The sequence below is a fragment of the Callorhinchus milii genome, unplaced genomic scaffold, assembly GCF_018977255.1.
Source record: "Callorhinchus milii isolate IMCB2004 unplaced genomic scaffold, IMCB_Cmil_1.0 Scaffold17, whole genome shotgun sequence".
In the NCBI taxonomy this organism is placed as follows: domain Eukaryota; kingdom Metazoa; phylum Chordata; class Chondrichthyes; order Chimaeriformes; family Callorhinchidae; genus Callorhinchus; species Callorhinchus milii.
In genome coordinates this window covers 8,246,555-8,308,582 of record NW_024704758.1, presented here as the reverse complement: position 1 = coordinate 8,308,582, position 62,028 = coordinate 8,246,555, and the positions used below count along the sequence as shown (strand labels likewise).

The 62,028-nt window shown below is 39.1% G+C and overlaps 1 protein-coding gene across 2 annotated transcripts; it reads right to left on the bottom strand.

Annotated features, from left to right (window-relative positions):
* Positions 1-11,864: 11,864 nt before the first annotated feature.
* chka (choline kinase alpha) lies at positions 11,865-53,972 on the bottom strand. Of its 2 annotated transcripts, XM_042341478.1 has the most exons (12): positions 53,694-53,972; positions 50,335-50,443; positions 38,223-38,279; positions 28,993-29,106; positions 27,772-27,905; positions 26,927-27,031; positions 24,209-24,267; positions 19,625-19,712; positions 18,781-18,889; positions 17,803-17,909; positions 16,724-16,805; positions 11,865-16,511 (listed from the first exon to the last, which is right to left on the bottom strand). In XM_042341478.1, the coding sequence occupies exons 1-12, from the start codon at positions 53,915-53,917 to the stop codon at positions 16,452-16,454; spliced, it is 1,248 nt and encodes a 415-aa protein (XP_042197412.1). In that variant the 5' UTR covers positions 53,918-53,972; the 3' UTR covers positions 11,865-16,451. The 2 variants fall into 2 exon arrangements, with proteins under 2 accessions (XP_042197412.1, XP_042197413.1); XM_042341479.1 differs by lacking the exon at positions 38,223-38,279.
* Between the last annotated feature and the right edge of the window lie 8,056 nt (positions 53,973-62,028).

Here is a 62,028-nt window from a genome sequence, read left to right as displayed (position 1 = left end):
CTAGACATTGAGGTGGAGAGTTTCACACCCAGCAGAGGAGATGAGTTTGTCCAAACTTCCATACCTCCCATGCCTGACGCATGAACTGGCTTCATAATGATAGAAGTGGGCAAAGCTGCTTGGATTCACTGAGGTTAAAGGTAGAAATGATCAGACTCCCCTCAAAGGGAAAAGGTTAAAAGAAAAAAAAAAGAGTATCAACTGTCCAGCATTTTGTGAACGAATGAATCCCAAATCACTACAAGAAGTTAACAAAGTGAAAGAATAATTTTCAGTCATTGAGGCACAATAGCATGTACAGATAATATTTTTCCTAGTTTTATTGTGTATATAAACTATATACAGCATTTAGTTTTGCCAACAAAATATACTCTGCTGTGAAGCGCTTTGAGACGTTTCAATAAGGCATGATATCAAATGCAAGGATTATTATTATTATTATCAATATTACATTTACTTTAATCGGAACTCACATTGTAGACATACATCCCCGATTCAATGCCACGGATCAGCACAAGCACAGCTTGATAGATATTAAACAGTTTTGGAGCAATGTGTTTGTCAAAGATGATAAATAGCAGATTCTTACAAATGTCGCCTCGAGTCAAGACATGCCACTAATATGTCTTCAACTTCCAGACATTAAAAATAATGCAACGGAATTCATAAGTCTTTGACTCTTGCTTCTGGTGCTGAATTCGAGACATTATCAAGTGGTCTCTTCATTTCACTTTGATCTCTCAGTTGATCTTGTTCAAAATATATTGTTGCGCTGTATTTCAGTTGGATTTCACTGACATTGTTTTGTTCTCAGGAGCAAACCATATTCAAACATAACCGCATTTATGACACAAAAATAGAAAGATAAATTAATAAAAGAAAAATCTGTATGTATAATATTAAGTAGGTTATCCCATTGATAGCTTCAAACAGGTGCCTTAAGATTTCTTTTTTTTAAAAGAATGGCCACATTTAGGTCTTTTGCTACCCTGTAGAGAAGAGGTTCAGTGACCAGCCTTTTACTGTCCAGTTAGATTGCAAGCTTGGCATCAATATATCTCGCTTTGGTATGAATGTCTTTCCTCTATCAGTTCTTTCCTTCAACCCCTGCCCCCACATGACGAAAGCAAACCAAACTAGCACAAATGATTTTCCACAATTTATGTTAATCAAAAATTGATTTAGTTCGATCCTACTGCATTAATCGGTGAGCTTTCATTTTGAACATTCCAGGATTATTGATGCTTAACAGCAAACCACAATACAATACTGAAGAGATACTACAATGGAAGTATCACTAAAGACTGGTCTTTTCAGCATTGTCAATTACACATTTGTAAAATGGATGTTTTCTCTGGATTTTTTTTAAACTGGGGAGTTATACTGCAGCTGGATACAGACCATAATGAATTGCAACGCCTTAAATCCATCATAAATCCAAGACCTTGCTAATCCACAGTCAAGGTTAGTGATACCTGAGGGAAGTACTGCAGGGCAATTTGAGGCTTGTGGACCTGTACACCTGTAGGGGCCGGAGGAAAGGGGGAAGGGAAAAAACTTTGGTGGAAGACAATAATAACAAATTAAATGTGTATAGCGCCTTTCGCATCGGGAGGACATCCCAAGGTATTGATTCTCATCCAAGAGTGAACAGATGAATAAAATCTTTTGAAGCATACCACAACAATTTTATAATTTGCAATTGACAAAGTCTTCAGGGGAAATGCTTCAGATTCCCGTAGAATATAGATAATTAAAAATAATTCTAAAAATTAATTGCAATGATATTTCAATTTAATAAGGAATCTTATTATACCAGAAAAGTCACATCATACAAAGGGTTCGTTTTTAAATGGTCGTGACTTTTGGAAGCAAATGCAATAGCTAAGCTGCATCAAGAATGGTGAATGACCAATTAATGTATTATTTGGTGATTTTAAGGAAAGACACCAGGAAAACTTTCTGTTCTTCAAAGTCAAGCCAAACTTAATGTCCGTTCGATCCATTAGACTGGAAGATAGGAACTTAGTGTGAAAAGAATTGCTTCTATTAGGTGTGGACTAGGTTTGAAAACCTATCCCGTTATGTAAAATATCCTGTTTACATAAAATACTTGCTCGAGCCTTCAAAACAGATTCATGTTATTTTCTGAGAATTAAACTCTTGTTCTTATGGATGAAAGGACGAGTGAATGACTTGAACATCACATTATAACAGGGTTTTCTCATTCCCATTAAACAAAAAAATTAAATCACACGTGGGGGAAGAACAAAGAGAAAATCTAATATTCAATGGGAGTGAGATGTTTCCTTGTGATTTTTCCTGTATCATTTCCAAATGGGCAAAATAAAATGGAGACTGAAGTACTCATGAAATAGCCACGAGCAGTCTTCAAAATTATCTTGCCGAATCTTAGCAACCGTTAATGCTATCATCCTGAAGGAGCAGAGTAATTGGTTTTGTTGGACACTGACAGAAATAGAGCTTCAGAGGACTAAGGTTAGCTCATTGGAAATAAATCAATCCTACATACGACAGGGTTCTCCCTAAGTCAAACTGAACAATTCCAAAGAGACAGAATGCACTGATGATTTGGGTGTTTGGATCACAAAGCGTGATTATTGATCCTAAAGGGCTTTGCCCATGGATTGATTACATCCACATTTTCTAAGTATTATGTTGACATTCCAAAAGAGTTGTTGATAAATGGTGTCCTTGTATTTCTGTTATCGGCTCGTTCCTAAGATCAACAGGATGCTTAGTCAGAATGAGGGACCATGGCAGCAATTTATTTTGCTTGTGAAAAACAAGACAGTAACTGCACAATTCACGGTTAATCTCATCATAATAATCTATGATGAAAATGTTCAGCAAATGCAGAAGTCATAAATTCTGAATGATATTCTTTAATCTGTGCTAAAGGATGTTTGTAAAATAGGAAGAGAAACACAGAGCCTTAGTGGAAAAAAGAAATAGGGAGGACAAAGCCAAAAAAGGGGCATTGGAAAAAATATCAGAAAAGGGAGAACGGGGTCAATGGGGTAATCTAATGTCCTTTGTAGATGATGTTTCATGTGATATGTGGAAAACGCAGACATGATGGGCTTCCCATTATACAGAGGATACAATTCAAGATCCTGGTCCTCATTTTCAAAGCCCTCCATGGCCTGGCTCCCCGCCTTCCTCTGAGACCTCCTAACCCCCTACCAACCTGCGCCATTCCCTCTGCTCAGCAGGTTCTGGCCTGCTTCATATCCCCCGACTTGCCCGCCTCACCATTGGTGGGCGGGACTTCAGCCACTCTGCCCCCACCCTTTTGAACTCCAACCCTCCGCCTCACCCTTTCCTTTGGCTACTTCAAGACCCGTCTCAAGATGCTCCTCTTCGACCATTCCTTTGATCACCTTCCTTCCCCCACCTGCCCTCCATCCTCCCCAATCCCGAGTGACTGCACTTGTAGGTAAATATGTGTGTACATATTGTGTGGAGGGGTCTAGATTAAACCTATCAATTCATGTTGTAATTCCTGCATTATGATTTCAATCAATGTAAGTACTCCCTGATATATAGCTTTTACTGTGTTGTCTACCAAGAACAAATTGATCAATTAGATTTCTGAGTCCTTGGCTGTAAGAAGTTGTTAATATTTAATTAATAATAATGTTGTATTTATCTCTTGAAATAATGCATATTCCTATCTTAAGGAAAAGGTCTCTTTCTTACCTTTGGGATATCCTCGCAAGTTTACCTATAAAATATAGTAAATCCTGTGAAAGTGCTTTGCGATGTCCTCCCGATTTGAAAGGCTCTGTATCAAATGCAAGGATTATTATTTTATTCAGTATAATATATTAAGACCAGATCTTTCAGGGATAAATAGCCACTTATTTGCAGTTACTGCACAGATGACTCAAGCTCGATGCCCATGGAAATGGATTCCAGAATCTACGCCCTTCTCACACTTGGTCATGTCAGGTTTAGTTGTGCAACTTAAGATACTGTTTTGACAGGGACTCATTTTCAAAATTGCCCACATTCTTTTTAACTCCCTCTCTTCTGCTTGTTGGATTTTGCAATTCCTGTAAATGTATATTTTTCTAATACAATTTATGTATTCATGACAAGAACAATTGTTTTTCCCAAGAACGATGTGTAATATTCAAACAGTCGGTAAGTTCAGCATTTGGTGTCATCCATCAAGATCTGTCTGCTTTCCTTGTAAAATCATTGGGCACCTTTGCAAATGTTATCAGTGCCTAACATTGTATTGCATCACAGATTTTATTACAGTAGTTACTTTTCAAGATCTAAATTACTGGCCTGTTAATTCCTTTATAAATATGAAAAAGTGTTTTTTTTCTTAAGGGTGACAATAGTAATTTAAATCAATGTAATTTAGCATGAAAAAGCCATCACATCAAAACTAGAATACATTGTATAGTTACAGGTTAAGGCACAGGTGACCCGCTTGACTTATAAAGTCATCAGAGTGATTACCTGTTAGTCAGTCCCAAACATCCATTAACTATATTAATAAGGAGATAAATTGAGACCAAGCCAATGAAAACAAAATGTTGTATGACATTTTCATTCCACTTAGCATAATAAAAAATAATCACCATTTGTTTGAAAGGTTAACTACAGATAAGAATGAAACAGCTGACAAAGTGAAAGGTGTTTAAACCAGACAACGTGCAGTTGTAAAGCTCAGCAATACAAGCACAGCATTCCCAATGGATATGAGCAAATGGATATCTTCTCAACAAAGATCAATTCTCTTTTGTATAGCATACGATGAGTGTCGTGTGCAGTTTCTTTGGCAAAGCACATTTAAAACTGGGAAATCCCTTCAGCAGGGAATGTAGCCAAAAACACTCCACATAACCCCATTTGATATTTCAGGCCAGTTTCACGACAGCTTTTGGTATTTGTGGGTTTCAGAATGATCGAACCCATTTACTTCAAACCTTATTAAATTCCAATGTCTATCCTATTTCTTATCACGTTGTTGAGTCGTCTGAAAGCGCTTCACAGAATATATGGCAAAGTGGATTGACTGTGTTTTGTGTGCAAAACATGGCATGATGCCACTTAAATTCAGATGTTTTGAAGAATGGATGTTAAGAAGAAGCAGTGCACAGAAATGTATTGTAGGAGAGAAACGAAAATTACACGACTAATTCATTTCCCACAATAACCTGGTTAGATCCTTATAAGAAGGCTGCTTCACTCTTGTATCTTGAACCTGACAGATCCCAGTGCTCCATCACTCACAAGCGGTTTGAAATGAGAGGCATGGTATTGTCACAATGTCTGTTCAAGCAAATGAAAGAACAGGGAATGAAGCAAAGGTTTCAAATGTTGTGCTGTAACAGTGGACTGCTGATAGGAAAGCAACCTTTCCAACAGCAATGAGTATGTTTCATATTCTTAAACTTGCTGGAAAGTATGTCCAAGAGAATGCAAGAGTTTAAAAACCTGAAACGATTAAGCTTGTAACATAATAAAGGAACAATATATAAAGGAATGAGAGAAATTAGCTTTCTGCAACACATCAGGTAAGTGCTGTTCAGTGTAAGTGGAGACACTTGTGTGCAGTGATATTATTATTAAAGTCCCAGATGTCTAGCAATGGGTTTACAATATATGTGCTTCATGAATTTGTTATGGCTCCACATTAACTCTTAATGGAAAACATAATGCATGGAATAGAATTTCAATGGCCTTAAAATGATGCTCGATCTGAATGCAAATAATTAATAAGCCACTAACAATTCAAGTGCTTCATTTCAGCTTCACTTTTAAAATCACTGTATGTTTATTCTCTTTACACGTCTTTGAAAAATATTGTTCTTGTACAATAAAATTGTACTTCATTTGCATTCCTTTTTTTCCCCAACTTTATACCCACACATAGGCATCATTGTTGCACCCATTCCCCTCCCCCTGCCCAAAAAATGGTTTCACCTTCACAACTCTCCCAAAATGGGACCTTGCAATCTCAGTCATTTGAAGAGACTTTGGAGAGAGACAAAGGGGCTCATTTTGCTCCCTCCCCCAATGAAACAGATAGATTGGCAGGTGCTATCTTAAAGGTAAATATTTGCTTGCGTCCTCACTGCTGAGAATCAATGTATATTGAAGCATTGACTGACTGACTGACTGACTGACTGTCCGGTCACACCTTGTCTGTGTGAGCAGTAGCCATTTTAAGTTTACAGTTCTGAATCAGAGGATTGGAGCAGTTCTTGATTCCAAAAGCGTCTGAATGTTCATCCATTGCAGTTCAAACAGGAACTGACAAAGCTCATTTCTGTGGTTCCAAGGATAAAGTGAGCGGCAGCCCGGGGCTTCTACCAATGATCATCTGATGAGGCCACTGACTTGAAAAAAACAGGAAAGACAGAGCACCAGTGAGGCGCGCAATTTCTCAGACAAGCTGCTGCCGTTACACTTTTATACAACAATTCCGTATCAATCCAATCTGCTTTGGAAGAACAATCACAGTGCTTCCCACACTGCTTCCAGTTCAAGTCATCTCCTGGAAACGCTACATGCTGAAGTTCAAACAGAGTTAACCATCACTTGTTGAGCCAAGTTTATTGGAATGTACAATAGATCCTGTACAATAGGAAAGCCCTTCCCTGGCCCATGGTACTCAGTGAAAATTCTTCAAGCAGTAACAAAAAGCCTGATTAGTTGTGCCATTACTTTCAGATGCAATGTATTGTGTTATTCCACTCTTGTTATTCCACCCTTAAGTTAGTTTGGGTAGGCAAAAGTGCTCCAAGTCAGGGCATTGACGTTTATAACAGAGGAGATAATTGATTTTAGATTAAACTGTTCCTGTTGACTTTTTAAAAATCGTATCTTTTTCTCATTGAGTTCCTCATTGAGTGAAACTCTTCCGCTCACCCTCTGAGACTAACTTCTATAAGCTATCTGCATTGCACCATTGTACATCCAAGTATTATATTGGTGAAGAGGGCCAAGGACACAAAAGGTTATATTTAAATAGGGGGCCGGCTGAATACGTTCCCTGCAACCTAAAATAGTTAAGCATTCTGTTCTGAAATTTGATATCCCTTTTGAAAGGAATTAGGTTAAGGACGTATCCTGTCAAATCCAATCTTACACAATACAATTTTATATGGCGCCTTTCATGTCAGGATGTCCCAAACCATTATGTTGTAAATTGAACATGTTGCAATGTGAACAATTAATTCTTCCCCTTTACTCCTGCAGATATTGTCTGTGGCATCAATAGGTGTGACTGCCATCCTAGACACAAATGTTGCAGAATCTGTGGAGAATCAGGAAATGTTGATAGAGCAGATAAGAGGCAGATAATTCTGCAATATGCACTGTTTAAGTATACTTGTGAAGAAAACGTCTGGCAATATCGCAAAATCAGCCTGATAGACCAGAGCTATTTATCAACGGTGGTAGAAAGATAAGACAGCAGCTTTTCATAGGAAACAATAACAACTTGCATTTATATAGCACCCTTCATATGAATAGCAGAAGGAAAGCAGGTGGGAAGATTTGGAAGGTTTTTGTTGTAGACAAAGGCCTGTTACCCCCATGTGTTTTTTCTACAGTGCGCCGATCAACACTGAAACATGTAGAAGAATGATGGTAATTGTACTTTGAAGCACTTAATTGTTATTCAGTACAAGGGTTTAACTGTAGTTAGACGTCTGGAGGATCGGTGGGTGTGAGCGCCATCATTTTCATGGCAGATAATGATCCGTCGCCATGTTCGGTGCCACATCTTCTGTAACATGGATTTGAGTGACGAGGAGACAGCTTGTTTCAGCTCCTCCGCAGTCTCATATTGCTGTTTTGTAATAGGGGCTGAGAGGACTTTGTGGACACCCTGTACATTGTGCAGCAGTAGCACATTCCCTTTTTAAAATCCTTAGGGGTGGCTGTCAACAACGGTCTGTGGCAATAAATTCTACCTTCCAGACCACCCTCTGTGTAAAGAGTTTTCTCTCTCTCGTTAATTCCTTGAATGGTTATTTTAAATTTGTGTTCTCCAACGCTGCGAGAGGAATTGTTGTGAGTTCAATTTGTTTTATAAACCTGTCCCCGAATGTGGTCACCCTACCATCAGCCCGTCCAAACTTTTCCTTCCAGAACACCCACCGTATTATTTTGCCATTACAGCATCAAGCTGCTTTTTAAATGAGTCAAGTGTCCCAGCCTCAACCACCCTCAATCCACTGATTGTGTTTTGCAAGAATATCAGGTGCAGTGTATTTCCACCAGAAGCATTGAGAGAACACACATTTAAAGTAATCATTCACAGAATTGAAGAGGTTAGAGAGAGAAATAAACTCTTTACGCACAGGGTGGTCCGGAATGCGGAATTCACTGCCACAAACCTTTGTTGAGAGCTACTCCGTAAGGATTTAAAAAAGGAAAATAGATTCCTGAAGAGGAGGAATACTAAAGGAGAAGAGACCACAAAGCAGCACAAAAACTCTTGTGTAATTGTGAGGTATGGATTAGAAGTTAATTATTACAATTGAGGAACGAGCAAAAAAGTGGGATTAGATGAGACGGAGAGAAACACTGGCACAGACGTGGACTGAATGGCCTGTTTCTGTGATGTGGCTAGTCTTATCACTTGCACGATAACTGGGCTCAATTGCTTTAAAGTAACAATACGCCTAGCGCAGAACTGCGTAGCATTGATACTTGCAGATGTGATAAAGTTACTTTTTTGGTGGTTTACAAATAACGAGAAATGTTGTTCTGCCAGGGTGGCCTCTCCTCTTACACTGGGGGCGAACAGAAGCAGCAACAAGTCTTCACCCTCCTGCAGTCTCGATCTCCGATGATGGGAACGATTTCCTCATGAGCAGAGAAATTGTCTTTAAGCAGAGTTAAGTGCACATTGAGATTAGCAATCTGTATGACTCAGTGTTCTCCCTGGGCCCATCATCAGTTACGAGGCCATCAGAGGAGCCATTACTGCATAGAGGCACTACTGCAATGGCAAATTGGACTGAATCAATTGCTGTTTCCAAGAGCCAACACGGGCACAATGGACTGACTGAATGGCTTTTTTTTCTGTGCTGTAAATTTCTATGGTTCTATTCCTGTTAGCACAGAGAAGACAAACAGAGTTAAAATGCACATTGAGATGAGATAACTCAGCATTCACTGGGGATTCATTGAAACTTCCCAATCTGTAGGACTCAGTGTTCTGCACATGCCGTCATTGGTTATTAGGCCATCAGAGGAGCTGTTTATTTATTTTAAATAACTTGGCTTGACACAGATAATTATAAAGCTGCCTTCTTCCAAAGATGCTGCCCCATGTCAGTGACCAGGAAACCTTTGAAGCTGCCTGAGGTTTAAGACACAAAAAAAACATACAGATTCAACGAATAGGTTTTCCACATTTTTGCCTTTCTCTTATCAACATAAGGGATTCATGATGCTTTCTACTTTGTCATTGTAAACTTGTAGCCCACAGTTAAATGGTTAATATTCAAAGCTAGTGACTAATGTGTGTTTGGAATTGAATTTAAAAGCTATTATTTTTATTTCTGTGCCGCTCTCACTCAAGTCTGTCAATCATGAACTGCATCTTAAAAACAAAGTTCACTGCACAATCTCTAACAGTAACTCATGATCTCAAGACTGTGGGATTCTGCACAGTCTTTCATTCCTCCTACAAGCTGCAGACTTTTGAATCCTAAGCTTGGCTTTACCCCACCTCATGCTCTGTTATTCTTTCCATTATTGGCAATGTCCTGCACCTCAGTGAAAGGAATTGCAGGAATAACTGTGACAGATGCTTTCTGTTAGTCAGTTCTCTTTCTCCTGAGTGCACTGACTGACCTGTGTGCAGTGCCCAGCTCACCAAGGAGTCTCACCCAACCAAGGCAATCAAATCGGAGTGACCAGAAACACAGCACTCAAGCAAGAACCGACGGGCTGTGTGAGAAATTGGGAAATTTCCTGATAGCGCCATCAATGGTTCCTGAGCTCCCCTTAAACGACTCCGGATGCAAACTATTCCATCCAACCTACTTCAGAAGTTTCGTTTAAGCCCGATAAGGTTTTAAATGCACAGATGTCTTGTGCTTTTTTGGCACCTTCCCTCCCACATGAATTGGTGCCATCATTTTACATTTCAATCCCAAGCCCTTTTCGGGAGCCAGTCGGCCACTGCACCCAAGCTTCTGACCTTCTGGCAGTGAGTCAAATGCCCCTAACCTTTGAGCTGCTGGGCAATGTTATCCTACCCTTTTCAGTGCATTTCAATGGCATATCTTCGTTAATAATAAGATCTTTAATTTAGTGCCAGAGGGAATATAAATAGAATCAAATGTCTAATTTTCACATGTTAATAAACCTGTGCTTGCACGAAACACTAGTAATGAGAGGTTTCACGGGAAGCAATTAGCAGATACACTTGAAGTGCAGTGAAACATCTCCCAGCAAAGGCGCAGTTTTATTACGAGAGGTTTTCAGTGCAGTACTCGTCTCAATTAATTACTTGGAACAGATGCACCACACGACTGAAACATCCATTTCTCCCAACGAGTCAGTTAATTGCTGTGCGCAATTGGCTGCCGCGTTCGCCCACAACTATACAGTCAATTCACTTTACAGTGTGTTCTGTGAAGCGCTTTGGGACGTCCTCCCGACGTGAAAAGCGCTAAATCAAAAAAATCAAATGCAAGGATTAATGACATATTCCAGCTGCAGGTGTCCAAATTAGTCAGCAATGCACTGAAAAGTATATGCTGTAATCGAAGTACAGTTACATATTGGATAAGGATGCAGGCTGATGATGAGAGTGCTCAGCTTGCAATGTATATTTTTTTCAACCGAGGCTTTTTCAAGATGGCTACTACTGTGATCTTGCAAATGCTACAAGAAGACTTCCTCCACCTTCACAGTCATTCAGAAGCTTGATGGCATCTTTCGTGACCACATGATGGCAGCAGCAAGCCTGACAAACGATACCATTCAATTCACCGCATTTTCAGTTTCTCACAGTCACATTGCGAGGCATCAAGGGAGCAGTTTTATAATGCAAATGAGAGAACAGAGAACACGCTGCAAACACAAAGAAAATACCAGCTGCGCATGTAAGATTTTAATAAAATTATGATAAAAAACTACTTGTTCCCCTTCGTTTCTTGCACTTGCCATGGTGGGGGGTGGGGATGAAATCATGATAAATTAGCCCCGCTTCTTCCTGATATTGGCAGGAACTGGAAGCTCTATCTGCTTCAACGTGACAGGATCCCAGTCTCCCCTGATTAAGCAAGCCACGCTCTTGTCTCTCATTCTTAACGGAATGACCAAATTTGGAGTCTTTAAGTCACACAAATTTTCGGCAAACTTATTTACTCTACACGCCTCGGTTTACCTAGCAGTAAGTAGCAAGCCAGTTGTTAGTCAATTGGCGGATCACTTTCCTGGGGTTAATAAACCCCACAAAAAAGAACTTGGTCACTCAGTCCATGACTGTTTGTGGGACACTGCTGGCACAATTGGCTGCTGCGTTTCGCCAAATAGTCAATTAACTTTCCAGTCCATTTTGTGAAGCGCTTTGAGGCGTCTCAAAGATGTGATAAGGAGCTAAATCAAATGCAAGGATTATTATTATTAATAAGAGTGCCGATTTATGCATTCTCCTCACCTTCCTTTTTCCTGCCTGTCCCCATCTGAAGAAGGTGGATCAATGGATGACGTTCGCTGGTGTCAATATTACTCCAGATGCTGAATTGTTAATCATTTTGTTTCTCGCCCCCCCCCCACTCCCCATAGTTAAAAATAGGACACTGCTCTCTACGCTTCATAAATCAACAATACACTTGCCATCCATGGGGTGGGGGTAGGGAAAAGAAACTTTATTAAAAGATTTGATGTACAAATGCATTTAATCTCAGTACATAAACTGTACATACAATGAATTTACAAAAATACAACTGATTTTGCCAAAACATAAGCATAATGCACATCACCGCATTGAAATAAAAACCGCAAGCATGGATCAGGTTTTCTTCACAGTAATTTGTGTGAAAAAACGACACATTAATTACCCCAATATGCGAGTCAATTCCACCTACTTAACTGGGATTCCACTAAAGTGCTATAATTCTCTCTCTCTCTCATCAATAAGGCCAACATTAATTAGTGTTGATATTCCCAGCGTCCTTCCTTCCTTGCTCCCTGCCTACCTCTAGCATCTGACCACTGAAAGGAAGAACTGCGTAACAAACAGCAACATCTTTGGCTGCTGCCAAAACAGTGCAGTGGTTATTCAGTGTGAGATACTGAAATACTGTGCTAAACAAGTTCTGGATTGATCAACGGGAGTTGACTTGTACATGAGTATTCTGAAAACTGATTCAAAGTTTCGCAGACTATTTTTTTTGACTTGTCCTTTTTAAAATTCGGATTTAAAAAAAATTCGCGGGATGCAGCTTTACATTACACCTGCATCTTGAAAATAAATTCATGAGCTGAAGCCTAAAGAATTACAGCACTGTGCGACACCAAGCAAGTTCTAACTGTACATACATACCGACCTGTGGATGTCAGAGCAGATTGCTCAGTAATAACTATGCTAGACCTACTGTTGTAACTGTAGTACTGTACAGACTAAAATAGAAGTGTAAAATGTGAGACCAAAGTCCTTCTAGGATTACATTTCTGGCGACGCAATCATTATCTGAAGGCTATTTAGCATTCACTCTCGTAACGCTGTTTCCACGCAATAGTCACTTGCAATTCTAAGAAGATTCAACATTTTACAAAGAACATTGAACTCTTTGTCTGTGCAGAGCAAAAATGTTACAGGTCCACAATTCACAAAGCCGTTACCAACCACTGGAAGTGCAACGGAACTCATCTTATTTAATAACACGAAGGAATGAGTAAAATCTCTGCAGTTTATTTTTTTTAAAAAACACCCCCTTACCTATACAGTGAAAATAATAATTAACAAAAGACACCATAAGGCAACACTAAAACTCTCATGAGATTTTGAGGTATGGATTAGCAGCGAATTATTGTAACAGCAAACACGGCAATAATTTTTACTGTTCCACCATTTTATACTGCAAAGATTATTCTGCTGTGTGTGTGCAGAATGTGGATGAACCAAAATCTTCCTCATTATCAGCGACAATTCGGGAAGCTCAGCAGGTTTGGCTCTTTGTCACTGCAGTGAACTGTATTTTATTTTGCAGTTAGCAAATAGCATTAAGTGAATGAAGGGTAGCAGCAATCCAAAAACTGGAACAATCCAAGGGGGTGATATGACAGTCCACCCTGGGCAAATCCAGCTGTGTGCTGTCAACAGTGATCTGATAATACAGCAGACACCAGTTGGGAAGGTGGCTATTGTGACGGAAACACTTGAAATGCTGACGAAATAGGTTGTGGAGAGCGAGGACTGACACTTACAGATTGGAGGACATTCACCCCATCACTGCAATGTGGCAGAGAATGAGAGATGAGGTTATTTACAAGAGTCAACGGGATCTCACAGATCGTGAGGACCTGGCGAGAGATCTGGAGAAAACTGCAGAGTTTAGAAGTAACGTACGACAGAACGAACACCTGTCACATCAGCTGTTCAGGAGTCGTACTGGACACAGCTGGAGCGGGCGTTTCTGTGCTGTAACGTTCTAGGATTCTAAATATTGCAAGTGCTCGGAGACGCTGTCTGGCGTGAAAGGCGCTATATAAATGCTAGTCGTTGCTGTTATTGTTGGGACTGTTTGTTTTTTGAAAAGCATAAATGAGGCAATAGCAAATGTGTAGTTCACAACTCTGCAAAATAAGCCAGTAAAAGTCTACCGTTGAAAATTGTAACTGGTTTGAGGGAGGCTGATTTAGGCCCCGTCCCAACTCACAACTAAATGATAGAGAACACAGAGAGTTACCAAACTGGAATTGCACAGTGAATGCTTTAAAAACAATGGCTAAGTTACAAAACATGTAGCTCATGTTATCCAATTCTAACCAGGCTGTTTCGAGTTATAATAAGCTCTTTTCCTTCACATGACAGGGAGTGGGAGGGAGAGGACTGCCCACAATCACAGCACAAGTTGAAGAATAAATTGTCTTGAAAGGGCCACACAAGGGTTATAATTTGTGGAAGGATGGAGACTTGTAAAGGTAGAGAGTGGATGGGGCCAGCCTTTAAAAGGAGAGACATCATACCTAAGGAACGCGGGAAGATGGCACTTGTTACTCTATCTTTTAAATCCCTTCCTCTCTGGAGGTTGGTCTGTGCTGGCAGCACAAGCCCTTCTCATTCCCAGCCTGTTCCCTTTGTGGTTAAGAAGCAAATGTGCAGAGAAATACAAGCAGACAGAGACCAAGGCAAATAGAAAGGTGATCCTAAAAGAAATTCAATACTGTAGGAGAGTTCTTGGCATGGAATGCAAGCACTTTACCACAACTACATTGTGTGCATTCATAGCAAAAGTTCACAAGTTAGATCTCTCTGGTTCCAATGGTTGTTCTGTTACAGAGGTCCCCCTGGACAAACCTTCGCTGGTCCCTTTCATCTGCATCAAAGCCAAGGTTTCTTTGCGTGGGAATGTTATTCAGGACCCCATAATAATTTCTGCTGCATATTTGAGACATGTTCATAGACCTGCCCAGGCAGTGGAACTAGATCTTGGTGTGAGTTGTCAAGGACTATCTCCATGGAATAGCTGTAATACAAAAGTTATCTTAGGTATGTGCGAGCTGAACTTTACTCTGGAGAACTGAGCTTAACGTTCAGCATTTGTGTGCAGGTGTCAGATTCTACCATTAATTGAACAGTATATAATTCATTACTGCTCAAGGCCACGGAGTATTCAATCAATCACACCTTGGACTTGTGGGAATTCAGCAAAGCATTACTACGAAGCATTAAAAAGTCACATCCTGACATATGCATCTGGATCTCCGCCTGAATGGGGTAGTCGCAACTTGTGTGCATCATAGCTAAAAGTTACCAGTCACATAAAAAAAATGAAAGACTGCAGTAAACTTTACTGTCATCAACAAAGTCCTTATGGTGGGATGCATCTTCAGGTCCTCTTGCAGCAGGATATAGAGTTCCATTAAAACCTCTCGGCTATATTTCTCCTGACCCATTCCAAGGCAGGTAACCGACTGTGCAAGTATACTTTCTCATACAAGCGCTCTTGGGGAAAATGCATCTACAGTTCTCTTGGGCCTCTCTGGTATTCTCTCTGCTCCTACTTCTCCTGTAAGTATTATTGCATCAGCGACAATGTGAGCATCCCCTCAAGACAATAATTCACCTCTTTCTCTGCCAAGTCTTTCTGCTATGTTCCCTCTAAGAGGTGTGAACAAACAACATTGTAGTCTGATAAACTCATTGGAACGACAAACCTTGTTGAGCAGGATCTCTTATAAACATCTTTCAATAATTGCCTGGGGTGACTCTGCCATGCGGTATACACGACTATGCATAAATTGATATATTACATGCAGCTTTTCTGATACCACCACTACTTGTTCACTTATGGCATTGACTTTGCCATCCATCCCTCTTTGCAAATCACAGTCATTAAAAAGAAAAGATTGGGAAGGACTAACAAATGACAGGAATGTATCATTGCAGCATCACTTCCCCTCCAACAGCACCTTCCGCTCTGTTAAGAACAAGAGTACTGTACACATACAGATTCTGCACAATCTGACAAATGCAACAACAAATAAGTGCCATTTCTCTGTCACAGCAATGACAGGAGACCCTGAAAGAACCCACCGATTAGAAAAACCTATCTGTGTTTCAGCAACCCTCTCAGCAAGCTCTATTGATTTGTTCTGTAGCAGTTGCTGCAGCTGAGCAGAAATGGGTCAGGGCCTTTCACATTAATGACCGCTAATCTAATCTGCGATTACATTTACTTAATTCGCTGACAACAGCAAATAAAGCAATAGAGGTGACTTGAAATTAATTTTTTCTTCCTTCTCACTTATTACATTATTACTGTATCTAAAAAATGGGTTTTGCCAAAAGAAAAGTAAAAGCATTTAAAAAAAAATGAAATTTTCCAGTTGGAAAATATCCCAATATACAGTACCTAATACCACATTCATTGATCCTCTACCTAACAAATAATGCGCCTCCTGTCAGAGAATTCACTAGCAACCTTTCTCTGTACTGGATTACAATGAGTCTTCCAACTCCTATGCATAAAGCCATTCTACAAAAGTTAGAACGCGTCACTGATGACTTCGTTTCATAAACTTTGCAATTGATAAATTTATATAATTTGTTTTAGCTGCACAAATCATTACTATTTTTTAAATTCCCATCACGTAAAACAAATCAATACACAGTCAAATCTTTGCTGGAGACTGCTGTGGTTTGCAATTGTTTAGTTGTTCTCTCAGCTTCAAGCCTTTGCTCCGCTCCACTGCCTGCCTGCTTCCAGTCAAACACCCAACTGTTTCTTCTGTTCAAAGTAGGATTCAAATCTGGCCAGAGCATAATCCTGAAGAAGAAATGTGTTAAAGAGTTATTTGGTTTAACAAGCAAAAGAATATACACAGCAAAATAAAATTCATACATATCCTATCTCGTATTATGTAAAAAAAAGTTTCCAAAGCGAACACTTCAACTGGATTCGCGTGTAGTTTGTCAGAAACAAATGGTAAATAAAACACCCATGCATCCTATTTTGTCACGCATTCATATTTTACTCACCATATATCCAAATTCAATTGCTGAAATTCTGGCCTGAATGATCGACCATAAGCCCCAAAAGAAATGTGAAGCCAGTGCATATCTGGGAATTTAAAAAATATTCAATGTTAATATTAAGACAATTAAGAGTTGAACTAACAGGTCACTGAGCAATATCTTTGCCCAATGTAACAAAATGGATGAAAAGGCTCCTTTGGCTAATTTGCTCTCATCCATTCAGAATACCATTGGAGCATCTAGGTCTTTCCTAAATTAATTTCCTCTCCTTGCCTCAACCGCACTACTTGATAACTTGTTCCAGATGTTGATCACTTTAGTGTGTGGCAATATTACCTGGTCTGTCCAAAACATTCTCTTCACAACCCCAAATCTGCAACCTCCTGTCCAACTGTATTGAAATCTTTGTGAGCATTGCTGAGACTACTTTCTACAAAGCACATCAAAGGAGACTTTCTATAGTAAGGGGCTTATTCAACTATAGAAAGTCCCCTTTGATCTGTGCTTTTCAAAGCTGAAGAGCACAAGCTCAGCTAGTTGTTTTTTTTATATAATTCATGTTTCTAACACTACAAACTTTCCTCTTCTTTTCCCTGTACAACCTCTAGGGATTCTCTTTGTTCACGGTGACCAGAATTGTATGCAGCCGAACCGTAAAGAGTTACGTCCGGGTAACTGAACCCAACTCCAGCCGCAGACAATTGTTCTTTGCCTGCTGAGTGAGAAATCCCATTATAAGCATGAAGCAAAATATTTCCTACATATAGATTCCACCTTATATGCACAATAACTCCCTTATAACCCGAATTTTGTTGCTTAGAGCAAACAAAAGTAAAATCATATTTTCAAAATAAGAAAGGTTTCGATCATTTTGGATATTTAATAATTAATTGTTGTGACTGCACAAGGCATTCCATTCAGTTACACAATAAGTAAATACGCTCATTGGAAGAGCTTTACCACACATGTTCAAGAATGCAGGTAGTGCTGTATTACCACATATTCATTGTATTCAAAACACACAAGATTTTAAAGCTACGAAGTATACAACGTATTCTAGCTTCACCAAACAAAATAATTACCTATTTATTTCTTGCAACATTTGCTCTTCCATTTTCACTCTCTCAGTGTCATCCAAATTGTCAAATCCATTCTGGTACTCGGCTTTGTAATTTCTGATGAAATGGAGCTGTCATAGAATTCATCATCACTTAAGAGTTAATGATAAGTACAGGAAATTTGCTATTGTTATATTTCAGTCCAGTGCACATTGGCAACAAGTTCCAGAAAGATTTAATAACCTTTCCTCCAAACTGCACTGGAATGAGGTTTTACAATATTCCTCAATGTTAAGAATACAAGAAAAGGTGAACTTTACATAGACTGCAGACCACAATTATAAGGCTGTACAATTATTAGGCTGTAATCTGATAACGACCTTGAATTCTGTCATAAAAGCACAATAGTTAAACTGGAAGAGTTGTGCGTGAACCTCAGGATGAGTTTAAAACTTTCAAAAGCACCTTTTTAATTGTACAGAGTGTGAATTTTATTTGGAGGCTTCCTTCACTGCCAACAATAGGTGTCAAATTCACTCTGGTGCTCAGCTGTCCTGCTATTCCACTTCACTGAGAAACCAGGCCATAAGGTTTACGACTGTGATGCCATTACTGCACGGTTACTGTTGAGATATAATTGATTCTCAATTTCTAGGATTCACAGAGGGTCGTGGATATTTGAGATTAATGTATGTTGTGAGGACGAACACTTCTATATGTTACACTCTCGTGCCATCATCCTCAATTCCAGATTAGTTTGTCGATTAAGGGGGAAAAAAGAGAATCTGCAGTTGCTCACGTAAAAGTATTTCACATTAGAGACAGGTAAACTAATCAATCTGTGCTGGTTCATTTGGTACTGAGGAGTTCTGTGGCATTGTTGCTATGACATACACTTTTTAAGAGTTTTAAAAGCCAACCATGCTATTAAAGTGCTTTCATGCCACACACACTATTCATTGCGTGTTCCGAGAAATTTCAATACCCTTCAAAAGCCAATACCTGCTGGGTTTGGGTTGGGTAGTTCTCTATCGAAGCTAAGAAAAATGGATACTTTTCATAAGTATAATCGTAGATCCATTCACAGAAGTGGTTCCCAATATCAAACCCTCTGTAATAAAAAGAAAAAACATTCATTATTGACACCTTACCATATACACTTTTGGTTTCCTTTACTTATACTTTTTTTTAAAAATACACTATTATAAAGACATCCAACCAAATAGGTTTGCAGAGTGTAATGTACAGTAACATTTAAGGCTAACATCATCTTCCGGCCCCCTCTGCCCCACCCCCACCTCAACTTTTTCACTTATGAAGTCAATTGACAATTGTTGGGTTACAATTCCACAATCGCCAGCAGTTACTCACTGAGACATTGGGGAAGGTTTCTTCAAGTTCAGTTAAAAAGTTATAGTTTAGTCTATTCCCCAATTACACCTTATTCAGAGATGCAAGTTACCCGAGATCAGCAGGCTCCTCTCCCAGCTGTACAACCATTATACAGTTCCCTACATAAGGTCGGACTTCCAGGTTACTAGGTGTGGGGAATCCTCTTATTAATAATCAAGTTGTACTTGTGCCTGGTGGAACTTAGCGCAGTAACTGAAAGATTCAGTTCTTCGGTAAAGGCTATTTATTATAATTTGCCAAAACCACATCAGAATTTCGACCTAGCCATGTGTTTAAAATATCAAAATATCCAGAATCTAATGTTTTTCTAATGAAGATTTTAATTAACAAAGAATCAGGAAGAACGCCTAAAGAAAGGCTATAGAAAGGATCCAAGGAACAGATTGTGATTTCATTCAGAGCAAAGCTATATGTTCACAACTGTGCGAATTACCTGAAGTTATAGCTGCTGTATTCAAAGTCAATCAGCATTAGCTTCTGCTCACTGGATTCGCCAGTGTTGTCCAACAGCAGAAGATTTCCTGTGATGAAAACATTCAGATTACGCACATATGTAAAAAATATATAATGCATGTACAACATGTAAAAATAGACTTCCATTTTAACTTGTTCAGCCACATTGATTGCAGTGGGTCCCTTTCTGAAGCACAGTCTAGGATTTAAAATCTGCATTTTTGGAACTCACTCCTTGCAGTTTGGTAGAGTGATGGGCATAAGATAATATTTGTTCTAATTAATTCTAATTCTAACCTGTTTTAACTTTAGTTGCAGTGCTACTCTTTAATTTAAGCAGCATCAGCTTTAATTAAATTGGGGTAAACTATTTTGCCTTCTGTACAGCTCTCCCTTCCTCCACTTTATTGCCACTTGCACAATACATTTCACTGTATACATTGTACTAAAATTCACACCAAAATACCCGAATTTGCTATACTTAAATCTCCCGCCTAGATTTCTGTTTGTGCAATATTTGCAGTTTGCTCAGACCAATGGTATTTGGATGGATGACGAATTTGGCTGATAAATGGCGCTACAATTATTTTTGATGTCATTCCAAATAAATAAACAGATGTTGCCATCTGATAAAATAGTGATGAAAAAAAACGTTTAATATGAACAGAACAAGCAGTGAAGGTTTTGACATGACTTCTATTTGAAGAGCCTCAGTCGGAAGATCAGAGGTGACAACAAAATTGTGAGGCTTTTTTTACACTTTGGATTTGACCTTGAATCAAGGGCAACTGTTTGTCGTAGGTAAAATACAATATAATAACGCTTGCATTTGATATAAAGCTTTCCAGCCAATCTGCCCCCAACCTCTGGAATTCCATTCCTCAATCACTCCGCCTCCCCCCCTCCTTAGCCTCCTTCAAGTCCCACCTCAAAACCCTCCTCTTCGACCGTGCCATCGGCCACCCCCCCTTCCTCTCCCCTCTCCCCCCACCCCCCACAGCTCAGGTCTGAAATGCTGTACACTGTCCAGCGCCTTGGGACGTCCTCCCGACGTGAAAGGCACTAAACAAATGTAATCTTGTTGTTGTTGTTATCACGTTGCTGAGAGGTCTCAAAGCGCTTCAGAGTGTACTGTAAAGTGAAATTGACTGTATATTTTTTGGGCAAAACACAGCAGCCAAGTGCATACAGCAGTGTCCCACGAACAGTCGTAGATTGAGTGATCAAATTATTGTTTATTTATTCATTTATTTTGAAGGAATAAATTCTATCTATCTGCATTTTAAAACTTTGCCCAATACTTATGATTAAATATCAAAATCAATTACAAAAGGAGACCGATTCCTCCGTTTTCTCATTTCATCCTCGCTTGTTTTTCAGTATTTTGAAAAAAGAGAGATTTCATGGAATTTCATGTTTTTGACTGTTGTCTTGCCCACACTTGCCTTTTCTACTCGTTCATTGACAGTATTTTACAACATTTTCATAATATTAGATGATTCTTTTGTACAGTTACTTTTAGAGAAAAAAGTCTACTTAATGTCAAGCACTTTGAGACATGAAAGATGCTACAAGAATGTAAATTGGATTGTTCAGGTGCAACCTTCACTCATGTATCCTATAAAAATACATAACTCTCATCTGCGGTTTCAGCTCTGATGAAAGATCACAGCTCAAAGCACTCATTCATCATAAGGAGTTGACTGAGTTCTCCGTGGATTTGCAACATATTTTGGCTTAATTTCAAATTCACAAGTTTAGACTAGATCGCTTTAGTTCAGTGAAACATTTTTTTCCTTACCAATTCTAAGCAAAAGCCACATTTACACTATCCAGCAGAGCAAATCTGCAACAATCGATAGTGTGCTGGGAAAACAGGGAAAGGGCAGTGTCTGACCCCATTTCAGGATTACCCTCATTCCAAACTTATTTCAAGCAAAATCGGGAAAAATTCAAAAGGCTGTGAACAAAACCTCTCTCTCCCATGACTGGACCATTGCCTCACTCACTTGGGAAAATCAGGAAATTAGCCATTGATGAATAAAGAGCTATGGTTCTGGAAAAGGGTATCGAAACCATGAGCTGCTCACATTTCACACAAATTTCTCAGTGGAAGAGAAATATTCAACAAGAATAAAAACAGGCTGCAAACTAATGGCTTTCAGCTGTACAGCACTCCCAGAAATTCTGCTGATACAGAGCTTCCAGTTCATCTTTCTTCCCCCCCCGCCCCCCTCCCAGCAGATTCCCAACACTATAATTTTTCTTGGGGGTGGGAAGGACATGTAGATTGCTTTAATACAGAGGGTAATAATAGATAGTGAGAAGTTAACTGCATGTTGCATTATAACCTGAGACTTAATCACTTAATCTCTTTCATAGTCCGTGTTCCAGCATTGTTCTTACACACCGACTATGGGTGCACAGAATGGGATTTCCCATCAGGTATGTTGCAACCAAATCTGCTTTTGTGGTCTGATTAATGAATCCATTTTCAACTATCAGCTTTTTGCTGGCTGCAGCGTACATGAGACTTGTAATATAGATGCAAAGCCCTTGCTTGCTGAAATTGAGTTTTGTGTATATAGTTTAGTCTAAAGTTCCTGTCTGAAGGTGCGTGGGGGGCAGAATGGAGCCAGTTCAAACCAGGCTACTTGGATTCATTGCAGCACGACCGTGAAATTATGTTGGCAACACAACTTTTTAAAAATATAATTGGGAGATTCAATATGAGCTCTGCCTACATTGAAAAGCACTGATCCAAAGTCTTGCTAAAGTGCACTCCCATTTTCTTGTAATAGGAAGGAGGAAAGAGGGATAATCTGGCAGGATGTGATCTTATTTTTATTATCTTAATGAGCCAGAGAGCTTTCTTCATTTATACCTCTCTTATGACCTCGTGAAACTGCTAAGGCAAATCTGCTCACAGCAAACACCACTCCCTCCTCCTCTGAACAGGTGTTGCCATTACAGAAAGACCAGAGCCCCACACATTCCAAGAGAGAAATATCTTATACAGGTGAAGCCATAGGAATTATTGTACATTCCTTCACTAATTTACTGTGAGAGTCATTTGCTGGATATGAACTTTGTACGGCGCTGTCCTTGATTGACTCAGATCATACCTCTCACACCGCCTGCACTTCATCTCCTCAAATGGCTTCTCCTCTAGCCCCTGGATGGTCTTGTGCGGTGTTCCTCAGGGCTCTGTCCCTGGTCCCCTCCTCTTCAACATCTATATGCTCCCGCTTGGTGACATCATCCGCAGACATGGGGCAACTTCCACATGTATGCAGATGCACCCAACCTCTCTGCCTCCACCCTCGACTCCAGGACCCCTGCTTTGCTGGCAGACATCAAGTCCTGGATGAGAGCTAACTTTCTTCAGTTGAACGTCAACAAGACCGAGGCCCTCCTGACTGGTTCCCGTCAGCGCCTCCTCACCTCAGGAGCTGACAGCATCACCATCCATGGTTGACTCCTTGCTAAGACAGTCCGGAACCTTGGGGTCTTCTTTGACCCTCAACTATCCTTTCTGCAACATGACCCGCTTTGCCTTCCCCCACCTCCTCAACCTCACCCAGCTTCGCCACCATCTCACACCGCGGGCCGTCGATACACTCATACACGCTTTCATTACATTGAGGCTCGACTATGCAAACTCACTGCTTGTCAGCATCCCCAATTCCTCCCTCCACAGGCTGCAGATCATCCAGAATTCTGCAGCCCGTGTCCTCTCCCATACTAGGCTCCGCGACTCTATCACCCCCATCCTTGACCAACTCCACTGGCTTCCCATCACACAGAGGATACAGGCCAAGATCCTGGTCCTCACCTTCAAAGCCCTCCACTGTCTTGCTCCCCCCTACCTGTGCGACCTCTGAACTTCCTGCCTTCCTGCTCACTCTCTCCGCTCAGTGGGCTCCAGTCTGCTTCACGGCCCCAGCCTCGCTCGCCCCACTATTGGCAGGCGGGCCTTTCCCCACTATGCCCCCACCCTCTGGAACTCCATCCCACAGTCCCTCTGCCTCGCCCTCTCCCTTGCCACCTTCGAGACCCATCTCAAAACCCTCCTCTTCGACCATGCTTTCCCTGCTTCCCCCCCTACCCTCCACCCTCCCCGACCCCCAGCTCGGCACCATAACTCCGTCTGTCCAGCGCCTTGGGACGTCCTCCCAACATGAAAAGCGCTTTACAAATGTAATTTTGTTGTTGTTTGTAAAATGATATGAAATTAAGTAATCCAGTAATTTCTATGCATCGTCGCTGCCCTAACAACTCCACAAAGATGGGTTTTACAGCATTCTCTTCTGTTGTCGCCACAATTTTCTAACCTTTCAGTTATGCAAGAAATAAGTAACTCTTATATTTTCTCGTCCACTATTATATATGAGATTGATTATTTAGTATAGCTAAAGGTGCCATCCCCTTATCTTAATTAGTAAATTTCAAATATCCCCAGATCGATGAGGCTTCCAATAACAACATAGAGTAAACACAGTATATGCAGCAATAAAGTGGTTTTACTGAGAAAAATGACTGATCCAAAAATAAACCGTCTTACCTTCCTGGCAATCGTTGTGACAAAAAACAACTGGTGAATGAGTAGCATGGAGCAAGGACCTGAGGAGTAAGACAGACAAAATAAAACGAGGTGTTTTCCACAGGAATTGTGAGAAAAGTCTCAACAAACAGCAACAGTAAAGAATGGGGGTGGTTGTGCTGTTTCCAGTGCTGGATTCTGAAGGAAGCTTCAAATCCTTCATATTCCACGAAAAACAGTGCTAGACTTGGGTCAACAAAGAATGTAATGAAACCAGTACACAAAGAACATCATGTTGTTTCATGTACATCTTAATTCTTAATGGCAAAAGCATTTCATCACAAGCAATATGACTTACTCTGGACCCCAGACGTATCATTTATTGTGTCAAGTACTTTGACGAGGGGATGGATACAAACTTTACGTTGGTCACGAGGGCCATTCTACTTCCTTGAGTGGTGGCAGATCAACAAAACGCTTTCACTTTCATATTTATTTTGTGGCTTTTAGTGTTAAAGCCCTTCAACGTTCCCCCTCCAACCAATGTGTGCGAGTAATTGTTACAAGTAATATTCAAAATATGTAGTCAATCCACTTTAGAATATATTCTGTGAACTGGTATGAGACTTCTCAACGATGTAATAAGATACTATATCTATATGCAAGGCTTATTATTTATTAATATTGTTACACAAAATGATTATTGCAAATTCTACACCTTCCCAACCAAAACTATAAAAGTAGAACAATGTACACAAGCACTGGATCACACTGCTTCTGTGATCAGTGGTAATTGGATATGGATATAAAAATAATAATCCTTGCATTTGCATTTGTATGCATATCGTAACCAGAGCTCTTTCTGGGCAATTTCCTGTGAGACATAAATGAAAGTGCAATGTTTCCAAAATGGCCCAGTTAAAAATGCAGAAAAAATTTGGAGGCTATGTGGTAAGAGTGGGACTATTTGGATAGTTCTTTCAAAGAGCACCACAGGCACAATGGGCCGAATGGCATCCTTCTGTGCTGTAAGATTCTATAATTATATGAAACCATGTGCTTGAAAATGTATTGGTTAAAAACAAAAAATTGTTTTGTGAATCTTTAGAACTTTTCCTCCATTCAGAATTCAATTTTATTTTACACACATACACAGCTTTTTAAGACTGAAAATCCTACATCTGGTTTCTGCAGCTTTTCCAATGTGTTTTTAAGAGTTTAGAATTCCCACTCCAAGCCAGGCCGAAGATTAATGCAGCATAGTTTGGATTGGGCTCATCGAGTCTCAAAGATAGAATTACAAAACTTCTGAAATCGATCTAAACAGGAGAGGGGGGAAAAAGCAGCCAGCGCAAGTTTTTACTGGGCTATTTTGGAAAGATTGCAAACTAACAACCAAAGCAAATACTCATCTTAGGATAAAACTAACCGTATGTAATTCAGCGTCAATTAAAGACACAAGCCTACAGGCTCAGCAGTTTCAATTCCCATGAGATGAAGTCTCGAGACACCCGCCCAAAGCAAGCTAACGTGATGGCCTTCAGATTTGATTTTAGTGCTTAAGGTTCGGGTTAAAGTTTACTTCGGTACAGTGCCAATGGAAACTGTTACTTTTGTTTTCAAAATAATAATCCTTGCATTTAATACAGAGCCTTATTACGTCGTAGAGATGGTGTTTCAAGGCGCTTCACAGGACATACTGTAAAGTATTTGTGGGCAAAAATGTGGCAGACAGTATGCGAATACCAATATCCCACAAACAGTTTGGTAAACCCACTGCCCAGTATGAAACTCAGCCCCAGATACAATCACAGATCTGTATCTATTTCATGTCAGCTGTGGTCATTCTCCTGATTGATATCCAATGGCTCGCGTCGGAACGTTTTTCGTGGGTGTGTATTTTTTACTACTGGGGAACAAATAAGCCTCGATATCCACCAAAATTAAATAGCACGTCCAAAGTCACATGGTAGAAAGGCCACTTGAAAGAGACAACGAAGAACAATAACTGCCCGCAGAACCACATTACAGCCTGAGAAACGAGGGGAGAGAATCGAAGGGAAACACCTCTAAAATCCAAATGCAACCAACATTTTAATTAAGCAGCTGCTACCGGAGTCAGTAGTGATGAGGAAAAGGGAGAAATGCTAGTCCCCACTTTGACATGCTGTGCCAGCACAACTGTGGGTTGACCTCTGCTATTTGTGGAATGGTCTGGCTTCAACTGCTATTTGTGGAATGGTTCAATATCCTCCGCAACAAGTTTCAAACCATACCCAGATTGGGAGAAGGAAAGCACCAATGGTGTCTTAACTTTTACGCTGCTCACCAATCACAATGACTTTAAAATGAGATTTCCCATTCCCAAACTGAAGCAACATGATTGTTGTTTCTTGTGTAGAAAACAACATGCACCATGTAGCACCATTCACATGAGTAGCGTCTTGGAGCACTTAATGGGGGGGTGGTTGGCTGCTGAACTGGAAAGGGAGGGAAGATGACCGAAGGCATGGTCGAAGAGGAAAGTCTTCAGGTGGGAATTGGTGACTAGGAGGTTTCAATGATCCAATCTGATACAACTGGTCTGAACAATTTCTGAATAGATTGACTTGATAGCATATAAAAAATAATTAATGTACATACGGCAAGTGTTAGTTGCATTGAATATTAAAGTTCATAATTTTAGACTTAACGAGAAAGCTACGGACGTGGAACATTTCTGCCTGGTTAAAGCCCTACCTCAGTTTCTCCAGCTCTTGTGGCAGGTTGTAGCTGAGAAGTTTATGGAACTTCCTAATGTAAGACTCTCTTGTGAAACTGATTCGCATCACTTGCTTTAAGTACCTGCATCAACAAGAATCAACACATGACAAAAACATTGGGATAAAAGCAGACAGTTTTATTTTTGTATAGAAGTGTTTATTTGTTATCATAAATAACATGAGAAGCATCAAGTCTAAATCTTTAAATGCAAGTCTAGAAGCTGCATTAAAATAAAACGTGAAATCTACCGCCAGCAAAAGCAAAGTGCCTAAGTAAGATTTAAAATGTGGATAGTTTAAAATATGGTCTTTTGGTTTTAAAATGGACTGATGGCACAATCAGCCCTTGACTGGGATTGCTTAACTGAAGTAGCTAATGTTAAAAAAAAAACCTGTCTAAGCTCTCACACAGAATGGCCATTTGGAATAAGTATTGGAAGACCAGAGTCCTTTATGGAACCAGACTGTGGTATCATTCATCATCTTCAGAGGCGGTGAGGAGAAAAGGGAAATAAAAAAGAAAAATTGGAGGCAAGGGAAATCAACTGACTGCAGATATATCTGGCACAGTGGAACACCTTAAAGCTTTTCCTGTGACTGAGGCGCCTAGGTTACAATTTATGCACCCATCATTTTACTGCTATCAAACCTCAAATGCTTATTTCTTCTTAAATTCACTATTTGCATTGTCTAACGTGGTTCTGCTGAATACTTTTAAATGATAAATTTATTCCCTTAACCCAGTTGAAGCAATCCAATACAAGACACCAAATACTTTTGAGTAGGATATACAGAAGTTAGCCACGCCAATTAAGTACTCACTTTTCCATGGTACAAAACAACCACTTTGGTTCTTTGTTAAATGGCATTTTCATGCCATGGAATGTAGCCATTTTCCTTGCAATTTCTGCTGAAATATTTGGAATACTCAGCTCCTGGGTCTCCAGTTTGCGGCTCTGAAGCAGAATGATACAACATCAAAGAAATAAGGCAATTATGTAAAAAAAACACTTGCTGTTCGGCTTGCAGACCCGATACATGTTCTGTTCAATACCAGACAAATACATTTATTGTATTGTGTAATATTTATAAACAAAAAAGACACATTGCTTCTTACTAACCTTGCAGAAGACACGACAGAAAACAGCTATGAGCAATATGTTGACGTTAAATCAAAAATAAACCACTTTCTCTTACACAGTCCAATTATTTTCTCCACAAATCAAACCATTATTCCGCTCATCATTCTGGTAGAAACTTATGCTGAATAATATTGTGCCTGAAGGATTCATTTGATGACAATGTTTGCTACCTATTTATTTCTTGGTATAGTAGTTCCAAGCAGAACTGAATGGTTTGTCTCAAACTTGCAACAAGAAGCATATTAATTATAAATTTAGAAACAAAGCAACCAAGAAAATAACTGGGAAAAAAATCTGGTCATGCTGTATACTGAAGGACAAATTTGTGGAGCGCTGTGACTAACTCAGCCTAGATTGTTTGCTAAATGTAAAAGGTACAGTAGATCAAATTGAAGCAGATTTCCTGACGTAAATGATGCAAGTCACATGAAACATAACTCAATCAATGATGCCATAATGGCTTGTTGACCAGACTTTTCCAATTAAAAGTGTTTATTGTCTCGCAACTACATATGCATTACTGTCGCTGTAGTTCTGCATAAAGTACTGATTTACTGCAGCAGTTTGAAATCAATTTCAAGGCCAGGAAAAGAGAGCGCTGAGCAGTGGTGGGGAAAAAGAGTTTGCGTTCTTTTTGCAAAGCATCCTCAATAAATAATAAATCCAGCAACTCTGGTTTAAACTCCTACTCTCAAAAATGCAATTACTGTACACTAAATTGATATTATACTTCGGAAAAGTTGCAGCAGAATATTTAATGCAAAACATTTAATTATACAAACAATCACTTGCAAAAAAAAAATTGGCAAGGATTTTGTTCCCACGTCTTTCATTTGCCACAAATGTGAAGTCCAGAGTTAAGTACAGACCATGGCCCAACGCCGGGTAGAATCAGACTTACCGGAATGAACTGTTCCAAGCGACCCTGAGGGAAGATTCCATATAACTTTGGACCAAGACATCGTTCTGCCAAGATAGCAAACATAACACTCTCCAACACCAAGGCTTCAGTCCCCTATATTTTAAAAACAAGACAAAACAATAACACCTTGTACTTTAAACTGTGGGGGGAAAACATCCCACAATACAACCGGATCATAGATACTGTGAAAAGAATGAACCTTTCATTCCCCATTAATATTTGGAGAATGTCACACCCATCAAGGACACATGTAACGTGAGACAGATGAAGGGCAGATCAGCCTCTGCTGTCCCATTTGGATACTTTCAATCGTTATCAGAATAATGTGACATTTTCATTGATCTTCGGAGCTTCAGTCGCCAATCTGGATTGTGATGTGGGTAGTTTTGTGCAGTTTTCACATCCATGGGGTACGTACATGGAAACTTGCCTCAGACTCATTCCACTTGCAAGGTTCAAGGCGACTTTCATCCCATCAGTTTAGGGTGAATTTGGTTGTTATCCACTTTTCATTCTTTTTTCCACTCATGAGCCAATTTTACGTTGCCTTAAAGGTATCACACTGTATTAAATAAAATGTCAGCTGTTTTCTAGTGCGTGCAAATACAGTTTAATTTCTTCTTCCTACAGTTGATTTCCCAGCCCAGGGTTTAGTTCTGAAGTGTAGTCACACCTGAAACATGTTCTGTCTTTAACTTTCAAAGGCTGTTTGTCTTCCTGTGTCTTCTCAGCGTTGTCTACTTTTATTTCAGATTTCAGTTTTTCTTTTACAGAACTTCTACAAAATCCTCTTTCACCGGATGAATAATCTACAATTGCAGAGTTCCTGAGAGAGTCTCATCATTGCTATTCCATTAGTGTTTCCCCTTAAGGGTTGAGTATTGCTGATAATGGAGGAAGGGGTTAAGATGTTCAAAATTCAGAGTTGCTTAGACCATAGGAAGGATTAAATTATGCTCAATTAATGAAAGTTTCTGTTTCTGACTGCTATAAATGACTTTTCATAGAAACATGTACATATGGAAAGGGTTAGATTCCTCAGTGATAACCTCAGCATCAACCAGCCTACCCATACTTACCGTCAAGGTCTATGTAAGGCTGGTAGCCACCTGATGAGTGACTTGTGCCCAGAAACCTTTACTCCCAGAAGCAAGGAAAATGAGTCAATGAATTCAGGAAATGTGGTGAAGGGGAGAAATAAGGATTTCTAAAACAGATTACTTTGCAAAAGTTGATATCTCTTAACTTTGATAGAACAGGGATGGATGGGGGTAGAGGAGGAAAGAGAAGACTTTCATATTAAAATACTATTTATAACTTTCTAAATGCACAAGGATTATTTAACATCAATATTTCATCACATCATCTGGAAAACAGTCAGTTGGATTTCAAATGCAGAAGTGAACTGCTTTTAAAAAAGCTGGAATTCAAGATATTAAAACTGTACTATCATAATTCTCAGTTTGATTCACAACAGTTAACTAAATCAAAGAATTCTCAGAAAGACTTTTAAATACAATGTTCTTTTTACCACAATAGGAAGGAAACATAAAAATATATAAACATTTTAATTCCTTTTCATAAATCTGGATGAATAAAACTATGAATTGGCATTTTAATTATTAGACATCTGAATTTCAAGTGACAAATTAAAACCATATTCTCGTATAATTTGAGAATGGAAGGGACAAAATGTAGGGTTCCCCACTATCCCCAGCCTGTTTTCGTTTAGTTTACTCCTTAGATCCCAACCCTAATCCACTTCATCATTCTCCCATGGAAAAGGAAAGGCTAGTTAAGTATTGCATACAAGTAGTAGGTGTTGCAACCTCAACTGTTTTTTGACACAAAGACATATATTTTCTCTTGTGATCAATTGAGCTTAAGTTGACGTGCTTCACTAATTTTTTTAATATGGCTATTGCTTCATGCAAGGATGGCTGTTACTGCGAATAACTTTACTTCTGCTTGACTGCACTCCATTGTTCCATTGCTTTTGAACACCTGTATTTTTACATTGCCTGCTCAAAGTCCCCAAACTGGGGAGTATACGGACGGCGGAGTTTTGAATTAGTTGGATTATGTGGATAGTGGAGGTGGGGAGACCAGCAAAATGGGCATTGGAATAGTCGAGGTGATAAAAGTATGGATTTGGGTTTCGGCTGCATTAGTTGTGAGGTACGATCACAACGTGACGGAGACAACGTGACGGAGGTGGAGAAAAACAGTCCTGGTCAGGGACTGGGTGTTGGGTAGGAATGCTGGGGATCAAACCTGACGCCAAGATTTCTCACAGTGTCTTAGGGATAGGCCAGGGAGGTTGAGGAGATCCAAGATGCAGGAGAGATGTTGACGGGAGCCAAGTAGAAAGGAACGCTCATAACTGATCAACTGATTAACTTTTAAACTGAACTAATTCTTCAACAAATCAGTAATGCTTTAAAAGTTGCACCTTTTGTAGTATAGAGTGAATCCAAAATTGGGGTTTAAATGAATTGGGCGGAAGTCCTGCTCTTGACACTATCAGAATGATAGTGAGACGATTTCAGAAGTTCAAGTTGCACCCAATGCAATATAAACCCAATGCTTGTGAATTGATTTTGCCTTCACATCACATTTCCTTTGAAAACTGGTGGATGGTCCAATGGATGTTCAAGAGATTCCAGAGGAAGACAAGAACGTGACATTAAAACTTTTGACATTTTGTCAGGGAATTGGATTACTTTTCGCTGCACATGCTCATGTTTCAGAAAAACAAAATGGTCTTGGAACAGAAAGTGACACACAACAAGAGGCTAGAGGAAGTGGGATTGATTTAGATAGCTCTTTTGAAAGAGCCAGCACAGACACGATGGGCCGAATGGTTTCCTTCTGTGTTGTATAATAAAAGAACATGTAGGATGGACAATTGAAACCAAAGGGTGTTTGTTCAAATTGGCCGCAGTTCAATTGACCCAGTCCCACAAGGTCAATCTTCATGTCTTTTTGCTATTCACATTACTACTTAACAGCTTGTAGGAGATGCAGAATGCCTACACTTCCGGCGAAATGGTGTGGGAAGGGTAGATCATGAAAAGAGTTGGATTCATTCAATTAGTTTGGCAGGAACTAATTGCTGAGACAGACAGCAAACGGCATTGAAATTATGCAAATGTGAGTTGCACAAATGCAAGCTTTTAAAAAAGTATTTCTTGTTGGATGCGGAGCAATAAAAACAACTTAACCAATGGCTAGACTATTTCCCTGGTGCAGTTGTATATAAAATGTTGGAAATGTCCAAAGATTAGTCTGTACTCCTAGTACTTATTGAAGCCACATGTGGTAAAAATATTGAATTATTTTATGGCAACCAGATCTCCAAATTAGTCACCATAAAGGATAGAAAGATCCAAAAAATGTGCTTCACTCAATTACTAGCCTCAGATCATTTTAATGAGATTCTGGGCCAAAGATGTGAAAATGAAAATGCTCCAGGAGTTTTTGAAAATTTTCACTTTTCACTTGTTTATGACGAATGAGGGGCATGCTTTCAAGACACGAGTTAAGGTAATTCACGAGCATGACTGCTGTAGAAGGCGTGCTTAACAACAACAACTTGCATTTAGAGACTGCCCTTCATGTAAGTAAGCAATTAGGTTACTAGTGAGGAAAGACAGAGAGGGCAAGATGGAGGGATTGTATAAAACAATACACATTTACGTACAGAGCGGCTTTCACCTTGGTAGGACATTTCAAGGCGCTTAATGGTACATTGTTTAGCAGGACTATCTTAATGCTGTTTAAGTATTAGGTCTCCCTCTCCCACCCCTGCTCAATTCCTAAAATTTGATTCCCTTCAGGCTTTTTTGTGACGGTAACATTTTTGTGTCCAGAGTGTGTGGATGGTACGAGGAAATTGCTTCATAGAGCACAAACTGAAGCACTCAGATTAAGAGATGGTATTGACTTGATGTTATTTCAGCTGTTACACTGTTATAAATCAGTGAATCCTCCAAGCAAGCAGCCCCAATGTGGTCACTACACTAACCATGAAATAATGTTGTGCACAATGGGTTGTGTGCAATTGACTGCTGTGTTTTCCCCACAAAATATATAGTCAATTCAATTCACAGTATATTCTGTGAAGCGCTTTGAGACGTCTAGAAGACGTGATAAGGAGCTATATCAAATGATTAAGGATTTTATAAGGATTATTATTTTAAAACTATAAATAAAGCAAAACCATAGGTTTATTATATTTCTTTGTTACACTTTTTTTTAAAAAAACAGGGGGGTGATGTTGACAAGACTCCACCCTTGGGACCATTTGGTGGAATGCTAAGCATACAAGAAGCATGACTTTTACTGAGTGGGAGCAAAGCAACACTTTCCCACTCAGAATCACTCCACCACAGCCATCCTTATCAAATGCCTACAGGAATGACTGATTGATCAGACACACCCAGAAAGACACTGCTCCTTACCAACAATATCAACGTCAAACCAAAGAGCAGTAACATTTCCTGTGTGTCATTCCTCCCCTTCAGCCTACTTTTTTCTGACCTCAAATTTGCTTTTCCTCAAAGCTAGTTCTTCCTTTTAGTTTCTTTCTTGCTATTTTATGCCACTGTACAATTTCAAACATCTCCCTTAGAATATCACACAATTCAATTTCCAATTGCATTCCCACTTCATTTATGATCAGGTCTGAGTCAGTCTGTGCTTTGCTCTTGATATTGCCCACAACTTGAGGACCATCTATTTCCTTGGCATCACTTCTAAATTGGCAACTCAGATAAATTCATCTACAGCAAAGCCTCAACATGGATTTTGCTGACTAGAAATTAAATCTAAGTACGGATTGTCTCACAAAAATAATTGTATAAATAGCTCTTTATTGGTTATAGGCTCATTTCTGCACCATATGACCCAATAACATCATGTTTTTTTATTTTGTTAGTTGCATTCATTGGAAGAATGTGTCATTTTATTACACTTTAAGGCAGAATGGCTTCAGTCTTCATTTATCTACCATTTTTAGATTTTATGTCTGGTTTCCTACACACATTTAGACACAGTGATCCATGCAATTCAAAGGATAAAGGATCCTTTTGTTGTGGATCTGCCAAATATTTGACATTGGTTTCAAACAAGTGGAGTGATCTATGATGGGCCCAGCACCTCAGGGGATTGAATTCATAGAAAATAATCGTGTCCTTTTATAAGCAAGGCAATCTGGAACTGGTCCAGCATAGAATGTCGGACTCAATCTTTTTGTCAACTTGAAACTGAAATGAATACACCATAACTCGCAGCTATAAACAAGTTTCAGTTTCTGCAACCTTATACGTCATAATTAAAACCTCGGTGGCAGGGGAAACGCCACGAATAACATACTCGCAGGCCATACTGGTTATTCTATCCTCATATGCTGATTTGACCTGTATATCAGAATGGCTGGACTAAAGGCACTAAACATACCAGGTTACAGAAGGATGTACCAATACAATAGTACGCACAATACCATCACTTCAACACTGGATTGCAAAATACTTACCAACTAGCCTCTGCTAATATCACTGGCATTGCGTAAAATAGATCAAATAGTATTTAGCCACAAATAACTGCTGGGTGATTTATGTATTGCTGCAAAAAAAATCCATTCTTTTAAAACAACTTGTAACGTCTCATCTGCTGCCAATTGTTCCCCCTCAATAGGTTTCATTGCGCTGATTTATTTTCACATGATTTGTTCACGTGTTGTGTTTTTCCACTGGGATTCATTCAAGTAAACTAAATGAAATCCTGTGAAAACATCATTCACTCTCCGTAGTTTTACAGGCTCCAGTGGTAAATACAACTTCACAGAACACTACTGGCCAGTGAAACTGCTCAATTCCTAATTAAAATGACTCAAGGTTTAATTCCAGCCATAACACAAACATGAACAAACTCTCACGTTGAGGGCATTGATTCTGGACTCTTTCCAGAGATGTGACTGAATTCCAACATCTGCTGCCAAGCTTTGAATATGTCCTTGTTGAAAAATACAATCAAAACATCGTTAACAAATTGAGTTCAAACTATAGAAATGCTAGGAATACTTTGGTGCATGAGACAGCTCTGGGACAGTTGGTTTGCTGGCATGTGTCAGTCAGAATTAGCCAGGGTAATTCAGAAATCTTTCAAGAATTATTAACGCATAGGAAATGAACACGTTCTGAATACATAACACTGGAAACATCTAGAGAAAACATAAGATCGGGGATTTTACTGACTGAACATCTCAGTTACACATTGTTACCACAGGGAGAATAGCACATGTTCTCAGGTGAATACAACATATTTTAGTTTTTATTTAAAAAAGTCACAGAAAATGTTCTGCGCGAGTCTGCTGCATAGAAAGGAGAGATAAAAATCATCAAATACTGATGCACGAACAAAGAGTGAGCTTCAAATAGTTAGGCTGCCATTGTTTACTGCAGTCACTGACTTGCAGTCAGTTTGCAGGCAGAGGAGTAGTTTTAAAATGGAGCCCAGTGGAGTTCAATGCAGCACAGTAGAAAATGGTCTCCTGGCTTGGAAAATACAGAAAAAAAAATCTATCGACTGATAACTTAACTTAAGCATCATAGAATGGCTCAGATTAAAGACACACCATTAATATCCACACACTAATAAAACATTAGTACAAGAGAACAGAGGTGTTAATTTTTTATTATTATTGGTTAGCATTTAAGATATGTAAGAAAATTAAGGCAGTATGAAAGCCTAGCTGTAGACCTACAGCAAACTGTAAATGCAAGCTTGCCCATGAGCTGCTGGACAGTAAAACCGCAATTCTCTTAACACAGAAAAAATATTCAATCAAAATTGGTAACACTCATCACATTGAACAGTCTTTCAAAGTATATTCTGATTTCGATGTTGCTGGAGTTAGATTAACTTTGGGGTTTTTGGAAGTTTTTCACATACGCCCTACCTAATTTAATACCTAAATTAATACTGCTGCTAAATTATGTATAGTTTAATCGAAATTTGTAATAAATGAAACAAGATCTTGAAAGAAACTTTGTGCATGAGAACCTTATTTCTTATTTGTAAACTGTACTTTGCACAGTTCCGTAACAGGATGTGGTTACGGGTAATTATTCTTACGCTTTCCCCCCCTCCCCCTGCCTGTTTTAAAATAATCCTGTGCAGCTTTCATACAGGTTGGATTCATCACAAAAATGTGCCCCGATAATCAAGTATGGATAAAGATTAAAACAAATACAGACCCCTGCTGAGACTCAGAATATCCCTGGACTCTAGAAGTACGTTTTAAATTCTTTTTATGCAATAAAAAGTCTCCCAAGCACGACCGCAACTCTAAAATAAACATTAGCTATAGATTAAAGGTACCTAACAGACCCCCAATTAATAGGTATATGGTCAAGATAATGTGCACAAATTAGATGCGATTGCACAAGCAAAATGCAGATGGGGACGTGGGGGTGGTCTGGTGGCATTTGTAAAGGAAACAACTCATAGCTCACTCACAAAATCTTAGCACAAGTCAACCCATCGAGAAATACTGGGCACAAGTAGTAGCCAGCAAAGTATTGCAAAAGGAATGTGAGTGTTGTTAGCGGTGCATAATCCTTCTCTCGGGATTTCAGAAATTTGCTGATTCACTAAACTGAATAATTTGACAACAAAAGGGAACCCAGCAGTGTTTAATAACATTGTGCAAATAGCCTACGCGAGAAATCCTAACCAGAAATCTGGATGAGGTTCAATTTAACCCTTGGGAATATTTATTCAGATTGCAGACCGCAGCCACTAACAACTGTGGATTCTCAGCGATGCAGCAAGTGCTACAATCTCTTAAGGTATAACATTCCTGGTTTGAAACTCTCTCTGTGTTTTTGAAGTGGGTTTTGTATTGGTCCATTGGACAACAGGCGACAGATAAAGATAGTACATTGCTTGCACATTTAACAAAGGGCACATGTGATTTGTGCGATGTGAGTTCCTCTGGTTTACACAGTCCTTTTGTTCTCACTTTTTATCTGCAAGGTCATTATTATACTGCATTTCTGCTGCTTAGTCATTTCAGAAGTCCGATTACACATAAAAAAAACCCTAGTTGCCTACCAGTTCACATATACAAATTGTACTGAGTATTGTTCTGGTGTGAGGGATCTGGGTGTGCCCCCGTAATCTCCCCAAATCACTTTGTTCCTAATTTTCAGAGATCGTCTCCCACAGAGGGAAATACTGGAGAGAAAGCAATGAACCTAATTATCATGGCACGATTCTCACCCACACCACAATCTCCTGTTAAAACTAGTACCGGGGAGAGCCAGGGTGTGGGGCATTAAACAATGCAGACTATATCGGTACGGAAAGCTGACTTACACATCAGAAATAAAGGAAGCAAAAAAGGCTCCATCCAATTTCAATCATATTATGCATTCTATCAAATTTATTTAATCTCTTGCAGTTCATGAACAATCACTTCTCCGTTCCCCCTCAGATAAATGCTGTGAATTTTCCCCAAAGCTCCCAAACCAATCCAATGAAACTTCAAGACATCGACATAATCTTACAACCTGCTCGGACCAATTCAGTAGCTGTTTTCTACCAGTGTAATAGATAATATTCCAGAAATACAGAACAAATGTGGTGTTATACGATTCACATTTCATCTCCTTGCTCTTCGGCAAAACAAGGAGAAAGGAATAGGAAACAAGTCTGTGTCAGCTTTCGCAGGGCAAGTGAAAGGGTTCCATTGAAATAAAACTATTTGTCCTAAGGTTCTTTTTCTCCATTCTTCCTCTGGATAAGTGCTCACAGTGACAATCTAAACAAGGACATACAATGTGAATACACACTGTGGTTTTATGCATTTTTGGGAGTAGCTCTCAAGCAAGATATTAATACGGCTGCAGCCCTTAAAATAAAAAGTAGTGAGGAACACTGTTTTATAAATAGAGCATTTAATAAAGTTAGTAATCTATTTTGCAACAGCCAGCAGCAAAACGTTCATTCTTTAACACAGATAAACTTTAATGGAATCAGCTACACACAGCAGGACCTGATAACAATCAGAAGGAAACAAAACACAAAATACTGCGGATGCTGGAAATCTGAAAACCATCTGAAAACAGTCAGAAGGAGCCTCACTTACACGTTGATAAAGAGGAGATATATTCTGAAGATGATGGAGATTAAAGTGTACTTACGCGAAAAGCATCTTTCTCCTGGTTATTCTGTTTAGAATCCCCTTTATTACAGGAAATCTATCAACAAGACAGAAAGCAAACAAATTTTCTTAACAAGTGAAAAAAAATTACATCTGGAAAACAAATCAAACAGCTCGATATATTACTTTCCCTTCTAGGATTTATTTTATTAAAAGGTATCCGAGATCTACGACCTAGCATTCTAGCATTATTGCAAACCGCATAGTGTCACTAGGGGTCAGTTACTGTAAAAACTGTAAAAAGTAGTGCCATCTGGGCTTGAGCTGCATGATTTGCAGAAAAACTCTACCCATCTTTAACTTGTGGTAGTATTATAGAAAAGCAATCCTTAGTTGGTAAGAATAGTGTTTGTGCCGAGCATTATTGCAAAAGGAAAGAAGCAGGGAAAGACAGACGCACAGTATTGTATTTTTACTAGCAAAGGAATTTGGGGAGTTGTGCTGTGGTTAATGTGTCTTCAAAGGAAGCCATTTTAATAAAGTTCCATTTGTGAGGCCATGGGAAAAACAATTTGCATTTAATTTCAAATTGCAATTTTAATATTTTATCCTTTCAATTGAAATCAGAAAAAGAGAAAAAAAAAGGATTTTTGTCAGAAATCTTTGAATTGACTTCATGCCACTAAAAAGAGATTTGTTGCTTCAGGACCGTAGCTTTTGTGAAAACAAAGAATTGTTTGAATGAGTTCAACCTTTGAGGTCCACACTCAAATGCAAGTAATTGGAATGGCACAAAAAAACACTAAGTTTTAAAATGTTCTCCCTCAAGTGGTTATGCCATCCGTGTGTGATGTAGAAAGCAAAGCGCACAATGAAAGATGAAACATTAGTCACGATGAGAAGGGTTAGATGAGATTCAGTAACAGACGAGGTGAATAAAGGCACCATTAATCAGTACAAGCTATCTTAACACCCACTACCTTATATTGAAAACCTTTGACTTCACCAGAAAATAGGTTCCTTTAAAGGGAGAAGTGTTTTAGTAATGAAACTCAAACTGAGCAAATTGTTAAGAAGAACCCTAGATTATTTTGTTGAAATATTCTATTCTTTACTTGTTTTTGTAGAGCAGCGTACAAATCATGAAAATATACTGTATTTAGCTTAACCGAGGCTTAATAAGCCATTGATGGAGAGCTTTCATATAATCAGCTTTTTCCCAGGTGGCACATAGCTCTTTACAAAATTGGTGTGTATATATATATATTTTTAAAAAAATAAGAATAATTTTCTCCCACCATCTGTGCTCCCGCGCTATGTTCTATTCTCTGACTGAGGGCAGTCAGGCACCCTGCTCCCAGGGCTCTACCAATGCCACTCGACCCACTGCTGGGAAGCGCACAAGAGTGGTCCAAATTGATTCACTCTCCAAATTTATACCTCGAAGGGAAACACTTCTTTCTGCTTGGCAACTCTCCCGACTCGCTCGGCTGAGACTAGGTACTCAACTGAGTGGAGAAATCGGAGGTACGGGCTTCTGGCCTGCCACTCAGTTGGCATATCACTTTAACGCGCTGAAGTAGTATACCACAGGGCCACTTATTAAGTTTCAAAGCACTTTGTACCAAACGCACATTGTATTGTCTGCTGGGAAGCCAACTTCAAAGCTGCTTGGTGAGCCATACAGGTATGAATAAGCCCCATTTAAAAAAATCACTTCCAAAATAAAAAATAATTCATTACAGAAGAGTGAAACATTTATATAATGAACCGAAGGACCAACTTTGTGGTTTTTTTTTTTACAAAGTAACATTAATAGAAATTAGGATTTGTTTAAAATGGTAGAAGATGCTCCAACGTCAGAGATCAGATACTGTACCGTGAATCGTGTCTGTCACCTGGAAACCAGAGTGCTCAAGGCACGATCGCAAAGGCACGATCGCACGGGCAAGCCTGCAGCAGAGAACATATGCAAGTACAGCCAAGGTGGTACAGAACCCCCCATAACATACTCAACTCCACACAACAGACACTATTGGAAAGACCCCTCACAGAGTGAGATCTGAGATGCGGTCCCCTCCAGAACGATTTATTATTTTTTTCTCTCTTAAATGATTACGCCACATTTACAATAAGTTTCCAAACAAACGTCACCAATAAATTAACTAGCTTTCTGTGACTCGTTTAGAATTAACTCAGTCATATTTTATTTCTTAAGGGATGGGCTACCATGTTAGATTTGTGCTACCTCACAGTCTTGCGTATCATGTTTTTTCCCTAGGCAAGTTAATTTGATCCACAACTAGTATTAAAAAAGCATCACCATTATGACCATCATGCTAGATGGAGCCATCCAAGTAGAATTTGGGCATCGTGAATGGTTATTAGAAAACTAAATCAAGCATTCACTCTCATATTTCACAGGCTGTTTTTCAACTGACCAGCAACGAAGATTTTGTTAGAATGCATGTACTTTTTCTAAGTGTTTCAATAAGCTTAGTATTTTCACTTGGCGAAACAGGTCTGAGAACAACAGCTGGCTTGGACAGTGATACAAGCCTTTAAATGACAGAAGATGCTGTGACATTGAAAAGTTTGTGAGCACTGTTTGTCATCCAAATTCTACATTTTTTGTCACGGAATGAGTGATTATCAAAACCAGAAATTTATCACATATACACACTCCACCACCAGGTTTGATTTGGGGTTGAATATTATTTTCGGCACTGCAACCCTCACAATGCAACATCTCATTCAATGTGGGACATTATTTACTCGACAGCAAGAGTAAATGATTCAGTTGTTAAAGTACATTTAAAAGTATTTGTCCCTGCTCACTCCACCTCCCCTAATCACAAAGCATATTGTACTGTTGAAACTCTCATTGTATAGCATGAGTTAAAAATATACTGAAATTAACAGTTAAGATTATTTTTAAACTTCCAGTTTTGCTGACCATTGCCCAACTTTACACCTCAATGCAATTGGATGTCTGTCTCCAATGATGATTACATTTCTAGAATGCAAGACTTTCACAGCTCTATAATTAGGTGATAAACCATGCTACATTCTCAAATTCCTTCACGTGGTCAGAGATTTGCTGAGTTATTTGCTATAATTTGTAACTCAAAATTACGCTCACATGAACACAAGTCATTTCTATAGCACACTTATTGTATGTTATAGTGCAGAACAATTAAAAACTATTTTCCAACCCTGAAGTCGTGTTTTACAGTATTGTATAATTATTCAGCTGCTATGCCACAAACAATATAATACACTCACCCTTTGGGGGTTCAGGGTTGGGGTTTTCCCAACAGCTGTGAGAATTATTTCTGTATCCTCTCTCTGTCCCATTTGCAAGTCTGCACCAGTGTTCTAGCAGGTGTTATTCAACCAGTGTTGAACAAATGAATGACATCTGCACATTGAACAAACACCGAATGTCACAGCGGCTCGCTATGTGTGCAGGAGCCATTCCTGACAAGAGACTTTTATAGCACTCATACATTTACTTCTAGCTTCAATTACAAAACAATGTGGAGATTTCCGAACAAATACAAAAGTAATGTCTGGCAACCACTGCACTGCAGTTTATTAACTGTTTGTGAGAGGGGAAGTTCATTGGACTGAATGGACCAATATTCCTTCAGGTTTCATAACTCAGTGTATTCTCATCACTTGTTGTTGCACATTTTATGCCCTTTTATGTTCTTTGGGGGCAGCTTGGAATTTTTGTGTGTGTCTCTTTTGGAGACAACATGTAAGACTTAGTGGAATGCTGGCCACTGGATGTCACAGGAGGGGACCTTCTATACAAAGAAAGGAATCTTCTTCCATTCATTTCCAAGTAGAATATGCTTTCTACTACTCCAAGTAGCAACAGGAGGTGACAACTGTATAAAGGGCAATCTGGTGGAAATTCACTTACCTTTTAATTCTCAAGTATTGGAAATATTGTTCAATGAAACTGACCAAATGTTTCATTGCGGTATAATGTATTTTTACATCAACTGACTACGATGGTTATGCTTCTATTAGTCAATTAATTATTGATGTTCCATGAAATCACCAACATACATTAATTACTAACTTTTCGTAAATTGATTGGGCTTGTCTGTTGCTTGTAATTAGTTAATTGCATCAATTAATACAATGTGGTGCTTATTTAATGACAGCATTGTCTTTTAGACCCAGTGCGTCTACTATTCTTGCAGGGGTTGGGATCTAGCAGGTGTTACTGAAACGTACACAGCTGAGCAACAGTTTGACTTGGAAAGTCTGGGTTTGCATCATACGGCTCAACCCTTCGACCTCAAGGTCAATACAATGGCTGCCATGTATAAAAGTACGCTCAAAGGGAGGCAAAGGAAGGAAACAGAGAGGAGAGGCTGAACGTTAAACAGAATCTGCCGGTGATGAAGCATTGTGAAAGATAAATAAATGATTCTCCAAATTAGTAAAGGCAAGAAGCAACCTGAACTTCAGGCTTGACTGCATATCAATTATCATATAAACACTTAACCAGGGGCAGATTATTTTACTTTGGGAGGGGAAAAAAGTATTCCTACCAGGTACACAAAACTTGTTGCCACACTTGCTTCCTTTCATGCAAGAATGAAAAATTTACCCCAGTGACAATAACCAGCATATAGTTTGAAACAATTATATTTTCTAAGTGCAATTTCATACAAATCAAAACGTATGGTATACACAGTGCAACAGGCTGAAGTGAAGCATTATGTTTAGTTAAGCTCAGGAAATCAAGTTCTGAAAGAAAGCAGGATTTGCATAAAAATATAAATAAAAGCACACATACTGTGGAATACTCACTGTACCATTCTGTAAAAATCACAGTCAAAACACAAAATAGATTCATCTTGAGTTCCAATTGCAAAGTTATGGTTATATAAGACAATCTTGTTATGATCAAAGTTTTTCTTCATTCAGATTGGATAAATGTGAATGATAACTAAAACTAGATAGGCCCACAAAGTACTCAAAAATATACTTTGGATTTGAATTAATTGAAAAGTAAACCTGAGGTTTAAAAGATAATTCACTCCAGGACAGATAGGTTCAATAATATTTGGTTGCATAGAATTGATTAAGAATGTGCTACTTACAACTTGGAACAATTCTCAATTTACCTGTCAACTAAAAGGATTCAAAGTTATTAAGAAATTTTGCAGTAAATCGGATTATAGGTAAACTGGATGGTTGCCTGGAAATGTTACTAAGACTATTTTGTCGCTCCCAACAACAAACATAAAAACATTACCTTTGATCTTTGTCATGTGGGTACATGATCATTCATTTACAAATACGGTGATTCAAATAGTAAACTTGATGCACATGACCATTAGTCATAAACAGTTCATCATCTTGACCACTTCCATCCTGACAAAAGGACAGCACATTCAGGGCTATGTGATCCTTCTTTACTATCTGAAAGCCAGGAGGATGCAGAATTCAAGTGGTGAAAGCCAGATTCAAAAAAAAGTTTTCCATTCCTTACTCCCTGCCTTCAGTACAGGAATGGAGTTTGATTGAAGTGTCCTAATGACGAACAGAAAAGGTCTCAACCACTCAAGGTCATCTGAGCAGCAGACAGTAATGACACTTCAAGTAACAACCCTCAATTTGCGAGTTGGTCATCCAAACATTTGAGTTACTGATCTGTCATGGAGGAGAATCTTTAATAACCATAAAATTATTTGTAACAAGACATTGGTAGATTTTTGGATGAAATTCTAGATCATCACATTCCAGGCAATTACAGATACCACGAAAGATCATTTTTTGACATATACCAAATATTTACTGTGAGTACTTTCTATCACGAGGTCAACTGTTGAGATACAGTTCTATTTGTTCACACAACATAATATGAAATATAGATCATCAGAGTTATATTGCAAGTTCTCCTGGCCCTGTTCACCTCCCTAAATTATCTAATTGCCCAGGATTAATTCTAAATGGCATTTAGGAGTTTTGTTCAAAGCTCAAACGTATTAATTGCTGGAGAGAGTGGTATTAATATACCGACAAATTCATCCAGCGCTGGGGAGGGGGGTGGAGGGGGATGCAATTTTAAGGAGAGAAGTATCACTATCCAATTTATACATAAGCGTATAATAAAAAAATTATTGGACCACACATAATAGGCACTCATATGTAGTATCTGGAAACAATATACTTTAATGAGTAAAATTGTGACATAATAGAAACTGATAATTCTATTACTACTTTCCCACAGCTGTCGCCCAAGCCTCAGAGTTTCCTCATCAGCTATCCAGCAGACTTCTGCCTTAAACGTGGTGGGAGGACCTTTAGAGGACAGCTTGCGACATGCTGACCATCTTGATGTTCTCGAGGTCTCAGTCAAATGCCGTGTACCAGGTTTACTCAGCACCAGCTGCTTAATCCAGGTCCTCACGTGAGGGACCTTGGGAAAAGACATGCCCGCTGTGAAGCTGACTGTGCCTCCAGGTCAGTGTAGGCGGGAGCCCTCCTTCCCTGCAGCTGCTTCCCATGTTTGCCACAGATCCACCTCACTACTTGAGCCTGGACTTTGCAAATGGGCTGCAGGAAGCCTCTCCTTGCATCCCCAGGAGCTCAGATCCATAAAGGAGAACTGTTTCGCACACAGGTCTTTATATGAATTCCATTATGTAAGAGTATTAAAATCTGAAATAATTAGAAACAGACCACCATGTTTTACACTGCTAAAGCATAGCCAACTGTCTTGAATGATCTAGAGATTTCTCTAACTACACAGGGAAGAACTGTCAAACTATCCCATGACCTAGTGAGAATGAAGTACAGCATTTAAATGAGTGAATTCCATGGGCATTCCTCCCGAGCTAATTATTAAAATTGTTGCATTCCCATGTTTAGAATTGACAAGGAAATCACAAGACATAATTGTTTGACTTTCAAATGGTCATTTCCAACAAGCACATCTAGGTACTTTGCCTTTGTAGTTGTTGGTTTATTTAAGTCTCAACAGGCTTATAAAGCTGAATAAAGCTAAGTTAAGCAGTAACTAGAAACAATTGGAGAAGGAAGCTGTACAGAAACAAATGCTTGATAAAAAGCATAACCCTTAGTACAATCATCAATAAAGCACAATAACCCATTGCAACTGTTTGTTTAACTAAACTCTTTTAAAATACTCTCTAAAAAAAAGCATGCACATCTATCATTAATGTAACCATCTTGCACAAAAGCAAACTTTTTGAAAACAAATAATTGGTTCAACTTACTTCAGAAATTTGCAAACTACTTTCCATGGATGCACCAATGTAAAAGTTCATATTGCTTCAGACTAGAAATACAGGGTTTTGCCTCTCCAGAAAAAAATAGCCTGTCATTTATCTAATGGCACCTCAAGCTTAGTGACAAGAATCGCTAACCAGTTAGCAAACTCCCAGTTACTTTTGTCCGGCAGTATTCGACACATCTGCTGTGACACTGCAGTCTTTGAAGTCTGCAATCTGAAATTGAAAATGAAGCTGAGAACATGGAATTGAACGAGATTCATGAAGCTAACATAAGGTCAGCCCCAAACGTCATAGCCTGCAAAACAGAGGGTTAACCTAACTCAGTAAAAATAAGTTTTATCCGAATATGGTAAACTAACGGTCTCACCAAGATCTTACTGGATTGCCAGAAAAGCAAAAATGATGTAGTTCTTGACCAGAGATTATAAGCAATCAGTGATAAATAACGGAATTTCTCACATTTTATTCCATCTTCAAACAATAGTTATGTGTTGGGACATATTATGAGACAATTTTCTTGAGCAATAACTACAGATAAAAGGAGAAAATAGCCATTGGAAAATATTGCCATTTCAGAACCAAACAGTAAATGTGGCCTGCGAGTCAATTTATTTGACAAAATTCCATTTTGGTTTTGCCCAATGCCTCAATTGTGCCTTGAGGTTACACCAACAAAAATCGAGTGAAAATATTTTTTTTAAAAACTGACACAGGTATTACTTAGCATTATTTAGTAACCATTTGTACAAATGAACTCTATGTAGTAGAAACAAAAACAAGATGTTTCCAGTGTAAATTATATATAAATAATAATAATAATTTGGTCACTCAATCCATGACTGTTTGGGGCTTTGCTGTGCACAAACTGGCTGCCGCGTTTTGCCCACAAAATACAGTCAATTCACTTTACAGTATATTCTGTGAAGCGCTTTGAGACGTCTCGACGACGTGATAGGGCGCTATATAAAATGCAAAGGTTATTATTATAGGTACTTGAAACTGCTACTCTGAGTAAACATTTATTAATCAGAGTTGTTTCGCATATTGATAAGCAAAACTAATATTGAACATACCCACATTAAATCTTATTGCCTTACTAATAACAAAGAGCAGTATCAAAACTCTTCATTACTGTTGAGAAAACCATACGCATGTTAATCTATTTCATTACCCCAAGGATACATTTGAAATAAATTGTGTGTGTGTGTGCGGTAGGGGGCGGGGAAACAGCCTGCTGTGAACTTGAAAACATATCACAATGTTAATACATCAGGCACCATTTCTGAATCAATAAGGCAAAATGAAAATCCTGATAGTTTACCTTTTCTGCTTGTGTCTTACTTATCATTTTAACAATTTGTTTCAATTGAAACTCATTACTAACAATCCAAAGGTCTGAAGAACATTGTTGGCGTGCTTGTAATTATACTTATTTGCAATAGCACAAGAAAAAATGCAAGCTTGAATACTGAATTTACCTGAAGTAAAATTCATTGCAGATGCTTGGCGTACCACCTAAAAACAGAGGTTTTCTCTCACTCTCCTGTAAATTGATTACCAATATAAAATTCTTACCTCAATTCAGCTGCCATAAACATTGTGATATTCCAAATGTTTTCAAGGACAACATGCGTTTATTAAAGCATAGAAGTGTAGCCTGAACTCCATACCCTGCAAACATGCTCCAGCCTTCTTAAAGTATGAAACAGTCAGATTCTCCCCCATCTTCCCCTCCAACGTTACTTATTTCTGCAAAGTTTTGATGGATTTAAGTCTTTGTAAGATTTCTTTATAGGGAATGGCAACAGCAGTCGAATCTTTCAACAAACTATGCTCTTTGTGTGTTCGGGTACATGAATCTAATTGTTATATACTGATCACAGTCTATTAACTTGCAAACAGAAAAGGCTAAATTATCATAGTGAGAACCTCATACACTTTAGTATGTCAGTTTATTTTCACTTTTTTGGTGCAAATTATACTGATTTCTCACAAACCTTTGTATTAGGATTTCACAAATAGGTGGGTTGATGAAGGCACAACTGTCCTTCAATTGGATTACAGTTTAATTCTTTGCTGCGTGACTTAACTATCTTGTTCTGAAGAGTTGTATCCATTGGTTTCATCCCTAGCTTTTATGGCACCATGAATTGAATCTAAGGATATGGTGAGCAAACTGCAAGCTGAGGAAAATACACACCAAAATGTAGCCTTTTAATTGAAAATTGTTTGCATCAGCAGATGGATGAAATTGCCTTATTACTGCACTTTTCCCAGTGAACCCTGATATGTTGCATATCTTTAAGTAAGGGCGTACAAGAATATCCTGAAAGATACCAATGGTTTGGGAAGCAAATCAAGAATAGTCCCTTACCACAGGTATAACTGAATTCGTAGATAGGTATTGTGTTTTGTACTGATTGTTAGTTTAACAATGATGCTAAATGAAGCACTCCATTTAATTTCTCAATAAAGAGCTGTTCTATAACATGCATTAAAGCACAACCTTCCATGTTAACAATCAGCCAAGACATTGAAGCTTGTGGACATCAAACAAAAGTCTCTTGAATGCATTGAACCTATTCACCGCTAAAATAATTGAATGTTACTGTTCTATAATAGCTTGGTTTTGAACAATATGTAAAATGAAAAGCAGCAATCTTATGGATTAAAAAAAAAGGACAATTCCTGTTGACAACAAACCAAATGCATTTGAAGTTAATGTGCTGGAAAAATAAAACCAAAGTTGAATGATAGCTACCCAACAACTCAGTCAGTAATGGCTTTGTGCACCACTGAGGTGAACACTAGCAGGATTTGATCTCCAGTGTGTTAGACAAATGCATGTAAGGGTGACATTTGGCCCAAGTGTCCCTGGGTTTAGAGAGGGAAAAGAATACATAAACAAGACTGGGTTCCTGTTCCTGTCTGTTATAAGTGGGGTGGACATCAATCAGCACTGATAGCACCCATGGTTGAATAACCTGTCCACCCTTTCATCTGAACCATTTCCACATGGACAAGATACCTATGTCAATGATTTCTGGGAAAATAAGAGAAATTTAGAGAGAAATAAAAATGGAATGATATGTTAAAAGCTGATCGCCTCCGTGAAACTCTTTATTAAGGCTATCCAACCAAATACTGAAGATTTGTTCCTCTTTACTCAATAAAAAGGTAAACAGCCCAGTTACAAACAAGGGTTCTGGTCATTTAATGACATTTCAGTAAAAGATCAGTTTAACCGCTACAAATTGTGCAATGCATCACATTTACATAGAAACAGCAATGGCTTTATTCTCATTGCATCTCACCAAGAATATAGGATTTGTAATCCAATAACAGTACATCCACACAGTATGTGTTGCTAGGATTTTGTTGCTAATCTGCAGCCCAACAGTAACGATCAGAACTTGTTGCAAATTCTGTCTGTTCTTGTGAGGTGGAAGTTTTATAAAGTAATCATGCAAGTCAAAAACCAGCCCAAACACCTTTAGTAATGATTAACTACCACAGCAATATCCAAAGGTTATCAAAGTGGAAGGGACATAAACTGAATGAGCAACTATCGTTGTTTTCATCCTGCCATTCAGCCAGCGATAAGGGCAAGACGTAGAACAATAATTTCAGAACAATTTAAACACAACATGTGACGCATGAAGGAGGCATTCTACCTCTTGACTGACAGTAACAAGAGACTCTTTCTGTATGTGTTTACTGATCTTGTCTCCCAAATACCAGTCAGTTTTCCCAGAATGTGTGATGCCATAGAATTGAGAAGATTGACATTTTATTAATTGCAGCATTCAAAGAGCAAGCACAGAAACAAATAAATGTTCTCTGCGTGCGTTTCCATGACCAATCTTTCAGTGCTCAAATTGGAAAGTATCATTTTCAGATGAAATTTTCTGAAAAGAAAGCATTTTTGTTCTCCTCAATTTTCTCCCCTTCTTCTCTCCTGAAGGTTCCACCTCTTGCTGGGGGACACAGTTCCACAGGAGCCAACTGCCCTCCGACAGCTGGCCCAACTAGTCACTATTCATGTCTAAGAATACACATCAAGTGATGGCAGATGATTCACCCAGTGGTGGTGTATCATAATCCTGCTCCCACTCGAAAGCCATGCATGCATTTCCCAGAAGAGTCACTGGATTGCAACCAGCCATAGGAACCCATGACTAGTTCCCCCCTTCCCTTGCCCATCAAGGCCAATTGTTATAATGCTGCATCAGCATGGATCAGGCAGTGAATGGAACAATTCTTATTCACCGCTAACTTTTGCAATTTTTGTCCACTGTTTAATGTTCCATGATGTCTCCCAAGGGCAGTACTTTATTCTGTAGCCTCACCAGATACAGAATTCTAACATGTCCAATGCCATAACAAATCTAACTTACATGATGTTTCCAGCTACTTGTCTACAAATAGGAAAATACATACCCAGAAATTAAATAACACGTTTAAACAATATCTTTGAATATGTTTGAACAACATCAGTTGGGTCATATGAGCAGTCCTTGGCTTTTGCTCACTGCAGATTATTGTAACCATTGCCCAGAATATAGTGCTGTTCAAAATGAACATTGTGAATAATGTCCCCAAAAAGGTGGACAAAAACTCAATTGCTATTGAATCTAGATGTGGTTAACAGTCCAACATTTTAAAACTCTTATATGTTTACATAAAACAAATATTACGAAGACATGCGTACACATATATAAAAAAAATAATTTAAAAACTGTTAAGATGAACTCATAGATTATGACTGTAATTTTCCCACTAGTTCCCGATATTCTCCAAAACATCTTAAGAATTCTTGATAACACACATTGAAGGCACTTCCTACCTCAGGAAGCCCGGTCTCACCTGCAGGATTGCACCATACAATCGAAGGAGAACATTGCGAGGTTCATCTGCCACACAGCTCTTAGTATCAGGCAGGGAGCACAGAAAAAGCAGATTACTGAGGCCACCCCTGTAAAATAGAGAAGGATAAAAATAATGCTAACCATCACGAGTTTAGTTGCTAAAACTGAAGTGAATTTCCGCCACATTAGTTACAAAACAAGAGAGGGAACCGCTGTACTGAATGCTTTGAAATCAGCATCACATGAATCTGTTGCTAAACACAACATATATTTTCAAAGCAAGAAAGAAAACAAGATAAGCCAAGGATCACTAGCCAGGTGATTTCAAGCTTGGATTTTAAAAGGCCACAACAGTAATAGGAAGGGCAAAATAACAGACTTGAGGTCATAAAAAAGAATGATTTAGATGGGGAGATAGTTGAAATCGGTCTTGATTGCAACACAGTGAGGATGCAAAGAGAAAAAATAAAGAAAAATTCCGCTCAATATCCCCCTTTACTCCCCCCCCCCCCCCCCCCCATACACCCATTTCAAGAATTTGAGCTCACAGTCAAGGCTTACACTACAATACAGTCCTGGGGGAGCACTGCATTTCTGGATATGCTGTCCTTCGGATGAGATGTTAAACCAAGATGTCCCATCTGCCTATTCAGGGTAAAGATCTCACGGCACAACTCAAAAAGGGAAGGGAGTTTCTCCCAATATCCTGACCAACAATCCTCCAGATAAAATTGGTCGTTCGTTGTTCATAGCTGTTTGTGGGGCACAGCTGTGCGCAAATTGACTGCTGTGCTCACCAACAAAATATACAGTGATTACAAACTACACTTTATAGGAAATCCTGGGAAGCACTTTGAGACATCCTCCCGATGTAAAAAACGTTGTATGAAATGCAAGTTTTTTTTAAAAAAACAGCTGTAGCATTTCAACCGTATTACTAACTTCGGTTAAATTAAAATTACAACTTACCTACAACGTTCACAAGTATTGTCGCTCTATAAACCAGCTACAGTAGTTGGAAACACTCCAATAGTCTATGTACAATCCCATCACAAGTAACGGTAACTCAATTGGTCTTAACTGGAATTGTCAGCAGGGCTCTCCTTTCCAGGTAGACAATGCAAACTAGATCCTGCAACAAGTTAACCCAAGAGTAAAGGAACAAAGGGGGCGATATACTCCCCCAGCGATTTGAGCTGCATTTCTGATGAAACTATACTGACCCTATATATTTTTTAATCAAATGAATAGCTATAAACCCACCCAACCTCTGTAAATTGATCCAATTGCAGAAACGTTTTTTAAAAATAGGATTTTTAGATCCACCCACGATATTGCACATTTTGTTTTCAAGTCTAACATGTTATTGCAGAACTTGTGTAATTAATTGGGCATAAAGATTGCTACCATCCCTGCCCCATAATGCAAGTACAGCCAAAACATGGATTCTGAACTTCGCTCAAGAGAAACTCCATTTGTTTATGGTGCGCGCGGGGGAGAAGGGAAACTATGCCATATAATCTGTAAATGCTTGCACTGTGGCAATTAAGCTTTTAAAACAGAATAGAAACACAGAAATTTCAGGATGGCACTACAGTTCAGTGCTCCCAAACTTTTTGTCATGTGCTCTGCTCTCAATGTGCTCCAGCCTGCAAGCAGTGCATTGATTACAAATGTATTCTCCACCGCAAGGGAAAACACTGCATCTCACTGCACCAATGCATTCTGTGTGCAGCCTGCCATTACTGCAGCTGGGTGGGATAGTTTTCCACTCAGTATTTTTTCAACTGTGCGCTGAGAATACTTTGTGGCAGGTGACAGCAAATAACCAGACTGGCAAATGTGTCAACTAAACCACAAAACAATAAGACAAGTCTTACGTTATTGTGCTTTATTCTATCTCACCCGCATCTTCACAGAATCCACATGCCCCACCCAAATGCAGCAACTTTTCATTCCAAATTATGATCAAACGAACCCTGCATCATTTGTTCTTGAGGGGATGCGTGATTAAAAGAAGTTACGCATTATCGTCAAGTGAGAATATGTCAAGTCCAGCGCAAATGGGTGGTGAAGGGACACAGTCAGCTAACCACGCTTAACGATTCGAGTGCACGAAATGTGGAGGACGATTACGTTCAGTTCGAATCAAAATAGGACAGAGTGGTGATTGACTATCTTGGGAGCCCAATTAACCAGTCCTCAGCCCTGGCTTCCCCTTGTAACATACCGACCATTTGAGAGTTTAAACTAAACTCCATTTGGGCATGGAAATCTCAAGCTTGGTTTGGATACTCCCAAAGCATGTCGATGGGTTTCCCCCATGTGTCAGACAGCCGGTTGACCACAGAAAATGGGTTTAAGCGAAACTACGGGTTGTTCTCGAAATACAATGCTCTCTCCTCTTCACCTCTTCCCTACCCTCCCAGCCTTAAGGTTTGCAAAGAGGTTCAAGAGGATCAGGTTGCTATGGTGTCCTCCGAAGCCTTTCAACCCCTGGAGATAAGGGAACCTTTCCTTTGTATCACAGGATTTCCCATCTACAATAATTCCAGTTAAAAAAAACACGACCAATCGCGCCTTATGAAACTGCTGCTGCATTTCTGATGAAACTACAATAACCCAAAGAGCGCTATAATACACATACACATTTTTTTAAATTCAAATGCATAACTATAACCCTCCCCCCTCCACCCCAACCCTCTGCAAAACTGATCCAATTGCAGAAAAGTTCCTCAAAAGACCTGAACAGGATTTTCAGATCAACCCATGATATTGCCCATTTTTTTTTTGGGGTGTGTGTGTGTTGTGTGTCTGCAGTTCAATGAATGAAAAAGTCAGCGTTACTTACCTACGCGTTTAAAATTCTCCATTTTAGACAGTTTTTTTAAAAAAAAAATGTTTTTTTTTTAAAAAAAAGAGGGGGGGGGAATCTTTTTAAAAAAAGGCTCCATTTTAAATCATGCGTTTGATTTCTCTTCCCTTTTTTGGGGGAGGGGGGAGGGAGGGGGAGTGGGGAGCAACACGAGTCAACTTAAAATCCATACATATAGACACACACACACACATACATATATATAATAATAATAATAAAAATAACAGTTACACACACACAACTGGATACCCCAACGCAACAAATCGACCCCCCAACAGAACACAAGGCCAACAACTTGGCCTTAAAACTGCGCCCTTTGTTTTTGTTGTGAAAAACGAAAATTTGGAAACGAAAATTTCAAAAAAAAAAATTTTAAAAAAAATTTTATATATAAAAAAATAATTTAAAAAAAAAATTATTTTTTCTTAAAAATATAGAGAGAGAGAGAGAGAGATGGAAAATATGTGTGTGGAGGCACGAACCTGATGATACTGATTTGAAACTCCTCCTCGGGTAAGCTCTTCCAGGCCCCGCGCAGGAAGTCCCTGCACCAGCGGAAGGCTCGGTGTCTGGTCTGCGGGTCGGGACTGTCCTGTCGGGCGGCTTTGCAGTCGGTCCGCACCTCGGGCTCCACTCGCAGACCGTTCGCTCCGATCAACACTCCGATCACCGGAGCGGCCACTGCGCTCGAGAATTTGGTTTTCATGGCAATGATGATAATAATTTTTTTTTCTCTTTCTTTTTCTTTTTCTTTTTCTTTTCCACCCGCCGTTGGGTTTGGGTTTTGGAAAATAAAAAAGATTTCTTTTTTTTTTTGTTGTTGCTGCTGTTGTTGCTGTTGTTGTTTTTTTTTTCCTCCTCTTCTTCTTCTTCTTCTTCCTCCTTCCCTCCCTCCTTCCTTTTCTCTCTCTCCCCTTTCCTTTCCTCCCTTCCCCTATATATATATATATATATATCTGTATTAATTCCTAAGAGAGAGAGAGAGAGATAAGGGACCCCCCCACCACCCCCTGAATACCAAGTTATCTCTCTTTTCTCCCCTTCTCTCTCTCTTTCCTCCCCCCCCCAACACCTCGTTATCTCTTTCTCCAACGGGTGTCAGGTGCGTAAAACACGATGACAAGAGAGAGAGAGAGAGATGGGAAGGGGGAGGGAGGAGAGAAAAGAGGGAGAGAAAGAAAGAAAGAAAGAGAGAAAGAGAAAAAGAGAAAAAGAGAAAGAAAAAGGGAAACAAATTGAACCAGAAACACAAGAGAAAATAATCGTTTGGAGAGGATAACGGGGGAAGAGGAGAGGGTGGGGGAGAGAGAGAGAGAGGGAGAGAGGGGGTGAGGGGGGGGGGGAAGAGATTAAAGGAAAAATAACACTTTAAAGAGATTATTTTTCAACCCCTTTTAAAACCAGAAAGACCAGGACCAGGACCAGGAGAGGACCAGGACAGGAGAGGGAGTCCTTTTGTTTTGGTTGGTGGTCGGAAAGGAAAAGAAGTAAAGTCCTCGAAAGGCGTTTTTGGATGAGAAACCGTAAGACTCGGAAAAAAAAATAAAAATAATAGATATATATATAGAGAGAGAGAGAGAGAGAGAGAGATCACAGCCCGAGCGGAGATGAGGTGCAGTCAGTGCAGTGCAGTGTGTGGCTGCGGCTCTGTAGTAAATACACTGTCGCTGTGACGCCTCTCGTTTGTATCAATAAAAGCTTTAGTGATGCGATTGGAAACAAAATGTCCCACAAACACGCCCCCACCCCTCATTCACTCACTCACTCACTCTCTCTCCTCCTCCCACTCACTCACTCACTCACCCCATCCCTATTGGACTCTCAGTTTAGGTGACGCCCTCATTGATGGTCACCCATCCTCTACCACCACCACCACCCACACCCCCCCCTCAACACACCCACCACCCACACACACACACCCCTCAACACACACACCACCCACACACACCCCCCCCTCAACACACACACCACCCAAACACACCCCCCCCTCAACATACACACCACCCACACACACACACCACCCACACACACACACACCACCCACACACACACACACCACCCAAACACACACACACACCCACACCCCCCCCCACCACCCACCCACCCCCTCCTCTTTCCCACTCACCCACTTCACCACCCAGTTTAAGTCAATGCAACTCTTTCACTGCACTTTTGTGTACGATTTCACTCTCCCCCCCCCCCCCCCCCAACTCCACTCCCTCCCACACCCCCCACCCACTCCCACCCACACCCCCACCCACTCCCTCCCACTCCCCCACCCACCCAACGTGCTCCTTGTGTTCCATTCATCAACTGGAGCAACGATTGCATTCTTTATGCCTGGAGTCTTTTTTTATTTTAATTTATAAATCAAAAAAATAAAACATAACTAAATATATATATATAATATATATTTTAAAAAATCTGTTCGTGACAATGATGCATTTTTGTGGGTGGGTGGGGGGTGTCGGGGAACTGACTCAGGAGTGTTATAACTCAATGGAAGATGGTGGTATTTCAGTGACTCGATTCTAAAATGGCAGTAGTTAAAAAAAAGCAAACGTGTGTGTGTGTGTGTGTAAAGAGAAATCACCACCAAATCAACTATATCCCACCAGAAACAAATGCAGAATGTTAGAGGAGGGGAGAAAAAAATTGCACATCAAAATGCCCTATTTTTTTTCTTTCCACCGTCCCAAGAGTTTAAATCAGCTTTTACTGTTGTTCGTATGGTTTGTGCTGATTCTACTCCATTTTAAACAGAGGAGGAGGAGGAGGAGTAGATGACAAACATCCAGCACTAATATTCTGATGAGATTTCATCTCTAGATTAAGAAGTGGAGAGATCTCCCTCCCCAACTCCCAGTAATAGCAGGAGGCAGTCAAGCAGACACTCCTGTTTGTGGGGTGTTTGTCTGTTGAGTGTAATAACTTTGTTTTGGAGGAGGGGTAAAAAAAATTGAGGGGGGGGGGAAAAATAGTATATAATTGCAGTGTGATGGGGATTAACACACGATTCTTTGGGTAAGAAAGATGTGAAAGAAATATGAGCGCCAGGTTGAATTCAATTCAATTCCAAATCTTGCAAACCTAAAAAAAAAAGTCAAGTCACATTGCTGGACGGTCGAATGTTTCAACCCACGAGGAATTCTGGACCTGTCTGGCTCATCCAGGGGTCAAATTTACAGCAGGAGTGTTTTAAAGTGCAACCCAAGTTGTTACCTGATCTGGTTGTGGCTGCTGTATTTCCAGAATCATTGACATTGGTGTGTAGATCCTCAGACTGGTTAACTTACCTACAGCGATAGCCGCAGAAAGTAACAGCACAAAAGGTCACTGGGCTTTTACCACATCTTATTCCATTCATCTGCTCCTTCCCCCCCCCCATATAATTCCAATAGGAAACTTAACTATTAGATTTCCAAGACCTTATCCAGCCCAAGTAAATAATACTCCCCACCAAAACGAAAAACAATAATAAATTGGTCGTTTTCAACGCTCGGACTGTTTGTGGGACACTGCTGTGCGCAATTGGCTGCCGAGTTTCGCCCACAAATTTCCGATCAATTCACTTTACAGTATATTCTGTGAAGCGCTTTGAGACGTCGAGAAGACGTGAAAAGCGCTATATCAAGCGCAAGGATTACTTATTATTATTATTAACACAAAATGTTAAGAAATCTGAAATATCTGCTGCCAAATTATAACTTAAGATTCAATATGTAAAGAAGAATGAGTACAAGAACTTGCTAATTAAGACAGCCTTAGAATAAAATAAGGTAATTAAACCATTCACAATTAGCCCTGCGTTGTGAACGTCTTCAACCGTCAACAATATGAAAAATCATGGACAATCAGCATCCACGTGGTAGTTTTGCTGCTAGCACAGAAATAGACCCAAAACTGAACCAAATCATCCCAATAAATCCACAACCCAAAATATCAGGTGCATGAGCAAAACCAGAAAGTACCAGAGAACCAGGAGACATCTACTGGCTGCATTCAAGATGTGGTAAATCATAATAATAAAAATAATCCTTGCGTTGTCACGTCATTGAGATATCTCAAAGTGTTTCACAGGATATACTATAAAGTAAATGGATGGACTGTATACTTTATGGGTGAAACGGAACAGTCAATTACACACAGCAGCGAGAGATCAATTTTATTTCAGTGATTTGTTGGCTAGGACACCAGGAGAACTTTGAATAGTGCCATGGGATCTTTATCACTCGCCTCGACAGGAAGACGTGATCTTGATTTAACATCTCATCCAAAGGACAGCACCTCTGACAAAGCAACACTGCCCCAGCACTGCATTAGAGTGCCAGCTTCTAACTCCTGACATGGGGCTTGAACCCGCAACCTTGTGACTCAGTGGCGAGGGGGCTACTACCATTGCATCAGACTGACACACCCTGAAAGGTCATAATTTAAGAATGATTGAAAAGATGTACAGGAGTTCACCTCTGTAAATATTTCAGTAGATCCTTTGAGACATCTTGAAGATGTGACAAGGCATTATATGAAATGCAAAGATTATTATCATTAATCACCTATAAATACAGACACTTTACAGTCAATCCTGTGATGTTCTTTGAGATGTTGCAGTGATATCATAAAGTACTATAGCAAATCAAAGATGATTATTAATAATTATTATTATAGGTTCCTCGTAGTCCTGTGGGGGAAAAGGCATACCTAAAGGCTCTTCTTCAACAAAGAACGATGCTTACTGAGGAATTCGAGGAATCCTATACAAAAGAAGACTGAACAGACTCTCAAGATCATTATACCAGACTGCAGTAAACACAATACAATTATAACACCTAAAAATAATCTAAAAAATAAAAATAAATTGAAAAAAAGAAAAGGAGACTAGAGTTGTGGACATCACCCTTCCATGTGGATTTGCACAATTGGGTAGAAGAAGCCTTTTTATAGAATTAACAAGAAAACAAGCTCGGTCTTAGATGGTCCACTGGGACCTTTTCCTTGTTCCGTGAAAAATGGTTGGCATATTACCAGTAAAAAGTCCATTTGTATCTATTTGGGTATTGCACTTTACTGCTATGTGTCCGTATAATGCACTTCTGTGCAGTGTGCAGGTGTATTGTTGCACTATATAGTGCCATTCACTTAGTATATCTTAGAAGTGCTTTGCTCCTTGAAAGTTCCCCTCCTGAACATGTACAGTGTTTAAGGGATGAATATGTGCCACTGTTGTTCTCTGCAGCCATTGATTGTATGCTAAATTTTACATTGAATGCAAGATTGAGATGAAATTGTTCGGCCTATTCAACATCCAAATTAATATATTCAGTTTTCGTCATGGTCATTATTAAGCAATAATAATTTGGACTTACTTTTTTCCTACATTATTACTAAAATTTCTGCGTAGGTCCAATATTTTAATATACATTTCACAATTTCTATTTTTGCTAGTATGCGGAAGATGTCCCAACCTGCTGGACAGTCAAAGGTTTGCACCCAAGCTGTGGTTGGAATCAAGAGGGGTGGAGGGCAAGGGGGTGGGGGGGTGAGATGGGAGGATGACCGAAGGCATGGTTAAAGAGGAAAGACTTGATGCAGGCCTTGAAGGAGGCAAGGGAAGGGGCAAGTCAAAGGGCCGACAGGGTGGAGATCCAGAGATGGGGACATAAGGTCTGACCACCGGTGGTGGGGCTGGCTGGGTGGGGTACCTGAAGCAAAGTCCAATTATCCTTACGTATGCCTTAATCGTTTACTTTGCTGCTTTTCGAAAGTTTCTCTTGCTTGCAGTTCATTATCTGTAGCATCTAAATCTATGCAAATAACCAAATATTTCTAAAAGAAGTCTTCGCCATTGAGTCAAGTTCATGAGCCGAGCAAAATTTCTACTATTTGTTGTTACTTTTTCTTTTTAATGGACAACATGAATGCAATACTTACACTAAACAATTTTTTGGACTTTTGTTTTACTAAATCACATAGGGAAAAAGCAAGTGTCAGAAATCAGTGCTTTTCTTGGCAAGTTCCTAGAAACCACTGTGAACCTCAAAGACATATAGTCACCAACCTATTTCAGATGGTAAGTAGGAGAAATGTTTTTTGGTACACACAGCATTCTTGTGTCCAAACCAGAGACATAAAATAAATAAGAGACCATTGCAAGGTAGCATACCGCAGCTGCCAGAAATAGGCAGTAAGGTTTTATAAAGGTGTATGTTGTTCTAAACAACAGTCTAAACATTTCACCAAATGAAAGATTTTTTAAAAATATGTTACTCAAGATATGGCCACAGAACAAGTCAAGTGATCCTTCTGTTTGCCAAGTGGAGTTATACCTGCTAATTTGTAAAGAATTCTGGAAACGATCCACCGATCATTTTGTCAATCATTAGTTACAGGTTTGTGTTTCACTTTGTTACACAGCTATAGCATTTGAGCAGTGTTGTTTTTTAACAAATAGATTTCATTTACAGAATACAAATATTCCAAGAATGATGAATGTACCTGGTGAGGTGGTCGAGGCAGATAATTACGGGCATTCCAGAATAAACTGGACACTATATGGGTAAGAGAGGATAGTAATAGTTGAACCTTGGTGGTTGAACAACCTTTACGATGTGGCATTTTTAAATACTTATTTACCTTGATTCGCTGTGAGAATGTGAACTTTAAAATTCTTAACAGCTGCACACAAATTATTACATTCTCATATTCTGGGAGTGTTAGATAAGTGACCAAAGCTGTATACTGCGAAAAGGAAAAAAGTTAGATACACAATTTATAAACTGGATTTTGCGTCTCTGATATCAGGTTGATCTATCCTTTCCCATTTGGGTCCTCTTACCACTTTTTGAGAATGTTTACAAATAAGACACTTTGTGCTCAGCCACATGTATACATTTTTATTCCCAGGACTAAAATGGACAGAATTTACAAACATGTTATGCTCAATTTCAAAAATAGAAATCCACATCACAATATACAAAGTATTCTATTTATAACAATTCAATTACAGTATCTTCAGGCTGATGGGTTGTTGACAGGCTGATAGATTTATTTCTTGCAGAGTTATTTGTAGGAAATAACTCTTGCATTTCATATAGCACCTTTCATGTCAGGATATCTCAAAGTGCTTTGAAAGATATATTGTGAAGTAGTTATCATGTATTTTAAAGGCATATGTGGCAACTAATTTGCATAAAATGTCCCATGCGTTGTGACTGTTGCTAGATAAATTGATGGGAGTCTGATGACTTCTTCACAATTTCCAGGACTGTTACTTAATCTACATTCATCGCAGTAAACTATTGACCCTTTGCTGAGTTCAGCTGCAACATAAGCAGTCACTACTGGAGCTTTGAGATGCTCTCCCAACAGAAAAGATGCAATATCAAATGCAAGGGTTATCATTAATAAACACAATAGATGTACCTTCATCCAGACTTGGGAGAAAACCTCAAAGTTCAAACAGAAAAATAATTGAACTGTATAGTCTGCCACATTGGTTAGTTCTCTTCCTCAAATTTGTTTGGGTTACATTTAATAAATGTAGACTAAATAAACCTGCAAAAAATTGTTATGAGAAATGGTTTGTTTTGGCTTCCATTTGGGTAAACAGAATCTCTGTACACGGCATGGCATATCAAAGAATGAAGCATTACATTAACAATATTGCATTTGTGTTTCTGTAGTAGGTTTTAATCAGCTGCCTGCCATATTGACCATTCCTGCGAAACTAACTCCCCCATAGAAGTATTTTACACATTTACACAGACAGCTAAGGTTCAGACATGTTCCAGCTGCAAATCAACATTGTTTTCCCCTCTATCTAACTCAACAGTAATCCCACAAGACAAAGCAATGTTGGGTAAAATACAAATCCGCTAAATAATTGGCCAATGTTTGTACCTTGGTTGCAAAATAGCTTTCGAAAACAATCCTAATAGCTCTGAGAATCTACCCCGTCTTCAAAGAGGGTCCACGATGATAAGATACATGCAAGACTGAATGAAAATCAAGCACCCATTTTTAATTAACAGTAGTCAGGTCTCCTGTTTGGAAATATTCCCTAACCTGTATTTGACTCGATAGAAATAATTGGGCATTCATAATGTAGACAGACCTGCAATTACAATGTGAAAGTTTAAAGGGTGACTGGTCTGGTGGATTTCATTCTACCCTCCAGCAACTGGCAATGGAAAGAGAGCGGAGGAGACACGATGGCTGAATGGCTTCCTTCTGTGCTGTAATTTTCTATGACTTTATAATAATGCACATTTCTTGAATCCTGATGTAATGTAATCCCCATTATTCCTCCTAATGCAGTTTTGGTTCTTCAAGCGACAATTTAAAAAAAATAACATTGTTCCATTGAATCAAGATGCAAAATAAGTTGAATACTTTTTTAAGTACTTTTTTTTATTTTTCCAGGGGCAAATTCTTTTGTAGATTAATTTGCAAGTGTATTATTTTGGGTTTCAACTGTTTTATATTACTTACTCCTGGTTAGGACCACTGGAGACAACCAAGCCCACTAATTCTTTTACAGTGTATTAAATGTTAATTGAGTTGAAAGAATGTGACTGGTGAAAGTGAAGTCATTGGTAAACTGTTAATTCTTCAACATATTTGGAAGAGCATTTTCCAGTACAAAAATACTTATTTTATACACAAATGGAATAGCAAGACCTGAGCGTAGGATTACCAAAATATATGTTAACGTTGACTGAGTTTATTATTTTAAAAAAAATCAGGACTTGCATTTTACAGGCAAAGATTCTTTGTCTCATTCTATATTTTCCTTGTGGCATTCCAACTTCTCCCTTT

What these genes read in the sequence shown, in the direction of transcription:
- chka (XM_042341478.1), bottom strand. Translation starts at nt 53,917, where the DNA reads ATGAAAACCAAATTCTCGAGCGCAGTGGCCGCTCCGGTGATCGGAGTG. An exon ending in TTTCAAATCAGTATCATCAG is followed by an intron (nt 50,444 to 53,693) that starts GTTCGTGCCTCC and finishes TCTATTTTACAG; the next exon opens with GGGTGGCCTCAGTAATCTGC. An exon ending in ATGTTGCAAGAAATAAATAG is followed by an intron (nt 16,806 to 17,802) that starts GTAATTATTTTG and finishes TTAAATTCCCAG; the next exon opens with ATATGCACTGGCTTCACATT.